The 72089-nt window shown below is 36.5% G+C and overlaps 2 protein-coding genes and 1 long non-coding RNA gene across 3 annotated transcripts; all 3 read right to left on the bottom strand.

Moving 5' to 3' along the window:
- Positions 1-21807: 21807 nt before the first annotated feature.
- On the bottom strand, positions 21808-24082 carry LOC145162370 (uncharacterized). Its single transcript, XR_013739061.1, has 3 exons — positions 23857-24082; positions 22982-23033; positions 21808-21863 (listed from the first exon to the last, which is right to left on the bottom strand). It is a non-coding gene; the product is annotated as an uncharacterized LOC145162370 (long non-coding RNA).
- Positions 24083-31814: 7732 nt separating this feature from the next.
- On the bottom strand, positions 31815-33580 carry LOC145162369 (11-beta-hydroxysteroid dehydrogenase-like 4A). The gene is made up of 6 exons (XM_079081537.1): positions 33386-33580; positions 33101-33299; positions 32934-33013; positions 32472-32603; positions 32133-32285; positions 31815-32043 (listed from the first exon to the last, which is right to left on the bottom strand). Exons 1-6 carry the CDS (start codon positions 33578-33580, stop codon positions 31831-31833), a joined length of 972 nt encoding a protein of 323 aa, XP_078937663.1. The 3' UTR covers positions 31815-31830.
- A 34210-nt stretch (positions 33581-67790) lies between these two features.
- LOC145162368 (11-beta-hydroxysteroid dehydrogenase-like 4A) lies at positions 67791-70338 on the bottom strand. The gene is made up of 6 exons (XM_079081536.1): positions 70101-70338; positions 69827-70025; positions 69652-69731; positions 68592-68723; positions 68328-68480; positions 67791-68244 (listed from the first exon to the last, which is right to left on the bottom strand). Exons 1-6 carry the CDS (start codon positions 70293-70295, stop codon positions 68152-68154), a joined length of 852 nt encoding a protein of 283 aa, XP_078937662.1. The 5' UTR covers positions 70296-70338; the 3' UTR covers positions 67791-68151.
- Positions 70339-72089: the final 1751 nt, after the last annotated feature.

The following is a 72089-nucleotide window of genomic DNA, read 5'->3' as shown; positions in this document are numbered from 1 at the left end:
GCGAGCTTTGAGATCTTCCCAAATTTCTTTAGCAGAATTAGTAAACATGATACTAGTAGAAATTTCTTTGGAAACGGAATTGAGAATCCATGAAATCACAAGTTGATTATTCCGCATCCATGAACTGTGATTAATTGTTTCAGTAGAAGGAGGTTTGATCAATGATCCATCAAAAAATCCGGCCTTGTTCTTGACTGATAGAGCAATTAACATAGATCTGCTCCATGAAGGATAATTCTCACCAGTAAGTGGTTGAGAAACTAGAATGAATCCAGGATTATCCGAATGATGAATGTAATAAGGAGATAATCGATCATCAATTGGTGAAAGATTGGATGAAGATTCAGACATGATGAAATCAAGAAGTAATGAATCGATAGAATACAAATTCACAAGAACAATTTGTGAATCGAGAAATCAAAAAAAAATCAAATTCACAAGAGCAATTTGTGAATTGAAATCAAAGAAACAGAATCAACGAAGACGATCTCATAAAAATAAGAACGAATGATTGATTCAGATCAAGATCATATGAATTGAAAAACGGAAATTTGTGCTCTGATACCATATTACGAAGAGAAAAGAGAGAATGAATCTTCTTACATTGAAAAACAGAATACAATTACATATGTACATCAATTAGAAATAAGTCGTCTAACTGAATAACAAACTAACAGGATAACTTCTACTATTTATAATCTAGCCCTTCTTTTATTTAAATTACAGAATAACCCTTCTAACTTCTAATACCTTCAAATTCATATATCGAGATAATGCATATGATAATTGACAACTATATGAAATGAAAAGATTGAGAACTATATGTATCATAGCGTGTTTAACTATAAGGTTAAAAGTCTAATTTGCAATTAATGTCGGTGCTTTGGCTAGCTTTTATCTTTTGCATCCAACCGAGCATTGTACCGGTCCAAATAACCATCAAAATTATTTTTCTTCGGATGGTATTGTTGTTGTAAAGTCTATTAATAAGAATGGGGGGTAGATAAGACACTTTTGGTGGCGAGATTGAGGCGTTGTATGAGTTTGGTAATACTATTTGGGAATAAAGTCCAAAATGAAAGAATAAATTGTATTGTTTGTAGGGGAACTTTTAGTAATTAACTCTATATCTTATCATTACTACATTGAACTGTTTTTGGAAATGATTATTATGCTATTAAATGATTTAAAAAGCTTTTTTTAATGATTTTTGGTATCTTTTTTTTTTTTTTTGTTTTGGAACTACAATTCTAACATACTCCTAAACTACACCTTAAGAATTAGGCATGGTTATTTCCAATTTCATTCGATAATTAGATTTCTATATTAATCACTAAGCTTCTCAAGTCTAACACATTATTTTGATATGTACTCGTAGTCATAGATTAGATATTGAAGACTTCTAGATTACTTTTGAGATATTTTGAAAGTCATGCATGTATATATGGTTCATTTGAACTTTGTTAAAGATATTATAATTGAAACTCCGGTACAATTATACTCTGGTTTTAAAACTATGTTATGCTTGAGTCCAATTTTCGGCATTTGAATTCTAAAAATATTTTAAAGAATTTTCTTAAATTACTAAATCCCACTTGCGGGTTTCATTGATAAAGACTTGTAGCAATCATAACGCCTTATGTGGTGGATTGAGGGAATTTGACTTATTAAGGTAATGAAGTATTTCGTATGTTCACATATGGGTAATATTGTTTTTTTGTACTCATTTACCCAACTAACTTTTTTCATCCGTTCACAAATAACCAACATTACCGGCTATTACCTGTTTTAGCCGGTAACATTGACTTAGCTCGGTTAAAAACATTACGTGGAATCTTACATGGCCATTACACCCCTTTCTCATTTAATTAGGGTTCGTCATCGTCAGCTTAGGACAAGCTCCAAAACACACCTCGATTACCTTCTTCTGTGAGAAATCAATCGATACAGCAAATCGACGATTAGGGCTTAGAATTGAAGGTACGAGTTGAAGTCGACTGCTACCATGGCATCCTCATCTACAGGTATGTATGTATCTGTAGATTTTCATTACAATGGATTCTTTTTGCCAAACCCATTGGTGTACTTAGACCCTGTAAAAACAAATGTACGTGATGTGGATTTTGGGGGATTTACGTATAAAGAGTTTCTTTTGTGGCTTACGAAATTAACCAATGGAGCCTGTGCTAATGTCTACTACTGTATGAAAAAGGAAAGCTTGTGTGAGGGTATTAGAAGAATCGACAGTGATGCTGATTATTGGGAGTTTGTGGAAACTGTTTATAGTCTTGAGAGTGATAGTCCTGAGAGTGAGTTAGATGTGTACATTGACCACCGAAATGAACCAATTATTGATTGGGTTGATAACGAGTTCTTAGCAGATGGTAAAGGGTATGAGTCGGATGAGTTGGATGAAGAGGATGACAAGGATTCTGAAGTTTCAGAGACAATGGAATATGAACATGAATGTGATGAAGAGGTCCATACTTTTGATAAAACTGTTGGAGACCCATTCTTGGACAAACTTTCAGGACATACAAGTGATGATGATGAAGAGGAAGCTAACAATGGAAAATATAAGGATATTGTGTTCCCTGTCCATAATGAGAATCAAGAATGGGAGCAAATGGTGCCAGTTTTGGGTACGAAGTTTTGTAACCCATTTGAATTGAAGTTGTGTATCACCAACTATGCAGTCAAAAAGGGATATGATTTATGGTATGAGAAAAGTGATCATCAAAGGTTATTGGTAAAATGTTGTAAAGGTAAGACAAATAAGCAGGGTAAAGGTTGTCCCCTTAGGTTATGGGCAACCTGTGACCAGTGAAAAATCATTCCAGATTAAATCTCTGAATGATATGCATAATTATGCAAGAGTCTTCAAATTTGGGTCCATTGTTACCTATAAATGGATAGTAAATCATTTCATGAATCAAATACTTCAGAAACCAAAGATGAGTATAAGGAAGTTGAAAGCTAAAGTCAGCAAGAAATTTAATTTGATTGCAAGTGTTGGACAATGCAGAAATGCAAGGAAATATGCATTTCAGGAGATAGAGGGTTCTTTAAAAGAACATTATGCAAAAACATGGAGCTATGGAGAAGAGATAAAAAGGACTAACCCTGGATCAACAGTGAAGATGGATGTAGATGTCATGCCTAATGGAACCACTTATTTCTCAAATTTTTATGTATGTTTCAAGGGATTGAAGGATGGATGGATTGAAGGTTGTAGGAGCCATCAAGGGACTTTCCCTTGGTACCCTTCGAAGGGCTCTTCCTCTGCTTTCCTTTGCCTTGCCCGATTGCCAAGACAGGGGTGTTGGTAGGAGTAGGAGTAGAAGTAACAACCGATTTACCTTTAAGACCACTTTCAGCGGTCTTCAAGAGTCCTTGAAGCTTGATGAATGTAACTTCCTCCTTGTTCATGTGGTATGTCATTCGGAATTGATCATAACACGAAGGTAAGGAGTGCAAAATGATATAAATTGCCAACTCCTCTAGGAAGTTCACATTCAGTTTCAGCAAACGGTCCACATACCTTTGCATTTTCTGCATCTGGCCTGTGATGGGTTCACCATCCTTCATCCGGGTTGTTATCATGGAGGAGATGATTTCATACCGCTCTTGACGAGCACTCTGATGGTAGCGGTCCATCAAGTCCTGGTGCATCTCAAAAGGGTAATAGTCCTCATAGGACTTTTGGAGCTCAGCTGTCATTGTGGCCAACATGATACATGCCACTTTGGTGGCATCTCTCTCATGTTCCTGGCATTCAACGATTTCCTCAGGAGTAGCAGACGACTCATCAAGTTCCTTAAGCTCCTTGTCGAGGACATATTCCTTGTCCTCATAACGAGTGACCATCCTGATGTTCCTGATCCAATCCATAAAGTTGGATCCATTGAAGATGACTCTCCCACAAAGGTTCATGAGAGAGAAGGAGTCGGTAGGGTTTGAGCCAGAAGCGGCATTGTTGGAAGACATCTGAAAAGAAGAAAGACAAGCTTAGATTAGATATAAAGATAGTCCTTAATAAGACACCAAAATCTAATATTAAGGTTAGGACCCAACACAATATTTTATAACTTAGAAGAGGGATGTCGTAATCCAAGCTATAAAATATTTGAAGGTAGGTGCATGACGATTCACCAATTTCCACCATGAAAATGAAAGATATTATTAGGTTTTAATTGGTTTTTGAAACTCCTGGATTCTTTGAGATTCATTGAACTTTTCAATGGCATGTTTCAATCTCGAGTGTGCCCTTCAGGTTTTGTGACTGGGATGCTGAGGATCACAAAACAAGGTGTGAAGTAACCATGCAAATTACTTGGTACTCTTAATGTTTATCACTCAATCGATGTGTCGGTTATCCACACGCGCTCCACCGACCTATGATAAACCTTAAGCCACCCTTTGCCTACCTTGTTAAGTCCAGGTTAGTGTGTCGGTTAACCACACATGCTCCACTAACGACTTAAACAAAGTGCAAAGTGTAATTTCATGGGTTAGCACCTTATTCACATTTTCCTAAAGTAACTAAGATTGGGAATTTATAAAAACATTTAGTTACTTTATAATCATCATACTTTTAATGAGGATTAAATTCATTGTCCTACCCGTTCGGCTAACGACCCTCCACCAGTCAAGGAAGCGGTGGGTGAGAGTGGACACCCATTAAGCTGTCATTTTATAGGCAACAACCTTATACCCCCCTTATAGACCGGCTTCGTGAATGAGGCCTACTAACGGTAAAACGACTTGTTCTTATACATATATAATTATTATTAAACTTATAATATTTTAAAGTATAAGGGTTGAATTTTAACTTTTAAAATTCTAGGGGTTGGAACTAAAGTTTACTAAAATGTGTGAGACTTTACATGTTCCAAAACTTGAGGGCAAGTTTTGTAACTTTCAAAACTTTTCATCTTTCATAACTTATGAGTTAATGGTTTATTAAAATGAGAGACTTTTTATTTTATGTAACCTATGTGTTTATTAATGGACTTTAAAAGAAAGACTTTTGGTAATCCATAACTTGAGGACAAATTATGGATTCCATTAAAACACATCAAGATCAAGAATTAAACTACCAAGCAAGTTGCAAATAATTCCTATGATCTTCTAAACTCATAAGTTCATGAACATTCATATCAATAATTTCAAGAATCATAAAAACACATATAAAACTTGAAATTATGATAATAACTATTGAAAATGGATTAGCATAACCATTACACCAACTAAAACAAGTTTTATAAGACCAAAACAGTTTAGGGTAATGTTTCTAGTCCACTCCTAAGGTGTACATGCAACCCTAGAAACCTTGGATCTATGTTTTACTAAGATACATGCAAATTTGTTTTTCCAAGGTTCTTAACCTAACTAGCATGGCATGGGGTACTTTGAAACATAATAAGCTAGTAGAGTTACATACCTTTTAGTAGTGGTTGATTGCTTGGAGTTTAAGAGCCTAGCACCAATAATGTGGATGCCTCAAATGGAAGTCACAAATCACCACATACCTTGGAAACTTGAAAGAGTAGTAGACCACTTCTAGAAATCGGCCACCCTTAGTTCTCACACAAAAACTAGTGCAATTTCAAGTGCCAATGACTCCTTTATATAGTGTGGTGGATTAGGGTTACATTCATGTAAACCTTAATACCGATGACCTTTCATTTCCATGAGATCCATGGGTTAAAGCTCCATGGACTTACCATGCAAGCCTAGCCCATTCTAAATAAGCATTAGCCCACACTATATAAATACAAGAGTCCATATTTAATTAGTCACACTTTTGATCACCAAATTAATTCTAAATTAATTTTAGATCAATACTAATTAAATAATATGATTTCATATTAATATATTAGAACTTATAATATTTTAATAAATCATAACTTATACTATTATCAAAAGATTATCCATATAAATTGTTCGGGTGAAGTGCAACCCAAATGGACCATGCCGGGTCGGGTCAAGTACATCTCAAATATAGTTATGGACTTAGACACCTTATCCAACAGTTGTATCAGTGGAAAGTAAAGAAACATGGAAGTGGTTTATTGACCTTCTAATTGAGGACTTTGGAATGGGAGTTGGGCATGGACTAACCTTGATATCAGACCAACACAAAGTAATCAATTTCTAGTTTTTCTATCTTTATTTGAGCTTATGTTTTGTTTCTGTTGTTTATGTGTTTTTTATGTGTTGTGTCTATTGCTAACAGGGATTACTTGAGGCTGTGAAGGAAAGGGTTCCAGCAGTAGAGCATAGGCAATGTGTTAGGCACATATGTGCTAACTTCATGAAAAGGTTTAAGGACCAACAGTTTAGAAAGCTTTTCTGGTATGCTGCTGCATCTACTACCCCTGCAAAATTTGAGCAACAAATGAATGAAATCATGAAATTAGAACCACTAACTTATGACCATTTGATGGAAAGGGACCCTAAAACTTGGAGTAAAGCATTTTTTTCAGACTGATAGGGCTTGTGATGCATATGAAAATGGTATATCCGAGAGTTTCAACTCAATGATTGAAGCTGCCAAGAAGAGACCACTAATCATCATGTTAGAAGAAATTCGAATTTATGTGATGGAGAGGCTTTATAGACAAAATATTAAGGGGCAATCTTGGGATTTAACCATATGTCCTTCCATTAGACTGAAGTTGTCCAAGCTTAAGGATATTCAAAGGTAAGTGCTTAAAAATGTTTGTCCTTATATATGTTTGTCTTTTAACATGTTTGTCCTTATATATGTGTATGTGGACAGATTTTGGAAAGTCATACCATCTGGTTATCAACAGTATGAAGTCAGACTTGGGTATGATGCATATGTTGTGGATATTGGTAGCAGGACATGTGCCTGCAGAACTTAGCAGTTAACAGGTTACCCTTGTGTGCATGGGTATGCTTGCATTGCAAGCCTCAACAGGGATGTAGAGGAGTATGTGTCACCATGGTTTACCACAGCAATGTTCTTAAACTGTTATAGGTATACCATTAACCCACTCAATGGTAGTGACATGTGGCCTCATGTAGACTACATCAAGCCATTGCCCCCCCCCCCCCCCAAAAAAAAGGAGAAGGCTACTAGGAAGACCATCAACAAAAAGAAAAAGGGACTAGATTGAGAGAGAAAACCAAGGAAAAAAGCATTCAATCACAAAAAGAGGTAGTGTGATGAAATACAGCATATGTAGGGAAAGTGGGCATAATAGAACAACCTGTCCTCAAAAACCAATTGAGGAATCATCAAATGCAAGTTCAAAGAAAAAGAAACCCAAGAAAGCTGGTATGTTTGATATATATAACTTAATATATTTGGCATAACTTAACTTTTTGGCATAACTTAACTTTTTGGCATAACTTAACTTTTCAAGTAATGCAAAACAGGTAAAGTGAAGGTTGCATTGGCGCCTGAAGTTGATATAGATAGTGACAGTGAAGTTGAAATAGAACTTGAAAGTGAAGTGGACTCTTTTCATGTTGAATTTGAAGATGAAGTGCAACCTGAAGTTCAAGATGAAGTGCAACTTGAAGTTCAAGATGAATTGCAACTTGAAGTTCAAGATGAAGTGCAAGCTGAAGTTCAACCTCAAGTTCACCCTGAAGTTCACCCTGAAGTTCAAGCTGAAGTTCAACCTGAAGTGCAAGTTCAAGTTGAAGATGCTAACAAAATTGTAGTTCAAGATCAAGTGGAAATACCAGGTTTTCAAGTTGTAGTGGGACAGAGGGCAAGGAAACCTTTAGAAAGAATTACAAAACTTAAGATAAGAAAGAAGTGGGAGGGAAAACATGGAAGCAGTGATGACAATCCGTATGATTTGGATTAGCTTTTGGCTTCTTGGACTGTTATTAATGTTTTGGCATCTTTGACTGACATCTTTTAACTTTTGAATCTTTTGGCACATCTTTTGAAAACTAGTTGGAATATGTCACACCCCCGGACCAGAACTGCGGAAACGTCCGGAGGCGGGTGACTTCATTGCGCAGTATCATAACAGTTGTATAATGAAACATAGAAAATCCAAACATCATACATCAATATAACAAGCTTACATTGTTTTACATCATGTTCATGTTCTCAAATTTTACACAAAAGAGACATCAGTAAGCAAATCCAAAATATAGCAAAATAATCTTGAGTCCGCGATCCACAACCTGCTTATTGGTTTCCTGATATTACAAGTCGTTTGAAAAGCGTCAACATAAAATATGTTGGTGAGTTCATAAGCATTTTTGTATAAAACTTTGATGATAGTTTAGAAATCCAGAAAATCCAATATTTTCTTATCAAATAGTTGTTTGTCTTGTTTCAACTCGGGTATAGTTGCATGTTTGTCTTAGTTAGTCGTTTTCGAAAATCGTATATAATTGTTTCCTCCAGAAAATCCTATATTTTCTGATGTATAGAATAGTAGCTTTGAAAACCACAACACTTGTATAGAAAAGTTTCATTTGAACAAACCAAAACATAGTTGTTTGTAACAAAAAGTGAAATCTGTATAAATACATTTCTGATATATTCTAGTGAGTCGTTATAACCATACTAATATGACGGAGTGCCCGTTATGACGTTCTTCAGGCGTCGGTTTCGTTTAAGACATTTGTCACCCTAAACTTTCCGGTCTAGCTGTAGCGAACAGCGAAGGTGCGGGGTGTCAACCCCGTATAGATATATACACAAATTCTCGCTCTCCCTCCAGGAGACTCTAGTTATAACTCTTACAGGACTTAAAGTGTACAATATTGTATTAATATATGTACTGTGAAGATTAGTCTGACTAGAATACTAACCGATCTTTGAGCAAATCGTGAAAACCATTATTTACTAAATAGATAATAATAGTTGTAGTCGTAACTAGATATTTCGTTTTCATTCGTTTCGTTTGTTGGAATCAATCCACTTTGATTATTTATCAAAAAGATCTGATATTATCGAGACCGGCAAACAGCCCTTTTTCCTTTATAAAATGCTAAGTGCGACTCAATTTGTCGGAAAATGCAAAGTTATGATTTGTATAAAACTATGACTTGGATGAAGTTATGACAGCAGCTTTATGACATGCGAATTTTTCTGTCATAAAGGCTCTAATTATACATTTTCCTTGACGAATTTACTTATATCAAGTAGTTATAAAATACTCCCTAATAGTTTGCAAAAAGTCATTAATAGGGCATAAAGTTCCAAACTTTAATGATTCTAGCAATAGTGTCCACTTATAAGTCTATTTCAACAACTTTTTATCTCTAGATGTGGAGATATGAAATAAGGGGGTATAAATAGACACATCCAAAAACCTTGGGAGGTTCTTCTTGTACACAAAGTATTCTTTATGTTGTGGTTTTTAAATATTTTTCAGATTTTCATAAGATCTGTGAAACCCACGTTCATGAAAATGTATAATAGAATAATAATATTTCAACACACAGACTAAACATACAAATACATGCAATTTTCCAAGGATTTAGACAAGATTTGACTTGTATTCTCCCCCCAAAAACAATCAAAACTTTAGAAAAAGGTGGGGTATGAAGCCCACCTTGGTTAGCTTGTTGGGTGGTTTGAAGGGATGTGAAGCAGTTTCCAAGCTCCAAAACTTGGAAGGTCTTTTGAACTCTTAGTAAATTGAGAGTACCTTTTGGGAGTTTACTGGAAGTGCGAAATGGGAAGTGGAACTTGAGGAGAAAGGGTTCACGTATTCTACATGGGGGGGGGGGGGAATAAAGGGAGTGACTTGACATTTGCATGGAGGGCTGGTGGGTAAAGCTTATTTTCTATGGGTAGTGTGTGTTTAACTGAAATTTGCATGGGGAAATGGGGGATTTACATCACATCATAAAGTCAAACCGCTTTATCTTCTAAAAATTTCCTTAAAAACCTTGGGTATTATTTTATATAAATATGTTTAAAATAATTAATTTTGGCATAAAACAGTGGTTTAAGGGGTCTAAGATATGAAAAATATGAGTTTGGAGGTATTCCCGTCGTCAAAATGCCTTAGAATGATAAAAAGGTTCGGAAATGATAAACATCCGAAGCTTAGAGGCGAATTCTGGAGCAAGGGTGGGTTTCCGAAGCAAATAGTGGAGTTCCGGAGTCATCCTCAAATTTCCGGAGTCATGCGTGGTCCGGAGTGCTTGCTTCTGATCCGGAGTCAAGTACGAAGTCCGGAGGTCCGGTCCGAGGTGCGAATCAGTCCAGAAATTCCGAAGCAAGGCGTATGCGAGATCCTCTGGAGCTTAAACCTTCTGGAGTGAAGGGATGAGATCCGAAGCTAGGAGGGTTCCGAAGAAGCGAGTCCTCTTGGTTCCTTAGGTTGCATTCCGGACAAGAGGTTTAGGAACAAGAGGGTTCCGGACAAGAGGTTTAGGACCAAGAGGGTTCCGGACAAGAGGTTCAGGACCAAGAGGGTTCCGGACAAGAGGTTTAGGACCAAGAGGGTTCTGGACAAGAGGTTCAGGACCAAGAGGGTTCCAGACCAAGAGGGTCCTTTTGGGTTTTCTCCTTCGGTTTTGGGCTGTTTTCGACTGAGGAAGGTACATAGAGAGATTTGGGAGAGATTTCACATACTTGGAGAGATTTGGGAGAGATTTCACATACTTTGAGAGATTTGGGAGAGATTTCACATACTTGGAGAGATTTAGGAGAGAGAGAGATACAGTGGGAGAGATTGAGAGAGACTTTATCGGGAGCCTTTATTAATGTTTTTCCTCGTAGAGAAAGGGCGTTAGACTTAGTTACATCCCATTTTGAGTGCTATACACCCCCGAAGGGCACTTAATAGTACTTTATAGAGCTGTTACTTCCCTAAATCAGATTAGGGTTTTAAATTTTGAACATTTGGAACTTTCAAGTGTTACTTTGCATTAGGATTTTTAGTTGCACATTAGTAAACATAAAGAAATCCCTAACATATACACACTAGTTGAGTTGACCAGGTTGACTTGTTGACCTTGACTTGACTTTGACTTGGCCAGTCGCTTGCCGGTTGTCACATCATCCCCCGCTTGAGGGAATTTCGTCCCGAAATTTTGCTTTGAAATAGCCTTCAAGGTTTAGCGAATAGGTGGGGATACTTCTGCAGCATTTGATCTTCACGTTCCCAAGTGAATTCAGGCCCGCGTTTGGCACTCCAATGAACTTTTACAATTGGGATGCGACTTTGCTTAGTACGTTTCACTTCTTTGTCCATGATTTCAATTGGTTCTTCCACGAACAAGAGATTCTCGTTTATCTCGATCTCTTCTAGCAGGATTACAAGGGTTTCATCCGATAAGCACTTTTTCAAATTCGATACATGAAACACGGGGTGCACGTTGCTGAGCTTGGAGGGTAGCTGCAGCTTATAGGCCACTGGACCAATTCGGGCAAGAATCTCGAATGATCCGATGTATCGCGAGTTTAACTTTCCTCGTTTCCCGAAGCGGATCGTCCCTTTCCAGGGAGAGACTTTTAGTAACACGCGGTCTCCTACTTGGAACTCCAGTGGCTTTCGTCTTTTGTCTGCGTAGCTTTTCTGTCTATCCCGGGATGCTTGGAGTCGTGATTTGATTTGGACGATTTTCTCGGTTGTTTCCCAGATGATCTCAGGTCCTGTGAGAGTGCTATCCGGTAATTGCGCTCTTGCCAGCTGGGTGTCACCCACCTCGGCCCAACAAAGGGGCGATCTGCACTTCCGACCATACAAGGCCTCGAAGGGAGCGACTCCTATGCTTGTGTGGTAGCTGTTGTTATATGAAAGTTCAACTAGGGGAAGGTGGGTATCCCAGGCTTTGCCAAAATCTATTACACACGCTCGGAGCATGTCCTCTAGAGTCTGAATTGTTCGCTCGCTTTGGCCATCTGTCTGGGGGTGGTAGGCAGTGCGCATATCTAGTCGGGTTCCCAATGCTTTCTTGAGCGACTGCCAAAAACGAGAGGTAAATCTACTATCTCGATATGAGATAATAGATATGGGGACTCCGTGAAGTCTCACCACCTCTTTCAAGTATATCCGTGTTAGCCTTTCCATTTTGTACGCCTATTTTATTGGTAGGAAATGGGCGGATTTTATTAGTCGGTCAACGATCACCCAGATAGCATCAAAACCGTCTGCCGTCTTGGGTAATTTGGTTATAAAATCCATTGTTATCCTCTCCCATTTCCACTCGGGTATTTTGGGTTGTTGCAGTAGACCCGAGGGCTTCTAATACTCCACTTTAACCTTGGCACAAGTGAGACATTTGCCTACATAAGTGGTAATCTCCGCTTTCATGTTCGACCACCAATAATGTTGTTTGATATCCAAGTACATCTTGTTGGCACCCGGATGGATAGAGTACCTTGTTTTGTGAGCCTCATTCATTACCACGTCCCGAAATCCACCGAACCTCGATATCCAGATTCGGTCCATAAGATAATAGGCTCCGTCTTCTTTGACATTCAAATTCTTTTCCATTCCGCACAATGCCTCATTGGTGACGTTTTCCGGCTTCAAGGCTTCCTGTTGAGCCTCTTTGATTTGTGAGGATAGATGGGAATGGACGGTCATTGTCAACGTCTTTACTGGACGACCCGAGTACTCCTTTCGGCTTAAGGCATCGGCTACCACATTTGCTTTGCCTGGATGGTACTTGATTTCGCACTCATAGTCGTTTAGCAGTTCGACCCATCTTCGTTGTCTCATGTTCAACTCCTTTTGATTCAGGATATGCTGGAGGCTCTTGTGGCCTGTGAAAATGGTGCACTTTGTACCGTATAGGTAGTGCCTCCAAATCTTCAATGCGAAGACCACAGCTCCCAGCTCGAGGTCGTGGGTGGTGTAGTTTACTTCGTGGGTCTTTAGTTTCCTTCACGCGTAAGCTATCACTTTTCCTCGTTGCATAAGCACACAACCCAACCCTTGATTTGAAGCGTCGCAGTATACTACGAAGTCCTCTGTTCCTTCTGGCAAGGACAACACTGGAGCAGTGCAGAGGGCTTGTTTCAGGGTTTGGAAAGCAGCTTCTTGTTTGTCATTCCAATAGAAGGGTACGCCTTTCTGGGTGAGAGGCTAGCCAATCTTGGAAAATTTTTGGATGAACCTGTGGTAATAACCAGCAAGGCCCAAAAATTGTCGGATTTCGGTTGGGGTTCTTGGGGTTGCGCAGCCCTCAATAGCTTTGATCTTGGCAGGGTCCATATGTATTCTCTCTTCACTGACTATGTGACCCAAAAATTCCACTCTACGAATCCAAAACTCGCATTTTGAGAATTTTGCATAAAGCTTTTCCGCTCTCAATGTTCCCAAAATCTGTCGTAAATGTTGGCTGTGCTCTTCCATGCTCTTAGAGTAAACGAGTATATCATGAATGAAAACAATCAAGAAGTTATCAAGGAATGGACGACAGACTCTGTTCATTAGATCCATGAAAGCTGCTGGCGCATTTGTGAGACCGAAAGGCATGACTACGAACTCGAAGTGTCCATAACGGGTTCTAAAAGAGGTCTTTGGGATATCCTCCTATCGGACTCTTAGTTGATGGTATCCGGATCTCAGATCTATCTTAGAAAAGTAACTGGCTCCTTGGAGTTGATCGAATAGATCGTCGATTCGGGGAAGTGGGTATCGATTCTTGATGGTGAGCTTGTTCAATTCTCGATAATCTATGCACATTCTGAAAGATCCGTCTTTCTTTTTGACAAATAGAACCGGAGCTCCCCAAGGTGAGAAGCTCGGCCTAATGAACCCTTTGTCAAGAAGTTCACTGAGTTGACTAGATAACTCTTGCATTTCAGCAGGAGCTAACCTGTAGGGTGATTTGGCGATCAGAGTGGCTCCAAGTACAAGATCGATTCGGAACTCGACCTGGCGCTCGGGAGGGATTCCTGGCAAATCCTTGGGAAATACGTCAGGAAAGTCACGTACTTCAGGAATATCATTAAGGTTTTTCTCCTCCTTTGTTTTATCAACGACATGAGCAAGAAAGGCGTGATTCTTTTTATGCAAGCACTTTCGTGCTTGGATGCAAGAAATAAGTCGGAGGTTTGAACCGGGTTTATCGCCATAAACTATTAGGGTTTCGTTGTTGGGTAGGTGAAGGCGAACGGCCTTCTTGTGACACATAATTTCAGCATGGTGGGGGCTTAACCAATCCATGCCAACAATCACATCAAAGCTCCTAATATTAACATGCATCAAACTGATTGGGAAGGAGTGATTATTTAACGTTAGCGTGCACCCTACGTAGATATCGTTGGTTGATTCTGTTTTACCGTTGGCCATTTCGACCGTATAATTTTCGTTCAATTGGTGGGGATTTTGATTGAGTAGGTGTTTGAATTTGTGACTTATGAAGCTTCGCTCAGCTCCACTATCAAATAAAATGCACGCATAAGAGTTATTGAGGAGAAACGTACCAGTCACCACTGTTGGATCTTGCACCGCTTCTCCTTGCCCAATGGTTAAGACCCTTCCTGTATTCTGATTGTTGTTCTTGGGGCAGTTGCGCTTAAAATGGTCGGTTTCCCCGCATCCGTAACATTCGCGGCTGGCTCCGGCGTTGTTGTCATTGGGCTGTTTGTTTTGTTGTGGGGGCATCTTGCAATACCGGGCAGTGTGTCCTTTTCGATTGCAGTTGGTGCATTGGAAATCCTTTCATGCCCCATAGTGGTGATAGTTACACTTTTCACACTTGGTATTGGATCTCGCGTATGGTTTTATGGGCGCGGTTGTGGTTGAGGTTGGGGCTGGTGCTGCTGGAGTGGTAGCAGAATGGACCGCTACTGTCTGTGGTTTCTTGGATGGCCCTGAATTCTGTCGTCCTTTTCGCTTGTTCCCCCAGTTCTTCTTGCTCCCACTTTCTTGTTTGCTTTCTCCCTCTGTTGTTTCGGTACTTTTCTTATCACTGTGATCATAAAGTTTCTTGGCCAGGCGTTTTGCACTGTCGTCGGTCTCAGGTTTTGAGGAAATTATGTTGCCCTGAATGGGAGGTGTCAATCCCCAGATGAGTCGTTCAACTTTCTTTCCCTCAGATGTAATCATGCCAGGACACAAAAGCGCGAGTTCATTAAACCTCGAGATGTACGCGTCAATGTCCGAGTTCTGCACCGTAAGGTTCCACAATTCTTGCTCGAGCTTTTGTATTTCCCCTTGGGGACAGTATTCGGCGATTAACATTTCTTTGAGTTCTTCCCAGGTCATAGAGTTTGCAACGGGAAGTGTCATGGCCTCGATGTAACCGTTCCACCATGACAGTGCCTGGTCGATGAAAGTGCAGGCCGCGAATTTGACTTTACTTCCTTCCGAACATTCACATATCTCGAACACCGACTCCACCTTCTCGATCCATCGTTTCAGAGCTATGACTCCTCCAGTCCCGTTGAATGTGCGGGGTCTTGCATTGGAAAAGTCCTTATAGGTACATGCCTTTACAGGCCCTTGATTCATCACTTGGTGGGAGCTTCCTGTCCCTTGGCCTTGTCCACCACCATTATTTCCGGCTTGGATGTGGGCTAGAGCTGTCGTCACTGCGGCTGAGGCTGCCGCTTGGAAGGCCGCAAAGTTCATTTCCGGCAGGGGAGGCGGTGATGGTGGTGTGTTGCACATTAGTAAACATAAAGAAATTGTAACACCCAAATTTTCAAAACAATTTTTCACATTTTATAAAACACGTTTTCATTCATAGTCGTTATAAAAACACCATTGTATCACATAACATCATCTCCCAAGATCATAATAAAATCTCCCCGCGTGTGTACTGATCAAGCCGGCGCCTTCCCGCGATCCTCGCTGGTACCTGAGACACATAACACAACACTGTAAGCATAAGTGCCTAGTGAGTTCCCCAAAATACCACACATAACACATATTAGCCACTCGAGGCTATAACTCTGTTTGACACTCTGGTCAAAGTGTCTCTGTGGGACCCCCCCCCCCAGTCCCATAACTCTGTGGGCCCTCTGGCCCTAACTCTATGGGTCCTCTGACCCTAACTCTGTGGACCTTCCGGTCCTAACTCTGAAAACTCTGTAACATACATAGCATATAACACATAGAAATCACATCATGCAAAAGCATACACAATACTCTGTCTCATAGCTCTAATTACCACTCTAGGTAAAGTATAGTGAGAAGACTCACCTCGGTTAACTCGGTAAAGCTCGAACTCTGTAAAGTCGGGTCTAGCCTCCGCCTAATCATATGAAATAAACACTCTGAATCAATACATCTCTCAAGGCTAGACTATTCCTCCTCTTAGTACTCTCAGAAGGGTAAAAGACCATTTTACCCCTCTCATGGCTCAAAGACCCTAAAGTTGACCAAACCCTAAAAGTCAATAAAGGTCAACGGTCAAACTTTGACCCGACTCGCCGAGTGCACTTGGGCGACTCGGCGAGTCTACACGTGCCCACTATCTTTCTGATCTCGCATGACACGTCGAGTCTTTCCCCTTACTCGACGGGTGACACCTGGCATGAATCGCGGGGCCACCCCGACTCAACTCGCCGAGTTTGTTCATGGACTCGGCGAGTTCCGCCTTGAACTCCAGTCCTCTAATTCCCTCCGACTCACTGAGTCAACCCTATGCTCCACGAGTCGTCACAGATTGCGAGTCGCGGGGCTACCCGACTCTACTCGTCGAGTCCGTTCATGGACTCGGCGAGTTCATTCATGCACATCCTCAAAAAACTTCCTGAGGTCAGATCCAGTCCTCTAACCAATAGATCTATCATTCCCAAACCCAATAACCACGTAAAGTTTCCATCTTGATGCACATACAACATCTATTTGATCATATATGATGATTTAGCCCTAAATACCATAACTCAAGGTCATAGCCTCCATTGTTATTCAAAAACTTAATGAATAAGGCTCTCTGGACCTCTATGGATCCAGATCCAAATCCTCCTCATCATAAGGGACTATTTGGGCTTCAAATCTAAGCAACAAAGGGTCTAAGAAACCCTAAATCCATATGATCATCATAAGAACAGAAGGGGAGTCGAATTACTACCTCAAATGTGAAGATCTTAGCTCCAAATCCACAGAATAGCAATCTCCTATGCTTCCTCTTGGCTAGTACCTCCTTCTTCTTGCTAAACAACACTCCCAAGGTCAAAAAAAATGGCTTCCTTCCTCTCCCAAAACGCTCAAGCACTCTAGGGTTTCTCTCTATGACTGGTGACCTCAAATGGCGGCCATAAGGGCCTTTAAATAGTCCCCAAACCCGAGAAATTAGGGTTTCATTAAACAGCATGGACTCGCCGAGTCTGAGCGCCTACTCGCCGAGTCTCTCTCCAAAACTCAATAAAATACATAATTTAAGATACCTGGGAATCCGGATGTTACAATTCTCCCCCACTAGAATCAGACTTTGCCCTCGAAGTCTCACTCCACAAATAACTCTGGATACTGCTCGCGCATCTCTAACTCCGGCTCCCATGTCATTTCAGAACCCTTCCGATGTTGCCACTGGACTTGAACCAATGGCACCTCCTTGTTTCTCAAAGTCTTGATCCTTCGATCCACAATCGCAACCGGTCTCTCAACATAATTCAGGCTCGCATCCACCTGAATGTCCTCTAACGGAACCACTGCCGACTCATCAGCGATACACTTCCTTATCTGAGACACGTGGAAGGTATCGTGAATCTGGCTCAACTCCGTAGGTAGCTCCAAACGATACGCTACCTTGCCCACCCTGGCAGTCACCCTGAAAGGACCAATATACCGAGGTCCCAACTTACCCCTCTTCCTGAATCGGATCACCCCCTTCCAAGGAGATACCTTCAGGAGTACTAAATCACCAACCTGGAACTCAAGCCCCGAGCGACGTCTGTCCGCATAACTCTTCTGGCGGCTCTGAGCGGTCAACAACCTCTGTCTGACCTGTTGGATCTGCTCAGTCGTCTGAAGTACTATCTCTGTACTACCCATCACACGCTGCCCGACCTCACCCCAGCAAATAGGAGTCCGACACCTCCTCCCATACAACAGCTCAAAGGGTGGCATACTAATGCTCTAATGATGGCTGTTGTTATAGGAAAACTCAGCCAAGGGCAAGTATGTGTCCCAACTCCCTCCGAAATCCAACACACATGCCCGAAGCATGTCCTCGAGCGTCTGAATCGTCCGCTCACTCTGCCCATCTGTCTGGGGGTGGTATGCGGTACTAAAATGTAGCCTCGTACCCAACTCCTCATGAAACTTCTTCCAGAATCTGGAAGTGAAACGCACATCTCGATCTGAGACGATCGAGATCGGCACTCCATGCCGTGATACCACCTCCCTCACGTACAACTCTGCCAACCTCTCGGCGGAGGAGCTCTCACTGATAGCAAGGAAGTGAGCGCTCTTCGTCAACCTGTCCACAATCACCCAAATTGCATCGACGCCCCTCGCAGTCCTTGGCAATTTGGTGATAAAATCCATGGTAATCTGTTCCCACTTCCACTCGGGAACCTCCAACGGCTGCAACTTACCATGCGGCCTCTGGTTCTCGGCCTTAACCCTGCGACAGGTCAAGCACCTCTCAACAACCCATGCTACATCCCTTTTCATACAGGGCCACCAATAATCTCTTCTCAGGTCCAAATACATCTTAGTGGCCCCGGGATGGATCGAAAACCTCGATCGGTGTGCCTCCTCCATCAATATGGTACGTGCCCCGCCCACAAATGGCACCCAGATCCGACCCTGGAAGGTCATAAGCCCTCTGCTATCGGTAACAAACTCCGATACATATCCGATAACCCGCTCTCTCTTGTGGTTCTCCGGTCTCACGACCTCAGCCTGGGCCCCTCGGATGGTGTCCAACACCGGAGTTATCACTGTCAATCTCATACAAACGTCCCGTATCGGGGCGCTCTCCGCCCTACGACTCAGGGCATCGGCTACAACGTTAGCCTTGCCCGGGTGGTACAGGATCTCACAATCGTAATCCTTTACCACGTCCAACCATCTCCTCTGGTGCATATTCAGGTTGGGCTGATCCATCAAGTACTTCAAGCTCTTGTGGTCCGTGTATATGGTACACCGAACCCCATACAGATAGTGACGCCAGATCTTGAGGGCGAACACTACAGCCCCCAACTCCAGATCGTGGGTGGGATACCTCGTCTCGTGAGGCTTCAGCTGCCTCGATGCATATGCTATCACATGCCCTCTCTGCATCAGCACCGCTCCCAGCCCCGATATCGATGCGTCACAATACACCACAAAGTCCTCCATCCCCTCCGGAAGGGCTAACACTGGGGCTTCACACAGTCTTTGGCGAAGTGTCTCGAAGGAAGCCTGCTGCTCTGGTCCCCATGAAAAAGCAACACCCTTCCGGGTCAACCTGGTGAGTGGCACGACGATCTTGGCGAAATCCCTGATAAATCTCCGATAATAGCCAGCCAACCCTAAGAAACTCCTGATCTCGGTGGGGGATCTCGGCACCTCCCAACTCATAACCGCCTCAATCTTGGCCGGGTCGACCAATATCCCATTCTGGTTAACGAGGTGCCCTAGGAACTGGACCTCTCGTAACCAGAAATCACACTTGGAGAATTTGGCATAAAGCCTCTCCGATCTCAAAACTCCAAGTAACTCTCTCAAATGCTCCTCATGCTGCTCTCTGGATCTCGAATACACCAGTATATCATCGATGAACACGATCACCGAATGGTCCAACATCGGTCTGCATACTCTGTTCATGAGATCCATGAACGCCGCCGGTGCATTGGTGAGCCTGAAAGGCATCACCACGAACTCGTAATGCCCGTAACGAGTCCTGAACGCTGTCTTCTGGATATCCTTATCTCGTACTCTCATCTGATGATATCCAGACCTCAAGTCGATCTTGGAAAACCAAGACGCTCCATGCAACTGATCGAATAAATCGTCGATCCTCGGTAAGGGGTAACGGTTCTTGACCGTCAGTTTGTTCAGCTCCCGGTAATCAATGCACATCCGGTGTGAACCATCCTTTTTCTTGACAAAAAGGATCGGCGCTCCCCACGGCGAGCTACTCGGCCGTATAAACCCCTTCCCCAGCAGCTCCTGAAGCTGCGAGGATAACTCCTGCATCTCTGGTGGCGCAAGGCGATAGGCGCTGCCCCCGGAACCAAATCAATACGGAACTCTACCTGCCTCTCGGGAGGCACACCCGGCAACTCCTCGGGGAAAACATATGGGAAATCGCGCACTATCGGGACCTCATCGATCGACCTCGGTCTCTCTGCATCTACTCTCGTATCCACCACATAAGCCACAAACCCACTACAGCCCTGCTGTAAACTCTGCCTCGCTCTAGCGGCCGAACAAAATGCTGACCCAGAACGGGAACCCTCGCCGTACACCGTAAGTACTCCCCCACTGGGGTCTCGTATCGTCATCAACTGTCGCTCACAGTCAATCACAGCTCCGAAACTGCTCAACCAATCCATGCCCACTATGACACATACGTCCCCCATAGCAATCAGGACCAGATCTATTGGAAACTCGACACCAAAGATCTCGAGTACACATCCTCGAATCACATCAGTAGCATACACCGCTCGCTCGTCAGCTATGGAAACTCGTAGAGGTCGACTCAACGCCTCACGCTGGGTACTGATGTGCTGACTAAACGCTAGTGACACAAAAGACCGACTCGCACCCGAGTCAAATAACACCAAGGCAGGTACAGAACACACAAGAAATGTACCAGCTACCACATCGGGTGCTGCACGGACCTCCTCCGTTGTCAACTGGAAGGCTCTCCCGCGAGCCTTCGGTGCCTCAGCCTTCGCCGGCCGACTCTCTGTAGCTCGAACAGTAGCAGGAGCAGATCCCTGAGAAGCTCCCTGAGCTGACCCTCGTAACTGTGGACACTCGGCCTTCCGGTGTCCGGTCTGGTTGCAGTGAAAACAGACTGCAAACCCCTTGGGGCAATCCTTGGCCATATGCCCCTCCTTGCCACATTTGTAGCAAGACCCTGCTCTGCACACTCCATCATGACTCTTGTCGCACTTGCCACAAGTGCGGCCCCTCTGGCTCCCTGATCTCGAATCGGCAGGCTTCGCCCGCTTGGCTGCCGGCTGAGACTGTGCCGGTCGCCGATCCCTCCCCTGAGACTCCGCCTCCTCCCTAGCCTGAGTCTCCAGCTCTATCTCCCTCTTCCGGGCATTTGCCTGAAGCTCGGAAAATGTCCGGTACGTCGAGTTCGCCACGAACTCTCGTATATCCCTCCTCAAAATGCTCAGATATCGGCTCATACGTGCCTGCTCGGAGGACACGTGCTCTGGGCAGAACATCGCCAGCTCATGGAACATCCTGGTGATCACTGTAACAGACTCTGTACCCTGCTTGAGGGTCAAAAACTCCTGGGCTAAACGCTCCCTCTCCACCTGGGGAACGTACTCTTCTCGGAACATAGCAGTGAACCTCTCCCAGGTCACTGCAACAAGCTCAGTAGGCGAATAGTGCGCCGTCACAAACTTCCACCAGTCCTTCGCTCCCAAGCGAAGCTGGTTCAACGCGAACCGGACTCTCAAATGCTCTGGAGATGAGCAAGTAAAGAAACACCCCTCAATGTCTGATATCCACCTCATCGCTGCAATCGAGTCCTGGGTCCCATCAAACTCCGGTGGTTTTGTGTTGCTGAACTCACGAAACAGCAACGCATCACCACCCTGCGGCCTAGTCGCAGCTATAGCTGCAGTGGCCGCAGCAACCGCAGCCTCAGAAAGAGCAGCGTATCTCTCGTCAAATGTCTCTATCAGTGTGGTCTTGATAGACCCGAACATCTCTGGTATCTCTGCCCTGATGGCCGCAACCACCTCCTCATGAATGATCATACGGATCTCCTCATCACTAGTACCGCTGCTCTCTGGTGTGTGGCGTGTCCCAACCATGATGTCTCTGAAATACAAAATAATAAATATCAGGGACTCGCTCGAGTATACTCACACTCGATAACTCCACCCTACTTGCTCCTTAGTACCCAATGGATTCTTACTTAGGGTGCGCACTGCTCCGGTGTCTTCAGTAGTACGGGCCCTATACTACCGTCCACACTGCATCAGCATCCACTCTAAGTCCTCCTCCTTGGATCCCAAGTCCCAAGTACTCTACTCTCTTTAACCATATGCTACTCACTAGCAGCTCTCTCATAAACTCCTCGCTGCTATCTAAACACTCTCAAGTATCCCTAGCAGCAAAACTCCTAGACTAAGGCATCACATATCAGGCCACTCTAGTCCTAATAAGAATACCTAGTCTACTCTAGCATGCATAGCATAACTCATCATATATCATAACATAATATATCTCATAACACTAATTACAAGGGTATTTTGGGAAATCACCGTTCGGGCGCTGGCTGATCGTACACACGACTCTGCTCTGTTTGTTTCAAAACTCTTTTTACTCTTTTTAAAAAGTTTTTAGTCATCAAAATTTCTCTCAAATTCTCAGTTTGAGTTCAGATACGCCCGAAGATGAATCCGAATCCCTCAAACCAAGGCTCTGATATTCAAAACAATTTTTCACATTTTATAAAACACGTTTTCATTCATAGTCGTTATAAAAACACCATTGTATCACATAACATCATCTCCCAAGATCATAATAAAATCTCCCCGCGTGTGTACTGATCAAGCCGACGCCTTCCCGCGATCCTCGCTGGTACCTGAGACACATAACACAACACTGTAAGCATAAGTGCCTAGTGAGTTCCCCAAAATACCACACATAACACATATTAGCCACTCGAGGCTATAACTCTGTTTGGCACTCTGGTCAAAGTGTCTCTGTGGGACCCCCCCCCCCCCCCCAGTCCCATAACTCTGTGGGCCCTCTGGCCCTAACTCTATGGGTCCTCTGACCCTAACTCTGTGGACCTTCCGGTCCTAACTCTGAAAACTCTGTAACATACATAGCATATAACACATAGAAATCACATCATGCAAAAGCATACACAATACTCTGTCTCATAGCTCTAATTACCACTCTAGGTAAAGTATAGTGAGAAGACTCACCTCGGTTAACTCGGTAAAGCTCGAACTCTGTAAAGTCGGGTCTAGCCTCCGCCTAATCATATGAAATAAACACTCTGAATCAATACATCTCTCAAGGCTAGACTATTCCTCCTCTTAGTACTCTCAGAAGGGTAAAAGACCATTTTACCCCTCTCATGGCTCAAAGACCCTAAAGTTGACCAAACCCTAAAAGTCAATAAAGGTCAACGGTCAAACTTTGACCCGACTCGCCGAGTGCACTTGGGCGACTCGGCGAGTCTACACGTGCCCACTATCTTTCTAATCTCGCATGACACGTCGAGTCTTTCCCCTTACTCGACGGGTGACACCTGGCATGAATCGCGGGGCCACCCCGACTCAACTCGCCGAGTCTGTTCATGGACTCGGCGAGTTCCGCCTTGAACTCCAGTCCTCTAATTCCCTCCGACTCACTGAGTCAACCCTATGCTCCACGAGTCGTCACAGATTGCGAGTCGCGGAGCTACCCGACTCTACTCGTCGAGTCCGTTCATGGACTCGGCGAGTTCATTCATGCACATCCTCAAACAACTTCCTGAGGTCAGATCCAGTCCTCTAACCAATAGATCTATCATTCCCAAACCCAATAACCACGTAAAGTTTCCATCTTGATGCACATACAACATCTATTTGATCATATATGATGATTTAGCCCCAAATACCATAACTCAAGGTCATAGCCTCCATTGTTATTCAAAAAGCTTAATGAATAAGGCTCTCTGGACCTCTATGGATCCAGATCCAAAGCCTCCTCATCATAAGGGACTATTTGGGCTTCAAATCTAAGCAACAAAGGGTCTAAGAAACCCTAAATCCATATGATCATCATAAGAACAGAAGGGGAGTCGAATTACTACCTCAAATGTGAAGATCTTAGCTCCAAATCCACAGAATAGCAATCTCCTATGCTTCCTCTTGGCTAGTACCTCCTTCTTCTTGCTAAACAACACTCCCAAGGTCAAAAAAAATGGCTTCCTTCCTCTCCCAAAACGCTCAAGCACTCTAGGGTTTCTCTCTATGACTGGTGACCTCAAATGGCGGCCATAAGGGCCTTTAAATAGTCCCCAAACCCGAGAAATTAGGGTTTCATTAAACAGCGTGGACTCGTCGAGTCCACGTATGGACTCGCCGAGTCTAGTCATTAACCCGGATGGAGATTCGCGACTCTACTCGGCGAGTCTGAGCGCCTACTCGCCGAGTCTCTCTCCAAAACTCAATAAAATACATAATTTAAGATACCTGGGAATCCGGATGTTACAGAAATCCCTAACATATACACACTAGTTGAGTTGACCAGGTTGACTTGTTGACCAGGTTGACTTGTTGACCTTGACTTGACTTTGACTTGGCTAGTAGCTTGCTGGTTGTCACAGAATAGCTTAAATGCATGTTTAAGTGTGTAGTGTTTTACTTTTTGCACATCTTTTGGGTATAATGAATGTTTAACTATGTTATGTAAAACTTTTGACACATCTTTTGAAATCAATGTTCCTTGGAATGTTTTTAATGTATTACCATTTGTATTGTTTATAATTTATTACCATCTTTTAGAATACCAAGTGTAATCACAATTCCATTATAGTGTAATCACAACTCCATTAAAATGTTCACAATTCTGTTAAAATGTTTCACAATTCCATTACATTGTTTGAACAATTCCATTCCAATGATTCACAATAACATTACAATGTTTGTACATTTCCATTCCAATGATTCTATTACAATGTTTCACAATTCTTTTATAATACTAAGTTTAATAACAATTCCATTACAATGTAAAATTCCATTCCAATGATCCATTGTAACCCTTTTCATTCAAAACATCACAAAAGCATACATAATTTAGTCATACTACATCATAATAAACTACATAATTTAAAACAACATTTTGACATACAAGAGAAACAAGAAAATCAATGCAAGTCTATGAGTAAACAATTTCCAATTGACTTTATCCAGTTCTTGTTTATTGTTGTTGTTCTCTTGTTCAATCTTCATCTTGCATATGCTGATTTCATTCTCCAAGGTACAAATTTTCAAGGTAAGATTGCAGCTTTCTTCTGGTTTCATCCTGTAATGCCTTCTTCCATCTTTCCTCCCTCCATCCTCATCCAACCATTGCCAAAAATTACAGCTTGGACTTTTTCCATTCTTCAAGAAATTTATAAAAACATGTTAAATTGAAGGATGAAGAAGAAGTAAAAAAAATGATTTACTAGTGAGTTTTGACAAACTCTGAATTTCCTTCCAGGATTGTCTAGGGTTCTTGATGTCTTCACACGAGATGGCAAGTCGTAATCACATGGATGATCCGGTTGCAATTCGTCTTGTCGTTTGGAAGAAAAGGATGAGGAAGAAGATGTCATCAATCGATCTAGGGTTTTAATTAATAACTAGTCGTATCTCACCCTTCTTATAATGTAAACACTTCTCAATGCCACGTAGGTGATGAGTATTACAACGTAGAAGCCACGTAGATGCGACATCACCCAAAACCTACGATCGCCGGTAAAGTTGGTTATTGTGAACGACTGAAACAAATTAGTTGGGTAAATGAGTACAAAAAAAACAATATTACCCATATGTGAACATTGGAAATACTTAGTTACCTTAATAAGTCAAATTCCCGGTGGATTGATCCCCTCTAAGTCGTACTAGTTAGTTTATTCCTTCCCCTCTACCCATATTCGAGTGGATTATCCATTGGTCTCGTACATAATTTTGCTTTTCTAAGTCCATTCGTAATTGCAAGAGTTTAAGATCTTTAATTATTTTGATCTAGTTAGAAAACAATATTATATTGAAGTTGATTTTGATATTGAGTTTAGGTTTGATTTGGATTTAGCAATTTCTTCGATTTAGGAAGTTATCTGTTGATCTTTATATTCTTGGATCCTTCTGTTTGTGGGTAAACTACAATTGTTATCGAAGAACCAGAACACAAAAAAATGGATAAAAGGGGATGTATTATGAGTAAGTCAGATAGTTGCATGGATAAACAATAACAAAATACCAACGTGAGAACATAAACGATGAGAGTGGTCTTCAACGTTACCGGTGGTGTTGGAAGGTGGTGGGTATGGAAGAGCTTTTTCTAATTTATTAATAATATGAAGATATGAAGATTAATAGAAATTGTGCTAAAAACTATTAAAGATAATGAAAAGGGCATACATGTCATGTATCAACCACACAACAAATTAAAACCACATGGACGAGTAAATTACAGAAATGGTCTAATAATAATAAGAGTAAATTACATAAATGGTCTATGTGGTATGTTCAAATTCACAGTTTTGATCTATGGCCGAAAAAATTGATATATTACATCCGGTTAGTGGCATTGATAAACACAGGGGCATTGATAAACATTTAAAAAAGTAAATCAAATGTAAAGATTTTGTGTCAGCACACTCTTACCTCAATTAACAAATTTAGTTTATGAAAACAAAAGTCTTCACTTGTGGTTTTTTCTAATTTTAATGAAGAAAAAAAAGAAACACAAAAAATACAAAAATGAAATAAAAAAACAATATGCAACATTATACCTCATTTAACAATTTTTTCTAAAAAAATACAAAAAATTACAAAACTTGTATTGTGGTAAAATAAGAAAAGGATGTTAAGACTAGATGGCTTTAGTGGAAAAAAATCACATTATCATTGTAATATTGTTATCATGTTAACCTACCGAACCATCAATAGGGAAATGCAGTTGTGGATTTAAGTCCACAACTGTGGGTTCAAGTCCCGTCGTGGACATATGTGGATTTAAGGTGTGTACCAAACCATCAAAAGGCTTATAGCCTAGCGGTATCCGGTGTTGCCCCCCTCCTTGAGATTGAGGGTTCAAGTCTCATCGTGGCCATAGGTGGATTTAAGGTGTGTAGTTTAGGAGTAGGTTAGATTTGCTGTTTCAAAAATAATCAATAGGGAAAAACAGTTGTTGTGGAAGTCTTTCTCAAAGTAGGGTAGCTTTATTGGAAAGTACTAATATCATAAAAGTCTCAAGTTTTTAATGCGTAATTAGAAAAAAATCCTAACATTTTTTTTATTATTGTTATGTGTAATGCCCAGTTCTTGGTACGTATCTTAAATAAAGAATTTTTGCATTCCATACTGGGACTCGACGAGTTGGGGGCTCAACTCGTCGAGTAAGGGACAGATTTTGGACGCGGATGAAAGAGCCTACTCAAGAAGTCGGAAGCCGCGACTCGACGAGTTGACCTGTCTGGATGAAACCCTAAGTTTTAGGGTTTGAACCCTATTTAAACATATTAACCAGCCTCCCATGCAGCCCTCATCGTCTCCCTTAGTCCAGAACGCCCTAACTTGTGTCCCTTGAGCTTTGTTGAGTGTGTGAGCCATTTGTGAGAGTGTTTGTGTGATTTCAAAGCTAGAGGAAGAAGAAGAAGGAACTAGAAGGTTCAAGGAAGCAGTAGATCCAAGGTTCAAGCTACATTTCCAGCCGCTTAAAGGTATAAAGTTGCTTCCTTGACTTTCCTATTGCTAGATCTCTCCATATTTGAGTTTAGGGTCATCTTTAAGAAAATTTGTGAACCTTTTTGAGTGTGAAGTGTGATCTAAAGTTGTAACTTCAGATCTAGATCCCTTTCAGCCCCTATAGCCATAAAGTTTACGAAATTATCATGCTTTAGTTATTCCCTTTAGCCTAGACTTCATTTTAGACTTGGAAATGGTGTTTTTGGCTCATGATACCTTGCATGTACGTAAAGTTTCTAACTTTACGTGTAATATGGACCGTAGGAGGTCAGATCTAAGTTTTAGATGTGTTAAACCCAACTGAAAGTGGCTGTATGGATTTGGGCATTGAGGGACTCGTCGAGTCACTCATACGACTCGTCGAGTTGGGTCGCAGTTTCCCCAATCTCTTCTGATATTGAGCAACTTGTTGAGTTTTGAAAAGAACTCAACAAGTTGGGCTCGTTTTTGGACTTAAGGATCATGGAACTCGGCGAGTTCAAGAACAAACTCGGCGAGTTCAAGGCAATGTCCCAATGAACATGAAGAAGAACTCGACGAGTCAAGGAAAGACTTGGCGAGTCAAGGACTTACGTTCCAACTTGCATGAAGAAGGACTCGACGAGTTCAAGGACGAACTCGGTTAGTCATTGACTAAAGGTCCCGATACTGTATGAAGGAGAACTCGACGAGTAGGAGCGAAGTTCTAGGATGTTAGTGGATTATGGAACTCGACAAGTTGGTGGACCAACTCGACGAGTTCAGTCAACCAGATGTTGACTTTGACCAAAGTTGACTTTGACCAGGGTGTTGACCTGGACTTTGACTTGACTTGAGTTGACCCTTGAAAGGGTTAAGAGTATGAAATGGTAATTAAGGAAGGTTGTTATTTGTAGGAGTTTGAGAGGAGTTGATCCCAGCATCGAGGACAGTTTGGACACTTCACGTCATTGAGGTGAGTTACCTTCCTGTAGGAGTGGGTATACGGCCACAATGCCGGCCCGCTAGTAGGAGTTGTTTGATTAGATGATTGTCTTTGTGATAATTGTCTGGGTTGCCACTATCTGATATGCTTTATGTGCTAGGATGTTTTGTTATATGTGTTAGTAGTAGGAGGGGTGAAATATCCCCGGATACTGGTTGAAAAATACCGAAGGGGTAGACAGTACCCACACATGCCTAGCAATATGTTCATGATATGTTATTATATGGTAGTGGTAGGGGTGAAATAGTCTCCGGTTACCGGTTGAAAGATACCGAAGGGGAGGTCAGTTCCCGATTACCGGTTGGAAGATACCGAATAGGAGGTCAGCTCCCGGTCAGCTCCCGGTTACCAGTTGAAAGATACCGAAGGGGAGGTCAGCTCCCGGTTACCGATTGAAAGATACCGAAGGGGAGGTAAGCTCCTGGCTACCGGTTGAAAGATATCGAAGGGAAGTCCAGCTTCCGATTATGCCAGTCGGATACCGGTTGAAAGATACCGAGGGATAGGCAGTATATGTTTGTGGTATGTGGTATGATGGGGAACTCACTAAGCTTCGTGCTTATGGTTTTCAGTTTTGTTTCAGGTACCTCTTCAGCGAAGGGGAAGGAATCGGCACGGTAGCAGCACATCGCACACATATGATTTCCGCATTTTGAGATCCATGGGATTGTACTCTGACATTTTTACTATTTTGATGATATGGTTGAGACATATGACTATGGTTGTATGAATTGATATGATCCGATGATGTTTTTCAGTAAACAATTTTATAAGTTACTTAATCAAAAACAAATTTTTTGGTCGTGAAAATTGGGATGTTACATTATGACCACAACTTTCTCGTATAATTATCATTCTAGCTCACTTAACAATTTTCATGGTTAACGTTGTTAACTTTTTTGCAAAATCAGTCCTAAAATAGGGTTTAAAGTTCAAATTTGGTCCCTGTAGTTTGCAAAAAATTACACCACATGGTTTTTAGCTTTATTTTTCGTTTTTTGTATACTTTATTTATTTATGTTTTTTGTATACTTTATTTATTTTCGTTTTTTTATATATATACATTTTTTATTTTTGTTTTATTTTTGTATAATTTATTTATTTTCATTTTTTAACTTTATTTTTCAACAATTTGATTTTTTACCTCTTTTATCTTTTGTTTTCTATTTTTTTTCTATTTTAGGTATTTATGGTTTTTCTAATATTTTTATTTATTTTGATTGAAGTAAATGAACTTGAATTCAATATAAAATACTATAACAAGTTTTTTTATGGAGACCGGCTATTATTATTTCTTTTGTTCTTTCTTTTAGTCAATTATCAAATTGAAAAATATTATCTTAAATTTAAACTATTGATATCACATATAGAAATTTGATTTAATTTGCAAGTTATATCACACATTGAAACATTAATTCTCAATAAACAAAGTGTTTTTTTTTTAATTTTTATTTTTTCGTAACATAATTATAATTGCACTAAAGAACAAAAAAATAAAAAGAAAATAAATTGGACCGAAGTTACAAATATATATATATATATATATATATATATATATATATATATACACACACATAAATTTATATATACCTATTTTATTTACTTGAACAAAAATAAAAAAAAATTAGAGAAACTATAAATTACCAAAATTTTAATATACTCTAATATATTAATACATTTTACATTTTTTGAAAAATGTCAAGTAAAAGTTAAAAATACAAAAAAAAATTAAAATAAGAAAAAAGACGAAAAAAATTAAAAATAAAAATAAAAAGACAAAAAAATTAAAGTATAATACAAAAAGAAATATGAAAAAAACTAAAAAAAATATATAAAAAGTGTAAAATGTATGAATATATTAGAGTAAATAAAAAAAATAAAGTATATAAAAACGAAAAATAAAGTTAAAAAAATCATGTTGTGTAATTTTTTGCAAACTACGGAGACCAAATTTGAACTTTAAACTCAATTTTAGGACTGATTTTGCAAAAAAGATAACAAAGTTAACCATGAAACTCGTTAAGTGGTCTAGAGTGATAATTCTGCGAGAAAGTTGTTGTCATAGTATTAATAATAATAATAATATTAGGGTTTTTTCTAATTACACGTTAAAAACTTAGGAATTTTATGATATTATTCCTATAGGAAGTAAAATATAGACGGTTATAAACCGAAAAAGATAGAAAAATATAATGACATTTATTTATATTACCCTAATTTGTGAAATTGGTGTGAAAATAAAGAAGATTTAAAGGGTGTATAGTGGTTTTATAAAAAAAAATGATAATATATATGGAAAACTAGCCATGCAATGTTCACAAGTGAAGGAGCCACGTGGAAGGAAAGCCGCTTTGGCTCGGTACCGCACCTCTAGGGCGGTGTTCCTGTTGGTACCGAGCTTCCCGCAAGGCTATTCTCATGAATACCGAGACCACAGTGTGTCCTCTAACAACCTATGTTTGTTCTTGACTTCTTTTGACTCCCGTCCCAAACACCACATTGAATTCAATATCCTTTAATTAATTTTCATTTGTTAGAATAAAAATTGAAATGACAATTAGAGCATCCATGTTGCACAATTTAATAGAATGATTTAATGCAGTGTAACGTCTAGTTGGAATTCAATGAATTAAACTCAACATGGACATCATGTTAGTGTTGAATTCATATGAAGTTGAGTGACTATTAAACTCTTGAATTTTCAAGAGAAAAAGCTAACCTTTTTTTAATATAAAAAGATTAACAAATAAATTATTCATTTATAAAAATATGTTTTATTGAACTTTTGTAAGTTTAATGCATTATAGAAAAAGATGGTAAATTATAAAAAAAAAGATGGTAAATTATAAGAAAGATAGAAATGGTCATGTGACAACTACTAAAATCAGTAGAGTTCCCCGCATTGTCTATGGGCGTGTTCGGGACACAACGTTTGGGAGCTTCCGGCTTCTAGCTTTTAAGAAAACGCTTGTAAAAAAGGAAAAACTTCGTTCGGCAACCAGAGCGTTTAGCTTTTAGCCTAAACAAATCGCTCCAAAATCAAAAGCTACACGAAAAAGCTTTCAATTAAACTCTCCAAAATCAAACGCTACCCGCTGCTTGTTACCAGCTACCCGTTACCCGCTAATCATTAGCAACTATCCGCTACCAACTAGTTTTGCCGAACACGCCCTATGTCTTAGTGCAATCGATAATTATATCTTATATACATAACTGAGGATCTTCATCGCACAAGATGTAATTATTTGAATAAGTCTAGTTGTCAAAAATACACTCATTATTTTTAAATTTCATAGGAAACAAAGAAACAACTGAAAATCATAAAGAGAAACATTAGAATCAGACTCCATACCCAACTATAATATCAGTTTTCATATGTTCCTTTTAGTTCTTTAGAGAATCCTAGGGAAAATATATTCATGTGAAAACGATGTAGTCCTGGGAACAAGAACTTGATCAAGAACAGAACCTTTATGAATCTTGGTTCTGTAATGGATGTTGCTCCTTTGCATACTCCATCGACAATGGCTATTGCACATGACTCTGCCCCCATTGTTGGGTGGATGGTTCCAAAACCCTGCACAAAGTTTTAAAAAAGCTTTTACAGACAATGGATATTATCGGTTACGATTTAGCGGGAAATGAACCAGTAAGTTATTTACTTACTTTTCTTAGACTAACACCAACACCACTGGTTGAATACTTGGGTGTTATCATGTTGGTTTCTATGAAACCGAGTGTCAAGATTGTTATTGTTACTCTCGGAGACACTTCGAATCTAAGGGACTCATAGAAGCTGATTAAGGCTGCTTTACTTGCCTGAAAATTAAGACACATTAAGAACCATAAATAAGGTTTTATATATATATATATATATATATATATATATATATATATATATATATATATATATATATATATATATATATATATATATATATATATATATATGGTTAAATAACAAAGAGGAAACACAAAAATGGGTCGAATGTAGTAGTTCGTTACATTGTAGAAGCCACCTTTAGGTGGGTGCAACACTCCACCACATGAAGCATTGACCACAATCTTTCCATTAGTTCTTATGAGATGTGGTATCGCAAAATGAGTTGGATAAACTGATCCCCAAAAGTTTATGTCCTGCGCGCATTGTTATATGAATCATTGCAATGGTAGCTATGATCGAGAGAAATAGTTGTAAACTATGGTTACGTTTGTTACATGAGACAGGCGATAGCGAATTGAATTGAACCGGAGTAGACTAGATAAGCTTTATATATATAAGATTATCTTTAATAATAAGGATGCAAATAACATTCATGTCTTTTGTGCACATCAGATATTGAGAACTATATAACCTTTTTTAGTAGAAGTAAAAATGCATTTTTTATTTCATAAGTCTCACTCTCAGTCCCAGTCCCAGTCCCAATACTAGTCCTAATTTCAATCTTCCACTTTAAAGGATCATACCATAACTGGTGCGAATTTGGTGACGCCAATGTTAATCGAATAAAGGGACCCGATTCCAGCATTACAGACAAGATGATCTACTGCAAAGGGATCAATTATCATGTTAATTCACAAAAAAAAAATGACTTCGAAAAAAAAAATGATTTGGAGATTATGGGGTTACCCACATCGACCAAAACGTCTAATGGTCTCATCCACGAACATTCTACACTCATTAACCTCCGACACATCCGCAAACACGAAAAGAACATCGGGAGAGCCAAATTCACGCGCTTTATCTGCCACTTGCTCAAGTCGACTCTCTGGTTCTTTTATCGCGACAATTGCTAAACATGCACCTCTTTTCGCGTATTCGTAAGCCATGAGCTGCCATTTATGATTAAAGCAAATAAAAAATAAGGTTGAAATAACCGTAAGGTTTATTATGCCTTTATGGTTTTTGGTTTACATACCTCTCCAAGTCCCGATGAAGCACCAGTGATCAAAACCACTTTTCCTGTCATGTTTTCCATAGGTTGGAAACATGATCGGAGGATGGTGACGAGTTCACAAAAGAAAAGAAAAGGTGAAATGAGAAGCAAAAGCAATAAAAAAACGTAGTACACAAGTGCATTGGTGAGCTTGTTATTAAAGTAGGATTCATACATAGCGATAAACACACCAGGACTGATTTCGTTTGGGTTTGTTAGCAAATAATTGCAACAGTGCATTTACTACGCTCATTATAACTATGCGTCTCGGTTTTTTTAGTTTTATTTTTGTCTATTATTGATTTCAAAATTATTAAGTTATATTAACTTGGATATGAATATGATTATAAAATAAAAAGGGATTATTAACACTCAAGTCGTATAGAATTGAGGTAGATAGAATTTTGGGATGTGGATTTTTGTTCATTTTTGACAAATGGGCCCCCTCATATCAAGAGTAGCAAAAAGGATGCTTTGGTGGATGTGGGTGGTAGTGGGGATGGTGAAAAGACTCGGAATAAGAAGTAAAGACAAATTTTCTAATAAAAAAAATGATCTACTACCTTTTCGTTTCTGATATGCATGTCTCAATATTTTTAATCATTATACAATTAGAAATTTTAATTTGAACTCCTCATTTCAAACAGTTTACAAAATATATGATATAGCAAGTATCAAATACAAGATGTGTAATATTTTTCTATATATATTTTTTGAATATTGAATTATAATAAATAACATGATTTACACAGGAGATTTAAAATCTAAAAAGTTTATAGCTATAGAAAATAGACGTTGACAACAATGCATTAATTCTATGATCTAGATTACATCAACTTTATACAACTTGATAAACTTTTAAGAATAGAAAATTATAGAATAACCAAAAAATAGAGTACTACGGATTTAACAAATTGATAATATATATATATATATATATATATATATATATATATATATATATAAAAGGTATATAATCGAGGGTCCCACCATTTTTAAGACAATGTCTTAAAATTCAAGGAAAGAACGTTGGATCTTTAATGAACGGTCAGGATGATACTAATGGTAGGATGATACTAATGGTAATCCATGTAAAATGCTTAGAACCAATCAAAATTAAGTGAACACTTACCCAATTTATTATATATACTTCCTACTTCCTTCCTCACCCTCACTTGAAGTTAATGAAAATTACTGTCTCCCTTACCTTCGTATCTCTCTCTACCTCTCTCTAAAAAACCCAAAATTTTCACCATGTTTGTTTCCTCCGCCTCAATACCTCCAGCCACAAATTTTTTCTTTACCATAAGCCACCTTCTGCGGTCGCCACTCTGTAATCTCCCACTACCTACAACACCACCATCATCAACCGGCTCCATCGCCACCTTTAACAACTAATGCTGTCGCAACCATCAAGCACCTTGCTAACGATATTGACATTTCCAACCACAGCAACATCGCCACTATAGATCTTAAAAACGGCAGTACATACACCCTTTCTTCGTCTTCTCTACCAACAACAAATTACTGCCTTCACCGCCTACCAGGAACTAATATTCTCTCACACATAAACACCAGCTGAAGTTTTCAGATCTAAAAACCTTCAAAAGATTAGAAAACTTGAAATCTGACCCTTTTGGTTTGACTTTTGTCATTTTTGTGTATTTTTATATTTTATTGATTAGTTATAATTCTTTGTTAAATAGTTATGTGATTTTTAGATATTGATGTAAATATAGATAAGTTGGTAAAAGATCTTAGTTATAACTGTTTGAAGTATCTTTATTTTATGTAAGAATATGCTAAAAATCTGAGTTCTAGATGTATGATTTCAGAATTTATGTTAAATGAAGATGAAGATATAATGATATAGTTGTCTGTACATCTTATATATATATATATATATATATATATATATATATATATATATATATATATATATATATATATATATACTAACTATTTACCCGCGCCAAGCGTCGGGTAAGAATGTTTGTTTTGGAAATTAATTTCTATTCGGCGGACCATGATTACCTTTACTTCAACGATTAGTTTGCTTTGGGAAACATGTCATATAAAAAATAAGACACAATGTATCGGCAAATATCACTAAGCATTCATTTCAATTCAACAATTCTCCTCAACCTTATTTGTGGAATTAACTTCATTTGGATTCCAACACTTGCAAGAACCCATACTTTATTATTTTTAAAATTTTTTTTGTTACCCTTTCACAAATGTCATCTAGCTTTGGGAGATCATCAAATATTCAAGTCGAGACCTTCAAGATGAGTTTTTTTTTTCTTCAGTCTTTTACTTATAAAGTCAAACAAGAAACAAATTTATTTTTAATCATATACTTAAAAGTGAAATAAATAAACAAAATAATTTATCAAACCCAAATGACCAGCTTGCCCCTTTTTCCTTACAATACACAAAGAGTATTTGAAGTCACAATTAAAACATTTGATACCTTGCAATCATTACACGTATATTCCTTAAAACCTAAAACCATTGGTTTATTGATTATTTGAATGATGATGATATTCTTTAAAAATAGCTTTTCAATTTCAATTATGTGTGATGGTAAAATTGGTTGTCAATCTATCAATAATCATAATCTTGAAACATTGTATTTTTAAAATAAATTTTAAAAAGTATGTTGAAATTTACATCTTTTAATTAAAGTGATGGGTAAAAGAGAAGAAAGAGACACCTCAATTTTGTGCTCTTAATTTTACACCATTGCATGATAAAGTCTTTTACCATTCATCCGATTTCATACAAATTATATATATTATCGTAAAGTCGGAAACATAGTTAATTGCTTTTTTGGTCCCAAATTTGAACAAAAAAAACATTGATAGTTGCACCTAATCAACACAATAGGCATTAAAAGAAGAAACTTAGAATGTAAGACACATAGTCGTGTCAAAATTCTATAATGTATATACAAAATAATGAAAGTATATAAAGTAGAGATATCAAAACTAAACCAAAACAACAAAATGAAAATAAAATAGTATTTATTTAAACAATAAAGTATAATACACGCATTAACACACATATGGGCACACGCAGAACCACATACAGCCACACATGTATAGACCTAAAACATGGCTTAATTCTAACTTCAATACCTTGAAAAGTTTCTTTTTATTTACAAAATTACCCCTCGGACCTAAAATCTCATAAACATGAAACACCAATTTTTTGTTTTCCTAAAAGCCCCAATGTTTTCAGTCTCATCTAAATACATGTATGTATGTTGCATATACAACAAATAAATAAAGAGATGGGCTAGTTTTCTTAAGAAAATAAACAATCTGCAAAATGGATAGTGCTTTATTGTAAAGTGCCCATGTAGTCATTTGTGTACCACCCAAGATAATCAAACTCGCTATAGGACCATTGAGGGAATCAAACATATAATAAAAATTAATAACAAAACCAAAACTTAGATTAATACCCTTAGAACCACCACCAGTTGTAGGACCATTAATGGAGCATTAGAAATTATTGCTTCACATAGCTGTACAGAACATGTAATGTGTTGTCCCCTTGCTTAAAATTAAAATCCTAATACCCGCTAGTTCTATCTGTTGCAAACAGCAAACACATTTTAACGGTCTCATTCCCCCTTTTTTAACCTCAAGGTATGAAAAATCCACCACCATTGTCCTAGCTTTGATTTTTCATGAACTTCCTTCAGATATAAGTTTTAATCCTTGGGAACTTGCCACTATCAGTAATGTAGAAACCATTATCAAACATATTAAATGTAAGAGATATAAGTTCAAGGAAGAATGGTCTACCTCGATTATTGGCAAGCACACATTTAAAGAAAACATGGTCAACTGATTCCACTTCTGAATTACAGAAAGGACATAACAATTTTTGGAGAACAATACCCTTGATGTGGTATAATTATTCACCTTAATTACAGAAAGGACATTCCAAACTGCAAGTCATTTTGAAAAATTAATGAGCTATAATTATCCACCTGCAAGATAAAAGGTGAAAAACATAAGAATCAAAAGAAAGCTTGTATTAGGCCCCTGCACAAATTCATTAGAGCTTACGATTATTGCAGTTCCTCCACCAAATAAGTTGAAGATTTGATGTCATGGGCCTAACTTGAATTATATTATTATTAAAAAAAAGTCATTAGATATCTATGATTCTACAAACAGATCAAAATATAACAAAAACAAACAGATCAAAACATACGAAATACAAAATCTTAACATAAGCCAAACAAAAAGACATCTTTTAATTTTTGTAAAACATACATTTGTAAGAAATTATGCTTGAAGAGCACATGTAGAACAAATGCATCTCACTTGTCAAGAGCTTTTTCATATACACACATTTATTTGTTTTGAGGGCAAGGGTGTGAGGGTGACTATGGTTGGTAACAACTAAAAATCAAGCATATTATAATTAGCTTCTACTTGAAGATGGTGGTCATCCAGAAATAAAATCTTCAAAATTCAAACAAAAGAACTCCAAACACAATGTAGGGGGAATCCAGAAAATGAAAACTTCAACCAAAAATTGTTCAAGAAAAAAAATCAAACCTGAGAAATCCACTGGTATTGCCCTGTTTTTAGAGATAAAAAGAGGAGGATAAAAAAGAGCAAATCAGAGGGTATATCGTGTAGCTTTCCTTAGATTTTTATTCAAGGGCCTAGCTTTGATAAGGCTCAATAGAGAGGAAGGATAAATCAAACACAAAATATCGTTACAGCACCAAAAAACATAAAAAGAATGTTGATATAAAACATAAACGCACCAAATGTGAAGAAATCTGAAGTTTCTGATGAACACTTGACCTCATGACATCTTTTACACCTTCGTTTTCATGTTTTTGTAACAAAGTATTGTCATCTTGTCCTTTAGAGATTTAATTGAGTAGAAACTTAGGGAGAGAAATTAGGGCAAAGTTTCAAATCAGAGAAAACAGAGGGTGTGATCGAAAGCTTACCTGGAGGACGTTGACTGGAGGGCTCCAACTCATGGCTGTCTCTGATCTGTAATGATAGGGTGCAAGCGAGAATGGAGAGGGAGAGTGGGTTGATGGAGCGGTGGTTCGTTGTTAATGGCAGTGAGGCTAAGGAAGGGAGAGTTAAAATGGGTTTTAAATAGATTGTTCAAGAGGGATCAATTCAAAATTTTAATTAAATCATAGGTGAACGAAGATTGAGGGATGATGAACAGCTGTCATTGACCGAGAACGTAGGTAATCTGGTATTATTTAATTTGACAAACAAACAAACAAACAGTTAAAGAGAGAGAAAGAGATGATCACACTTATTAGAATATTTACCTCCTTCTTTGAGAAGGATTACTTTGAATTCTTATGAATCTGTTTTTCGTGAAATAGATTCCTCTTGCTTCTTGATCAATTTCTCAGTACACATCCAAGTACACATCCATCAGGTGTTTCTGTTTAGAGAAAAACGCAGAGAAGGGCGAAGGCAGCCACAACCCAAACCCTAAATGGACGATTAAGAGATAAAATAAGAAAAATTGGAGGGTTAAACTTTATGGTTCAGAAGGGATAGTACTGGAGAGAAGGGAGCAGGTGGTGGTTGTTCAATGGCGGTGAATGTTGTGGTGTCTTCTATGAATGATGGTGTGATTTCAAAATCTGCTAAATAGGTGATGTTGAAAATCAAACATTTCTTCGGGTGGTGCTGAAAATCGAAGATGGCGGTCATTGGTGTCTAAATTTCAATCCTGGTCCATGAAATAAACACACACAAACACACAAACACATACAGAGTTATAGAGAGATAGTTGTGAATGAAGCCCTAAATAATGTCGCACAACCTTAAATCGCTAAAGAAAACTCGATAATCAACTTGAAATTGTGAAGAAAAACAATGAAATCATGAATTTGTGAAGAAAAACTTACCTAGCTTGCAGGAGATACGGCGGAGGAGGAAAATGTTGATATGAGAACCATAAATGGAATAGGAGGGATATAGATTAGGGCTCTTATCAGAGAGTTCGAGAGAAGATATGGCGAAGGGTTCTTCCACAAGCAATGCCTATTAATCGACTGAGATAAGAGATGATATATAGAGAGACGGAAGAGAGCAATTAGAGAGACAGAAGAAATTAAAGTGAGTAATTAGAGAGACATAATAGATTTGGGAGAAATGATGACCGATGGTTTTAGATGAAATTAGGGTTTTCCACGTTTAGATATAGGGAGAAGGTAGTACCGTCAGTTACAATAAAATGAGCATGTGCAAAAGTTTTCATTATGCTTAACAGGTTTGTACATGATGTTATAATAGTTATACCTCTTAATTTTCAAGAAATGGGCAATATCCTTAATAATATAGTAAAGATATATATATTCTTGGGAAAATTTCATATATGATTCTTATTTGTAATCGATGGAGAAGCTTAAATCTGATGATAGTAATTTATGAATGAGTATTGTTTTTGTATCATACTCGATATTGTTAAAAAAATATTGTTTTAATTAAATTCTAAATATCTTACACATTAAAAATAGTTGGTGTTTAAATATGTAAATAAAATAAATAGTACAACCAAAAGCATGTCCGCCGTTGATTTATCTTAAAAGATAATAAATTTAGTATTAAAAGATTTTTTTATATTAAATTTTATAATGAAAAGGACTTCAAAAATTTAGAAGAAAAAGTTCTTGAAGAAAACTTTTGGAGAACGTAGAAGATAACAAAGTTTTAAATAATTTATTTCATAGGTTGCGTTGTTATTTCTTTTATTTTTTCCTTTAAATTATTATTATCATTATGTTTGTAAGAATTATAATAATATGTCATAATTTATGAATTAAGCTAAATCAAATATGTAGGTATATATCTTTCTTTTTAAAACCTAACCAAATATTTCGTTTGATTCTTTGGGTCACACATGTTCAATTGTTGTTTTTTTAATCATAACACAAAGATGTATAATAATAAAATATCACATATTTATATTTCTTTAAATTATTATTATCATTTTGTCTATTTATGATGCATAATAATAAGATATCACACATATTTATATTTCTTTAAATTATTATTATCATTTTGTCTATCATATAGTTATGAAAATTGGTTTATTTATCAAAAACAAATATTTAATAAATTTGAATTTAATTGTATATTTCTTGAAAGTTGAACTGTACTTTTCTTGAAAGTGAAGTTTTTCTGTCATAAAAAGTATTATGGGAAAGAAGTCCTATTTTTTTTTTAAAGTTGAAACTATAAAGTATGAAATTTAATAAACAACGAAATGAATAAAAACCCCACAACTTGTTAAATTTGTTAAGAGTGAATATTTATTTTTCCAAACAAAATAGAAAGACAATTTTGCAAATATATTTTAAACAAAAATACTATATGTTTCTTTTTATGAAAACAAAACTCGAGAACATTATATATAGATTAGGAATTTAATATTGATTTTTTTTTATTTTATCTTTTTGTCTTTTATGAAAACGTTACAACTAAAATACATAAAATATGTCTTTCTATTTTTTTTTATCATTGACAAATCATAATATAACTAAAAACATCTAAAAAATCCCTTAGCATATTAATTAATAAAAAGAATAACTAAATGAAAAAAAATTAATGTAAATGACGAGAGTTGGCTAAATATGTGAATCTTAAACTAATCTATAAAATATGTGAATCTCAACACTAAATTAATTTATATTTTTGGATGTGGAAAATTTTTATTCAACTATATATTTATATAAATAAATTGACTGAACTTGGTCTAAGGTCAAATAAAAAATCAAATATAAATTTAACATTTTTTCAAATTTAAAAACGGCAAACCATAACAAATATTTCCATCAAATTATTAGAAAAAATTATTATATATTTTTAATGCTTTAAAAAACCTCTATATTTACTCTTTTTTAAATTGTCAACTTAAAGCTTTAACACCATTAAAATAAAAACATATTATTATATCTAACTCAAAATAACATTTGTTTTTATTTTTATCTTAAAAAAACATATTTTAAATTTTAACCTAAAGCAACATGTTTATAGAAACTAATGTCTTTGAAACAATATGCCAAATAAACTAATTTGTGCCGCCACATTAATTAGTTGATGTTTTACGAATTAAATGTTATTAGAGAGTTGAAAGACAGTCTTAATGAAAGTGACAAAAAAAAAGATAACAATACCTCTTAAACTGCAAACACCAACCATCCAAAGACCTATCATTAATGATAGTTTGGGCATGTATGGTTTAAAATGTGAAATCCTTATATGAAATTAGAGTAAATTACACGAATGGTGCCTATGCTTTAAGGTAATTTGCACGTTTGGTCCCTAACTTACTTTTTTAATTCGAAAGGTCTCTACTGTTTGTTTTTGTTACTCACTTGGTCCCTCTCTTACCTAAAAAGACTATGTTGCCATTGATTTTTTAATTTATTTAAATAAACACACCCCCAACCCCACCCCTCTCTCATTACCTTACCTACCCCACTATTTTTTGCTATTTAAATAATAGTCTTTTTAGGTAAGAGAGGGACCAAACGCGTAACAAAAACAAACATTAGAGACTTTCCGAGTTAAAAAATAAGTTAGGAACCAAGTACGCAAATTACGCTAAACCATAGGGACCATTCATGTAATTTACTCATGAAATTATCTATCCCAACAATTTGGATCCAAAGGCAAACCATACATCTACTAAAACAAGAGCAATAAATATTGATCTTTTTAACAATTTTATATTTAATTTGTTAAAGTGAATCATTGTACATTGTCTCTATTTTCAACTGAAGCAGACCTTGTTCGTCATTGTCTCTATTGTCATCGGTTGAAGACCCAATAGGCAAGACACATGCAAACACACGCACACAAACATAAATATCATATCTACCATCATCTGAAAATGAAACCAATCGACTGAAATAAATTAATCATCGAAAATGAAACTATTAGTCGTTCGTTGCTTTGCGCGATTACGTACATAGCTAGAAACTATTTGTCGAAAGGAATTATCATACACAAAGTTGTCTGCGAAAAGACCGGAATGAAATATTTGGTCCAAAAGGAAACAAGTTGCTGCATGAAAAGTATTCGTCAAAAGAAACTATCTATCACCGCCATATCGCGCCCGTACAAGAAACCTTATACTGTAAATCCTAAACATCTAACAATAATATTAAAATTAAACTCTTAAAGAAACTGTTCACCAAAACAAAACAATTCGTTGATGCAATGGATGTTGTTTATAATATGACATTTTTTGAAATAAGCTATTAACCAAAAGAAACTACATTCCGAAAAGAAAACTATTCGTTGAAAGTAACTATCCAACGCCGAAAAGTAACTATTCATTTCTTGCCAACCAAGAAAATAGTCCGACAAAAGGCCGAAACGAACCATTTTCTGCCAAAAAAAAAACTAATACTCGTGTGGAAACTATCTGCCGAAAGAAACTAGCTTGCGCCGCTGCATCGCGCGGGTATCCTACTAGTATATATATATATATATATATATATATATATATATATATATATATATATATATATATATATATATATATATATATATATAGGAAGGATCATTTGAGAACTTATATATTTCTGAGAACCCGAGAACTAAATAAGGACCATCATATCAAAATAATAAAAGACTATGATGTTTTATGGCAGTTTTGTAAATAATTAAAAAAATGACGCGGGGGTATACGATTGAAATAAATCACTGGGCATTTTAGGGATAAGATAATTCATATCCCCCTGATACCTTTCTCTCAAACCCACGATCTTCCTCCTCCCCCAACGACGTTCTTCTTTGATGCTCTCCCCAAATCAGCATTTCTCTGGCTCTATTCATCATCCCAAACCCTCTGTTGTTTTCACTTCTCACCGACCCTCTTTTCCCACGCCATACATGTTGATTTTTCACTCAAAATCCAGATTCTAGCACCGTTGTATGAAATCCATGGCAGCCTTCGCCTATCAGCACTCTGTAATCTCTTGATTGCAAGCAGCTAAATCCATGGATCAACGTTCCGACCTAGAAATCCAATGTTGCCTCTTCCATTATCAATTATGAAGTTATTTATCCTGATTCTCAACGTTTTCTTATATCCTGCAATCAACAACGATTTTTTGATATCCTGTAATTGTTCAGACACGATTTACATCTTGTCCTCACACCTCATGGCGGCCTTGCAAGTTTACTACATAGTAAACTGCCAAAAGAAAATGAAGATGAAAGTGAATGTGCCCTACATGATGCTTACATAGATCTTCCTTCAATCGTTTCGGTCTTTCATGAATCAGGTAATCCATTGAACAATGCATCTTATCCTCTTCTGTTTTCCATAGTATAACCGCATGATGTGTGTAACCTTTCCTCATACGAAAAACTATATAATGATCTGTCACAGAATCGAATGAGGAACATTGGAAAACAAGATTACTAAATCAAACTCCACCTCCACCTCCATCGGAGAAAAGGAATCAGATGCTATACTTTCATTTTCTTCCATCATATGAACATCACGTGAAATTTGAATCATTAAAATCCTTATTGCTTCTCTGTTTTTGTAGAAAGTGCGATGTTACCGTTATTGTAATCATAAATTATTCAAAAATGAAGTATCAGATGAGTACCAATGAAAATCTTTGAATTTTGTTAGATTTTGATTCTAATCAAGTCTGTTATTCATCCTTCTCGTTGTTTCATTGATTTGTGCACACAACCTGTTTGATAAAGTGTCACAGTTTTACTTCATTTAAGTTGTTGTCCCTAGAAGAGATGTATGATGTAATACATTGTTTTGGCAGGTGTAACCCCTAAGATATTATGTTACAACCTAGAAGAGATCCTCCAACAGTGGGTGATGATGCCCTCTCCCTCTTTTCTTGCAAACGAGCTTTCTCCACTCCTTTCTTTCTTCACTCTCAATACAGTTGTTGGTGGCATTACATATAGACCATATGTCAGGTGGATATTTTACATATCTCACATGGTTTACTTTCATTTAGTATTTGGAAGAATTACTTTCTGAAAAGAGATTTTGTTTGCTTATCATATGTGACATGTTAGCCAAAAATTTGAGGAGATAGCTTTTTGTACAATCATTTCAGATGAACAAGTAAAGGGTTATGGTACAAGACTGATGAATCATCTAAAGCAACATGCTCGAGATATGGATGGGCTTACTCATTTTCTCACATATGCAGACAACAATGTTGTTGGTTATTTTAATAACCAGGTTAAGCATCTTTTACCTGTTTTCTCATCATTTAGTGTTACTAGTTAAAAGTTAAAACACCTTCTTATCCGTTTGTAATCCACTATTTTTTTCAAATATACTTTGTTTTTTTTGTTAGGTTGTATCGAAATCGGGACCCACAGTGAAGAGGATCTCGGGGATCAGTATACTTGACAACAATGGTCTGAATCTTGTATTGGTATTTTTAACTTCCGTTCTTACCTCTTTCATCTGCTTATACATATTCTGAATGTACAATTTTACCCTTTTAATATGCCAAATATTGCCATAATGCCATTATTCATGTTGCACCCTTCATCATTCACATATCATGTTAATTTTTGCAACTCGGTTATGGTTTTTATGAGTTTATGTTTGTTATGTACAAATGGAAAATGAAAATAACATGATACTCAAGTCTGATAATCGGAAAAAAGCCTATTTCAACCCCGAATAAATATTTTCACTAGATTTATTTTGGAAAATTTAGAAACCGCGATTTTTAATAGATTCTTTGATTTATTAAGTTAAAATAATGAATCGGTTGTTTGATTCATTGACCCGTGCACACAACCTGTTTGAGTTAATGAACCTTATTATCTTCAATGGCACTAGCCTCATACTTTTATTTATTTAGTTTACAAGGTACGAGAAAGATTATATATTTACATGTAAATCACATGTGATTCACATGTAAATCACATGTGATTCACATGTGAATCACATTTGATTCACATGTAATTCACATGTGATTCACATATAAATCACATGTGATTTACATATGATGTCATATGTAAATGTGATTCATATGTGAATTGCATGTGATTCATATGTTAATCACATGAAAATCACATATGTATTTTTGTGAGTGTTTTCGCATCAATAATTTTTTTTTTTAATTTTCTTGTAGATTTGGAAGAAATTGTGGTGAATATTGAAGATGTGAAAAATGATAAATTGAATAAAATAAAGAAATATTGACACGAAGACATTAAAACGCTTTGAAATTTGTAGCATTTTTTATTTTTTATATTTTATTTTGTATCGAATAAAATACTTGTACTATTATGTTTATAGATTAATTAATAAATATGAGATTTGTCGTGATTTACTTAAGAATATTATAGTATAAGAAATATATACATATGTGCATTTGAAAAAATATGCACATATGCACCTAAAAATTTATTTTTTTAAAAAAAAATGTAGTTTTTTTAAAAAAAATTGCAGTTTTTTTTTTAAATACAGTTTTTTCTGAAAAAAATGTAACTTTCTTTAAATAAACTTACAGTTTTTTTAAAAAAAAATTGCAGTTTTTTTATTTAAAAATGCAGTTTTTTAAAAAAAATACAGTTTTTTTTAAAAAAATTGCAGTTTTTTTAAAAAAATATTTTTTCAATTTTTTTTAAATTTTTTTTTGTTTTCTATAAAAAAAAATTAAAAAATCTGCATTTAAAAAAAACGAAAAATACTATTTTTAAAAAAATATGAAAATTTGATTTATGATGTAAATTTTTAGACATTTATATTAATATGTTAAATAACACAAAAAAAAAATTAAACATTAAATGAGATTGGTAAGATGACGATCATGTCCTTAATGAATTACTTTTGAGCCAACGCTCCACTTTTAGTTCTCGGGAAACTATGAGTTCTCAACCGATCTCAACTATATATATATATATATATATATATATATATATATATATATATATATATATATATATATATATATATATATATATATATATATATATATATATATATATATATATATATATATATATATACAGAGAGAGAGAGAGAGAGAGAGAGAGAGAGAGAGAGAGAGAGAGAGAGAGAGAGAGAGAGAGAGAGAGAGAGGTTCCGTTGAGATTAAAAATAAAATAGAGATCTTAAGATTCAACCAAAACCATGTATTTCACATCTTCCGCTCTAACCCTCCGACGTACCGGCACGACAGGCCTGGTATAATCATAAATGATTATACATCGTCGCTCGTTCCTTTTTCCTCCGTCACCATCCGCACCACCACAACTGCCACCGCCACCACCACTACCACCACCTCTGACAACAGTCGACCTCACCACTGTCACCTCCGTTACTTATACCACTGCCAGCTCTGTCACCACCACATTTTCTGCCACCAACTGTCATAATCATTTATGATTACTCAATCTGTAAACAAACATATATGTGTAATCATTTATGATTAGGCATTTACGTATAAACATGTATAATCCTATATGATTATACCTCTTTGTCATATAATCATTTATGATTAGGCATACCTCGTTGCTACCGGTACGCTGGAGCATTAGAGCGGCAAAAATGAGTAATATGTGGCTAAGGTTGAATCTCAATATCTCTACTTTTTTTATAATCTCAAATTAACCGTCTCCTATATATATATATATATATATATATATATATATATATATATATATATATATATATATATATATATATATATATATAGGTAGGTTCCATTGAGATTAAAAATAAAATAGAGATCTTTAGATTCAACCTCAGCCACATATTTCAGGTCTGCTGCTCTAACCCTCCGGCGTACCGGCGCGGTAGGCCTGTTATAATCATAAATGATTATATAGCGTCGCCCGTTCCTTTCTCCTCTACCACCATCCCCACCACCACAACCGTCATCGCCACTATCACCACCTCTGACACCAGTCGATCCTACCAATGTCACCTCCGTGGCTCCGTCACTTATACCACCGTCACCTCTGTTATCATCACCTTTTCTGCCACCAACCGTCATAATCATATATGATTACTCAGTCTGTTAATAGACATATATGTATAATCATTTATGATTAAGCATAAACTGCTGCTGTCGATACACTGGAGCGTTAGAACGGCAAATGAGAAATATATGACTTAGGTTGAATTTCAAGATCTCTACTTTTTTTAATCTCAAGTGAACTGTCCCCCCCCTATATATATATATATATATATATATATATATATATATATATATATATATATATATATATATATATAGTTAGGTTAATATAAGACCATCATATTTTGTGAGACAGGGGACACAATCCTAGCCATTTGTTTTGGAGATAAAAAAAAGTATTTTTAAATAGCAAAATAAATGAAAATTTTCGAAATTCTTATTTTTTAAATATTATTTTTGTCATTTATTTTATCCAAAAAAAACAAAAAACAAAAAATTTACCTTTTTTTCAAAATATACATTTAATATTCTAATAGAATATTATACTGTAAATATTCAAATCGAACTTTTAAAATTTTAGAATATTCAACTAGAATATTAAACTATGACTATTCAAAAAATTCTAATAGAATATTAGAATATTCTAAAAAACCAAACAATTTAAGTAGAATGTTTGAATATTTTAATATATCTACAAATTTTAGTAGAATAGTAGAATATTCTAACATTTTAAAAATTCGATTTGATTATTTACAGTGTAATATTCTATTAACATATTTCACTCATATTTCGAAAACAACAATGATTTTATTTATTTATTTTATTTATTTATTATTTTTTTGGATAAATTAACACTACTAGAAAAACAGTCTTTTACGATGCGCAATGCGTGTCGTAAAACGCTCAGACGACGCGCAAATGCGTGTCAAGGAAGACCCTGTCATAACGAGAGACGACACGCTTTTGCGCGTCGTCTTTTTACGACGCGCAATTACGACAAGCATTTACGACACGCGTTTACGACACACATTGCGTGTCAAGGAAGGCCCTGTCATAAAGAAAGATGACATACATTTGCGTGTCGTAACCTTACGACGCGCGTTTAGGACACGCATAGTGTATCATTAAAGCCCCTGTCATAAAAGAAGATGACATGCATTTGCGTGTCATAAACTTCAACAACCATTTACGATATACATTTACGCATAATACAAAAATATGGAAACAAATATATACCAAAACAATCAATTTCATCTAATAACATCATGTCAAAAAATTGTAATACATTGGTATTAAGGGGATCTAATTGTACATTGCTGTTAAGAGGTTTTCCCTAACTATATAACCTAATACTACATTGCTATTAAGGAACACCTTCTTGTTTCTACTTCTTATTGTTATGCTTCTTCTGTTTCCACATGATACATGTTTTCATCATCAACACATTAGTATTCGAAAAGGCTTCAAGCATCATCAATCTATGTTATAATATGAGATTGCTTTTCAAGCTCACTAATTTCAGCTCCCAACTCCTGGAAATTGCAATGACATTTTCAGTCTTCTTGAAGTGGTTCATAATATGAGAATTTGAAAGGTCATACCTTCTTAATTTGGGTGACTTCACTAGTTTTGGCTACACGAAAATAAAGGGCTTCTTCTTTTTGTTTCCTAATAACAAAACAGTGGTGGATATATTATAGGGTTTAAAGGAATTTATCATTGTTATAAAATAAAAGAAAAGATTTTCTGTATCATATTCAGACAACAATAAGAGATAAAGAGAGAGAGAGAGAGAGATCAAAAAACTACTGTAATTAAACTTAAGTTCGCTGCACAATGCAACCAAATCAAGGATATTTTATATATGAGAAAAACATGAAAACAAAAAAAATTATAAGTTAATGAACTTTCACAAGTTAACATCAGTAGTGTGTTGACTATACAAATAAATAAATAAATACAAAGAGAAAAGAAGTGAGATAACTAATTACCGATGATCCGATACACGCTTTTTAGAATTGGATGCTGAGCTTAGAAGAGATTCAGAAAGAACTTTTAGTTTATCAATCTGCATAATCATTAAACAAAAAAAAAACTTAACTATTTAATGTTCTAGAGATTAGTATAAACATTCAGGTTACACTAAATACCATCCCTTGAAGCAATTTCTACACATTTTTCTAAATTGGAAAACAAAAACATACTATCTATATCAATCTTTGACATTTTTCCTTCTCAACTTAAGGTGTAATTCATCTTCAAATCTTTTCCCCTCTGTAAAAGTAGCAATTTACTTTTGGCTTAATCTATAACCTTCAGACTCGATAATGTTTCTCTAGACTTCCAATAAGAAGTCTAGTCTCACAATTAACACTGTACCATGGCCGAAAAACATACACCATAATATTATCTTGTATGCCTTTCTTTAGCTTATTCATAACTAAAGCATAAAGCATAAAGATAGGGACTTCAAGTTTGTTCCTAACCCTACAGTAACTGATAACAAAAGCTTACAAAATGGAAATTAGGGAAAATCTTACTTTACAAGCATGATCATTTGGTGTATCCCCACCGTTCAACAACTTCTTTTTAAGTAGAAGCGACTCCAGCCTACAAAATAGTCGAATGAGGGAAACAAATTCTTTTATAACCTGCAACAAGAAATGTCATATGACTTCAACAAAATTAAATGTAAGAGAACCTTGATATTTTTAAAAGTTCTATTGAATTTTGACCAATCTTGCAATGTTATTAGATTCTGTGAAAAGTTGACCCGTTGGGCCCCTATAGAAATTGTTTAAGACTAAAATCTAAGATTGTTAACAAATTGTGATGAAAGATTTTATTAGCAAATTGATTTTTTTAAAATTATAAATAATGTTATAAAAAAAAAATAATACCCATTGTTAATTTGTCGCCTTGGAGCTGTTGTAGCAGTCATGAAATAAAGTCCATCAGGAGACCATTCGCTTGTTACTGACCATTCAGCTTTAGTGGCTCCAAGTTGGTTTTTCTCAACATAGTCCCAGAAAGCCTGAACAATATTATATTATTACTCAAATGTCTAAAATACCCTTCAATTGTAATTCAAAACAAAACACTAAAAAAATTGTGATAATGAGGAAAGATGATAAGCATACCATGTCACATGGCAGTTTACCATAGCATGCAACACATATAACTAGAGAAGAAATGATTAAGGGTAAAACAGACTTTTTTTTCTTAGGAAAAAATACAAAAAGTAAATTTTTTAAAGGATACACTTTCCCTTTGGGTTCCAGCAAATGGTATTGTAAGGGCATGTTCCAAATACCTCGAATGTTACATCGTTTTTTGCATCCGAAGAAGTTGGATCGCTCTCAATTGAAAATTCATGATGTTCAAACTTTTTCAAGTTCCTATGTATTTCTGAGACTTCAGAATCTATTCTGGGGTTGAATCATGAAACAGGTAAATCAAATTGTGCAGTTAGTAGTAGTCAGAAGTAGTTATAATAAATGCATAGGGATTTGTACATCAATACTTCATTTAAAATGGATAAAATTCATCTAGCAATACATTTTCGGGAAAATACCGGCAATAGTCAAAAAATGGGGGGTAATTTCAAAATTTAGACATGAAAATGGACATTTCCAGGTATAGACATGCATTCCGCGGAGGTAGCTCCGCGGAATGTACTGTAGCTCCGCGGAATGGATATTTAGATTTTTTTTTCACATCGTTTCTTCGGGGTTTATATTAATTCCACAACTAATTATTTTCAAGAAAAAGATTATGATAGTATGATAATCATTGCTTAAAAATAATTAGTTGGGGAATGAATATAAACCTCGAAGAATTGATGTGAAAAAAAAAACTGAAGATCCATTCCTCGGAGCTACCTCCGCGGAATGAGTTCATTCCTCGGAGGTAGCTCCGCAGAATGGATCTTGAGGGATTTTTTTTGTAATACACTCATTTATTTACGATTTTGCCATTCCGCGGAGCTACAGTAGATTCCGCGGAATCCATGTCTATATCCGGAAATCCAATTTTTTTGTGTCTATTTTTTGAAAATACCCCCCATTTTTTGACATATGATGCAAAAGAGTAACTTTTCAAACCCAAAACTGCAGCACAAACACTTCAATGATGATGGTACTATTTACATAGTTTAACTCCAAGATTTGTTTTTGATATCTGTTTGTCACTTTGTATGCTTCCAGGATTTGATGGAAGATGCGGAAAGTATTGTTTCAGGTGCCTTTGTAGAGTGGGAAACAATACTTTGTACTACAACTACCCTGGATCTAGTGTGGGCCCATCTGAACCTTTGTTGCGAAGGATTATTCTCAGGTAATTTGTCTTCTACATCACAATAACAAAACTATTATCATTTAATAATTTTTTCAAAAAATGTTAACGTACATAAAACACCATTTTATCGATTTAGCTATGCTTTTTATAATTATTATAATAATAGTTCAGAGGCTAAATCAATAAAAGTAACTGTTCATTGTGCATATCGATAAAATGGTAAAAGCAGGTTATTTTACACTTTTATAAAATACACAAGCAAATGAGAGCATGTTGCATTTAGACTCTGAATCTTGTTACTGATTCTATTTATTTCACAGATTTATATTCTGTCGATCTGTTCTTACCTTATCTGTTCTTATCTGTTCTTACCTGTTTCCGGCGTCGAGAAAAAAATGACCATTACGTCCCTGTGTGCTTACCAGAACTTCCCGATTCCGTCTCTCCCAACTATGGAATCGTCCAATCCGCCGTCATGAAGCTTGCAGAGCATCTAAAGGTTTCACATTGTTTTCGGTTTGACAGTTTATAGCCATGATAGTGGTTCCCTTTTCTTGATTATAGTTAATTGACAAAACTTCAAAAATGGTCCCTGTGGTTTTCAAAAATATCAAGTATAATCCCTAAGTTCAAAAAACCTCACAGATGGTCTCTGTGGTTTCAAAACTTTTAACATTTGGTCCTTCCGGCTCACTCCGTTAGCATTTCACCGTTAAGTAAGGGGCATTTTTGTCATTTCACTACCCAGGGACCATTTATAAGGTTTTCTATTACTTTTTTAAAAAATAATAATAATAAATGATTACAATTTAATATGCAAATGGTCTCTCTCGTATTTTAAATGGTGATCTATTTCAGGAGAGGGGCTTAATTCGCAACATTAGCAAACTCAAAGGTTTAATTAATTAAATGGAAACAAACTTTGAACAGTATCATCCCTTCATTTTCATCATGTGTTGCAGGTCCTAAATATGGAACGAGACCCAATTGCAGGGTCTCGTGGTTACGATCGGAGGTAGCCTGGACATCAGAATTAAATTAACAAGGGTAGCGATGGCTTACCAACAACAACAGATACAACGATGGTGGTAGAAAACGGTGATGGTGGTAGCGGTTGAAGATGGTGGTGGGTTGCGATGGCAATGGTGACCTAGCTGCTTCGTTTCTGTTGGCTGGTGTTCGACAAGGGTCCATGGGGAAGCAGGAGTGACGACGACATTTAATGATGGTGGGCTATGACAGGAGGAGGCGGAGGGACTGCCGTCATCGATTTTGGTGGTCATCGTCACCAGTGAAGTGAGAAATGGGGGAGAGTGACGAGGGGAGGTGGTCTTGGGTGGTGAATGGAAGCCTTCTCCGGTCAATGGCAAAAGATGGAGAACCACGGTGGTTCTCGGTAGTTACAAAACACCAACACCACCCTTGATGGTGGTATTTCTCGGTAGTGCAAGAAGAGGGTTGTAGATGGTGGAAGAAAGAGCTCCGGCAGCAGCAGTAGGGTAGGGATGTCGGTTTCCAGTGGGGAAGAAGGTGGTGGCAGTGGTGGTGCTATGGTGGAGTAATGGTTGTTAAAGGTGGATAAAATGGGAGGAGGGTAAGGGAGGTCTTATAGACCGTGTGTGTGTGTGTGTGTGTGTGTGTGTGTGTGTGTGTGTGTGTGTGTGTGACCCTTTGCATATTAAATTTTATTCATTTATTATTATTATTTTTTAAAAAAGTAATTGAAAACCTCATAAATGATCCCTGGGTAGTGAAATGACAAAAATTCCCCTTATTTAACGGTGAAATGCTAACGGAGTGAGCCGGAAAGACCAAATGTTAAAAGTTTTGAAACCACAGGGACCATCTGTGAGGTTTTTTGAACTTAGGGATTAAACTTGATATTTTCAAAAACCACAGGGACCATTTTTAAAGTTTTGTCTAGTTAATTTAACCATCATAAGTGACAAGACATCTTCACAAGTGAGTGTACGCTAATGTACCTATATATATATATATATATATATATATATATATATATATATATATATATATATATATATGCACTCTGTTTGGACATGTTTCATATAATCAAACACAAGATTCCACTCTCTATGATTCCCAGAGTATAATGTATGCACTAAAGCTTGTTCCTAAAGGTATGTGAGGGAGTTTGAAACTAAATACATGCAAGCAACATGAAACTAATTCCTTACCGATCTCAATATGTCCACATTTAATTTCAGCCCAACAATTGCATCTTGAGCAAATTGAAGCAATTCTTTCCTTTTTGCCCGAGACAGGAAAGTCTTGGTGTATAAACATTATTGGTCATATCCTGTAGAAAGCAAAATTTGAAGTGACTAAATAACAACCTTACCAGCACTTCATCATCATAAACTGAGAAAGCTTTTGACAAATCTAGGATCCTGTTCACAATTACATCATGAACTTCCTCCCCTCCTGTAAGACACAGCCTACATCCAGAAGAGGGGTAAAGATAACAGCTAAATTTGATTGATATTCAAACCACATCATGTTTCGGAAGAACTTGTATGTTAGAAAATCCTTCTAGGTAAGCATTTATTCAACAGTCAGCACACATAAAGGGTCAAAACAAATGAATCATAGAAGTAAGAAATATCACCCAAATAGCTCATGTAGTAGCAAGATTTCTTCCTTGTTTGGTGCTCCAACAATCTGAGTCAGACAAAAGAGTGAATCTGCGGTTAAACTCCATGAATCAGCAAAAATAATCAACTGATATAGTATTCAAAGAATGCATCATGAACTAAAGACAAACAAAAAGATTAAAATTCACATGAAATGATGAAATGACTTTAGGTGCCTTACTATTTATAAACGAATATTAAGTACAAATACTAGAGAAGACTTTTCTGAGGATTACTTCCCATAGACATTGTTAGGCCTTCAAGAGCCTGACTATGCAACAAAACATCACGAAAATTCACTGGTGATACACCAAGATCTGGGTCATAGTATAGCTCCTGTCAATCGAGAAAATAAGTGATGGATAAATAAGCAATCAGATTCCATGATGCATTGGTAAAAAACTCACATAAAGCAACTGAGAAAATCCAACTAAATGCAGTCTTCTATGTTCTAGTAAGATTCTAAAGCCTATATATAATTTGCATAAATTAACTGGTGCACACTTAGCAATTGGAGCAACATGAAAAATGGTAGAACGACAAAAATAGGGCAATATTTTCTCACTTAATACATCTGGATTTCCAGGAGAATGATTCTTATCATTTGGTGTACAAATTTCCTAAAAGAACCCAGAAACAGTGGCTTTTTCTGGGTTTAAGGAGAGAAAGCCCTAAAAGAAATTGTAGAAGATTTCAATTCAATATTGATATGGCGATGTTAGGATGAGAGAGGAGAAAAGAGAGAACAATCGAGATTTATATAGGTGGTGATGGACTTAGGAACGGTGGTGAGTGGTTGTCGTGTGGCTGCAGACCTAATGGTGGTAAAGGGGGATTTATAGAGAACAAATGAGAAACCTGGTGGAGAATTGGATGGAACTGAATTCGAAGCCATAATCGACAAAATCAATGAGTCTTTCAGTAGATGGTGATGAAGAAGAAGACCAATCGGAGGGACCGATGGAAGAAACAACAGTACCTAGGTAGAAGGATGACCGGAAAAAGGCGTGCGAGCATGTGCAAAATCTAGCAATTGAAATTAGGGCTATAAATCATACAAATCGAGATATGGAGTGAGGTTTAGAGAATGAAAAATACACCTGTTGCAAGAAACACATGCGGATAAACAAAAGATTATGCGATGTTTTGGTATGCAAAGCTGGCGGGGTGCTTATCAAAAGCTTTGAGAAGCATCTGAGTCGGTGTTCTTATCAAAAGCTTTGAGAAGCATCATAAGTCGTAAAAACAATAGGTGCATTCTTCATGTTTCTTCTCTTTTTGTCTCTGTCTCAGAGGGAGACTAAGGGAGACTAGGGCTTGAAATTTCTTGATCTTCAGAGTGACACTAGAGCAGAGATTCCATGAGACGATTAACAAGTAAGGTCAAGAGTAGCAGAGAAGCGGATTGGAGAAGAGGGAGAGGGGAGAATCGATTGCGAAGATGAAAGATAGAAAGAAGGTAGAAAAGAACAAGGCGGGTTTTCAAAATTTTGGGGATTTCATTTCCCCCGTATCTACTAAACGCGCGTTCACTAAAATTATAAAGCGACACTTATAGAGGACGCGCATTTAAGATACAGCACCCTCTGTGTTTTTTTTCTTATGACACTAATTTAAGGGCACACAATAATGCGTGACCTAAATACTTGAATTTTTTGATGAGATGACACTTTTTTAATGTCACTCTCTTTTGCGTAACATAAATCAATGAGTGTCGTGGTTTGCGCGTCGTAAAAGAGTCTTTTTCTTGTAGTGTAAATAACGAAAGTAATATTAATTTTTTTTTTTTTGGATTTTTCCGTTTATTTTGCAATTTATAATTTTTATTTATATTTTTTTGATCTTCAAGATGAGTGGCTAGAATCACGTCCCCATGTCTCATAAAATTAACATGGTCTCAAATGAACCTATATATATATATATATATATATATATATATATATATATATATATATATATATATATATATAAAGCTAGGTTTAAATGTGGATTGACATCTATTGTGCGGACGTGTGGATAGTGTTATTCTGTGAGAATTACAAAGAAAAGATGTTGTTTGATAGTATGAATACGTTCAATTTTAAATAATTACTGTCATTATCACACATTCTTACTAATTAAATCGTCTACAAGGTTATTATAGACTTATTATTATTATTTTCATTCTGTCGGAATGTTGTCAGAATGTTTATTGAGTTGTATTCTGTAAGAATGAAAATGAGTGAAAAACGATGTGTGAGAACAAAAATGAATAAGAATTAGTGAGAATGCATGAAAATGACGATAGTTGTGTAAGGTTGAACGTATTCACATTACTAAACAACTTATTCTCTTAATAATTCTCATAGAATAACATTGTCCACACGTCCACACAATAGTTGTTCATCCACATTATAACCTAGCCCTATATATATATATATATATATATATATATATATATATATATAGAGAGAGAGAGAGAGAGAGAGAGAGAGAGAGAGAGAGAGAACATTATAACCTAGCCCTATATATATATATATATATATATATATATATATATATATATATATATATATATATATATATATATATATATATATATATATATATATATATATATATATATATATAGAGAGAGAGAGAGAGAGAGAGAGAGAGTTCAATTGAGAAAAAAAAGATTGAAAATAAGGGAATGAATATGAGCTACTTATTTCGAATCTGCCACTTAAGCGCTCCAGCCTACCGGCCCGACGGAAAAGATCATATTCATATATGGATACGTGTATTTATATATGAATTAGTATATTCATATATGAATAAGTATAACGGAACTAGTTATTCATATACAAATATGACGACGGTAGGTGGTGACGGAGGTGTCGGTGGTTTGTTGTGGTGGTGGAGGAGGTGGCGGTGGTGGTCGATGGTGGTTGGTGGCGGTGGTGGTGGTTGGTGGCGGATGGAGGTGATGTATTCATATATGAATACGCATATATTTATATTCATATATGAATATTATGTATCCTCAGTTGGAATTATAATAAGGTTAGAAATGCTGTGGTTGTAAAATGCATATTATTTGGGGTAAGAGTTTGATTATTTATACAAAATTAAGCAAGAATATACATCAAGTTCAAGAAGAGTAATCCATGCATTTCATTTGTCACTGTTTACAGTCCAGTTCTAGAGTTATATTTACAAACCAAATAGAAAATTACAAAGAAACAAACATTGCTTCTGCTCTGGAGATTGACATTAATTCCGTAGTTATGAGATAAATGGAGTTGGAATTAGATAACTTTTTGTCATCTTGCATGTTAAATAGCATATATTTGTTTCAGGGAAAGTGAAGGACCATTTCAACATGGCAACTATTGTAGAGTGTTCTCGAATGGAAAAGTGAAGGACCATTTCAACTTGGCAACTATTGTAGAGTGGTCTCCAATGGAAAACCCTGCTTTGCTAGCTTCAGGTCTTTTGTCTAAAGAATTACTCATTCACAGTTGCATCTATAGGTAGACTTATATATACAGTACACATTATTTAAAGACATTTAATTTGTTATTTCTTTAATTAAATATTTTTCCAACATTGAATACTTTGGGATGCGTAATAAACAATTTCTTTTACAAACATATTTTTTATAATTTATTATAAAAATATTATTTAGCTCTAAAAATTAAAACGTCATATTTTTTGCTCACCCAATTATGTCTATTTTCATAGAAACTTATATCTTGTGTAATCATTATGGTTTAATTTTGCATATTATTTTTGTTGTTTCATAACTTTTGAGAGGTTATGACGGTAATTCATGGTTTCCTTTTGCATGGTCTTAATACCATAAGCATTAGTTATTGTGGTTTCATAGTTAATTTGGGTATCTAAAATAACTAAAGTGGAAGAGTTTATAAACTTTTTTTTTCAACTTAGGGAGAACTTTTATTAGCATTTTAGAAAAAAAGAAAATCTATTAATTTGTTATAAAAATGATATTTGCGATTTTTAATCTTTAGGCATCAAGTTAAAGCTCTAAAATTGTTTTAACTGCGATCATTTTCTTTACTTTTCATTTCCAATTTTGGATTACGCAATTAGTTGTGATGGATATCTGAAATCAACACGAATGAAGATTTTCTACTGATCTCACAGAAATTAGTTTCCAGTCCTTTTTTCCCTTCTTCTGTAAGGGAGGAGGGAGTCATTCCCTCCCAACCTACTGAACTGACCGCCACATCACTTTTTCTCTTTCATTTTTTTTTTCATCTTTCCCAACCCACAATACACGGAAACCATATCTTTTTGAACCCATTCAATTAAAAAAAATACAAAGTAATTAAGGTAAAATCTTAATTAGCAATAGAGTTACCGCCGGTACCACTTCCGCTTCAGCGGGTTGTTTAATTGGTTTCGCTAACCCACTTCATCCTCTCTCGCTACTTTTACTCTCTCATTTTCTCTTATACCATGTGTTTTAAAACTTGTACCTTAGTTGTTTTGTATTTTTTTTAATTGAGAGGGTTGAGTGAGTTGAGAAAGATAAGATTCCTGTGTGTTGTGGGTTGGGAAAGATGAGGAAAAAGAAGAGACAAAAGTTGATGTGACAGTGGGTTCAGTGGGTTGGGAGGGAATGACTCCCTCCTCCCTAAGGTATGCTTTTAATTCTATTTGATTTTGACATTTAATGATGATCGTTTCTTATAGATATACCGTTAATTCGGGGGTTCTACCAGCAAGTCACTAATGATTGGAGTTTTCTTCATATTGTTACCCGTGCTAATAAACTTTGATCGACAGATATTGGTACCACGGGTGTTGAACATACGCTAATGGGCATGGTAGAAAAAATCAAAAGGAGGCCATACCTAAATCTATCTGATGGCATATGTTTAACACGTGGTTATTGCTTTAGAACAACCAACACTTCAGATGAGTACTTTGTGAAAGGATATGGTTATCTGTTATGATTGGACAGAGTAATATACTCATATGTATTTGTTGCATCTTTAGTACCATTATGGAATAAATCTTCTTTATTGTTACAAACTTTGATTATAGCTAAATTTGATGGTCATACGGATGTTGTTTAAGACTATTTTCTTAATACATAATCTTAATATATCTAATGCATCTGTGCACAGATTAGTCGTTGTCCTGTCTCCAGTAATCCATGATTTCATTATGTGAGTAGATGTTCTTCATGGGATCATTGTCCTGCATCTGATAAGCTACGCTCTCAAAAGTTATAGGGTAAAAGCTTAATAATTTATGAAAATAACAGTTCTATTAAATTGTTTGCCAACACATTACCTGGAGATAAAAACATCAAAATAGCCATCATCTAAAACACTGATATTAAACAAATACATTATACGTAACACTTTGTATCTTATTTTAAGGAAATTTTTTTTTGAAAAAAAATCAAACAACCCATTTTCTTCCTCTGTTTCTTTGGATATCAGTAAATCCACAGTGGTCGGATTGTTCCTTTTACCTGATTCCATCTTTGGCCTGATTACACTTGAGCTGATGAGGACAATATGGTAGTTTAATGTGTTATCATTCAACTCGAGATGATGAGGACAATATGGTAATTTACTGCTTCTGTTTTTGCGTTTCTAGGCCTTGGCTGCTGGTTTGCAAGCTGATATTCCTGTGATGATTGATATTCTTTCAAAGTTGAGCATGAAACGAATGTAAAATGGATGATTTGACCAAAATAGCGTTTTGAGAGTTAGAAATTTGATTTTTTTAACGTGATATAGCTGTTTTTGCTGTATGGCTTTTAGATATGCAAAAATCTGATTCATCTAAATGTCTGAAAAACTCAATTGGGCATGATTGTAGAATTTCTGCACAAAAGCTACAAGTATTAACTTTTGTGGATAGAATCTAATTCCGTGTTAACACCTCATCTTATTTTGCATGAAACCATACATTAACCTAATGTTTCTTTTCCAAGATGCAACTTATCGGGGAATTGCTGCTGTAAGCTTTGATGTTGTGCAAACGGATAATGTATTATAATGTTGATTGCCTTCTGTTGGAATTGGAAGGATCTTATTTGGTTATGATACAGGTAAATATGTCCATGTTTTCCTTCATTTTATTTTTATTTTTATTTTATATTTTTTTATATTTACATTGATAATTTTACTACCAAACATGGGACAAGAAGTAGAGAGGGAGTAGAGAAGCATACGCGGTTACAGGTAAACTAGGGGTGTAAGTGAGCCGAGCTACTCATGATCTACTCGGGATCGACTCGTTAAATGCTCGACTCGAGATCGAATTAAACGAGCCTGAGCCGAGCTTGAGCCTAAATATGAGGCTCGTTTATTAAACGAGCTCGAGCCGAGCTTCAATTAGTGGGCTCGCGAGCTTAAACGAGCCTATATATATATATATATACATACATACATACATACATACATAAATACATACATATATATATACACACACACACACACACACATACATAAAGGCTCGTTTAGGCTCGATTAGGCTCGCGAGCCCACCAAATTGTTCACGAGCCGAACTCGAGCTTCATTTTAAGGCTCGAATCGAGCTCGAGCTTCCTCAAAATTAAACGAGTCGAGCTCGAGCTTGGTCGGGCTCGGGCTCGGGCTCGGCTCGGCTCGTTTACACCCTTAAGGTAAACTACAAATGAGATCCTTTCTTTTTAATTTATAAAATTCAGTGCTATAGGGTGTGTTTGTTTATTATTCCATTATGAAATTTCATATTTCCCTGTTTCATTTATTAGTTTTCATTTCTAAGCCATAAAGAGTGTCATATTTGTCTGTTTGTTTTTCTTTGATGGAATGGAATATGTGATTCCCTATTGGATGCTTTATTAATATCAATAAGCTAATAATAATTTCCGAGCTTTGTTTTTGTAAAGATTTAGTAAATCAATATAAGTAAATTGACGTTTTTGAAAAAAAAAAAAATTAGACAACTGTGTACTTCTTTCTTTAAATTGATGTTGTGTTGTTTAAGTTTGTTTATAGAAATCAAGGGCATGGACAATTAATTAAATTAAGAAATAGCAATGTGCATTCATTATTTTATAGCATACTACAACATATTTGGTTATTATCCGTTTGTAAATGGGTGAATTGTAGAGAGAATAGAAACATACTTTACTGCGGCTATCAATTGAGACAATGTACTATACTTCACACAAAAGCGACACCCTCCAACCCCCACAACGCGGGGAACACCTTTCTAGTTTGTATTAAATAAATAAATAATGAGGTGGAAATTATTTTGGATTGTGGAGTGATATATATTTCTTAGATATTGTGAATAAGTGGTAATAATATGTGGATAAGATGACCAAACTTTTAGAGTAGTAGAGTGATGAGTACACCCAAAACCCGATGGAAAAAGAACCTCAATTCATTTCCCCTTATGTTTAATTTCAATTCCGTTGTTGTAGGTTCTATGAGGCACCATGGAACTGTAATTTTAACTAAGTTGTTGGTGGTTCACTTCAGGGAAACAAGGTTTTACAATACGTGTTGGAACTTTGTTATATAATTTACACAGGAAAAAGGGAAATTTTTTCTTTATCTTATAAGGCTTTCCCATTAAAGTCATCAAATGGATAAAGTAATAATTGCTTGACAGTTTTTGGAAGTTAATTTCGGTTGGTGGTTATAACCTCCATCAGAACGCTATATATAAGCAATATGAGAGAATTTCAAGGCCTAGAAACACACTTATATTTTCATCAAAAATTCGTTTTTAACATTCAAGGGAGCATGATGATTTTCGATATATTCAAGATCCAATCTTTAATTGATTGTTTTATCCTATAGACCTGTGTCTGGAAATTTCTGTGTTAGGACATTGTAATTCACATGGCTCATTCTCATTGATTTCGTGTATGTAATATGTTATATACTATATAATCAACTATGTTTTCTGATTTGTGACTTTATAATTATGTATATAAATTCCGATTTAGTGAGTTTTTGTTTATTAAATTCGTGATTGTTTACTATTATCATAATAAAATGTTCTATTGAAATTTCAACAATTCAACTAAGTTATTGGGGGTAATTCAATATATATAACTGAGGATTTTTTAGGTAAATACTAATAAGAGTAACATTCAACATTATTTCAAATCTCATAGGAAATAAGGAAACAAACTCAAAGTCAGTGAAGAATGTCAAACTCATTCCTACAGTAATATCAACCATCTTGCAAAAGGTTTATCTATGAACTCTATTTCTTCCGAGACTTGGAGGGAAAATACATGCTCATATAGAAACGATGTAGTTCTGGGAACAAGAACTTTATCAGAAAGAGAACCTTCATGAACCTTGGTTCTGTAATGATTGTGGAAAAGTTACCTCCAAAATTAGCAAGTGGCAAATAGTTCAGGGGTTATTTCCGTAACTTATCATTTACTATTCATAGTTTGACTGTGAATAGTAATATAAGTGTGAAATGTTTGAAAATGAGAATGGACGGTAATATGGATTGGCAACTTGTTTGGTAAATATTAGGCGCACGCTTTTTGGGTCAACAATGGAGGCGCAGTATAAACAAGTCAAATTAGAAGGCGCAACAATTTTTTGACGAAAAACTTTTTTTTTTTATTTTTTTTATATTACATTCCCTTTGGCTATAAATAGCCTAAGCCATTTTCATCATAAACACACGAACCAAAATCAAAGTATATATAGAAAAGCATTAAATATATATACTTATACACCACCGTATATTTTAGCTCTCCCACTCTATTTGTAATCTCTTTCATAATCTCTGTAAACACTGCAAATTATAGTGAATTGTTTCTCGGCTTCCTCCGCCCGTGGTTTTTCCCGATTTGGGTTTCCACGTAAATTCCTGTGTCTCTATTCTATTTATTTTATTCGTATTACGTTGTGATTATTACGCTTTGATAATTTTTGATCCCATTCCGCATTGAGCTAATATTATTTAAGTCAATTTGGATCCGTCGTATTTTACAACAATTGGTATCAGAGCATCCGGGTTGTGATATTAGCTCGTTGGGATCATTTTATCAAGTAATTAATCATGTCTTCGGTAAAATACGATATTCCACTACTGGATCGTAACACCCGATTTCCGTTGTGGCAAGTAAAGATGAGAGACATTCTCATTCAGATGGATTTACACAAGGCGCTATTGGGTTTCAATAAGATGCCCGATACATGGACCGAAGAAGAAAAGAAGATGAAAGATCTGAAGGCTTTATCCCAAATTCGTTTGCACTTGTCAAACGATGTTTTGCAAGATGTTCTAAAAGAAACGTCAGCGGCTTCTTTATGGCTAAAGTTGGAACAACTGTTGATGACCAAGAGCTTACCAAACAAGTTGCATTTGAAGCAACGGTTGTTCAATCTCAAGATGATTGAAGGAGGCTCTTTAACTGAACATATATCCACATTTAAAGAGTTAGTAAATAACTTAGAGAATATGGATGTTCAGTATGAAGATGAAGACTTGGCTCTATTCTTACTATCGTCGTTGCCAGAATCCTATAGCCATTTTCATGATACTATTATCTATAGCCGTGACACTCTAGTTTTAGATGAAGTCTATACAGCTTTGGATTCAAAAGAGAAGATGAAGCATATTACTAGTGGTGGTTCAAGTGATGCTAAAGCCGAAGGTTTGAATGCCAGAGGAAGAACAACAGAGAGAAATAGAACTTCTCAATCTTCCAACAGAACCAGATCCAAGTCAAAAGGCAAACGAAAGTTTTGCAACTATTGTCACAAGAAGGGACATGTGCTTGAAGAATGCTTCAAGTTGAAGAACAAAGAAAAAGAGAAGACGGCAGCAAATGGTAAACAAGCTAGCACTTCGGGTGAAGCCGATCTAGCTGAGGTCGAAGGTATTGGAGAACTTTTGACAGTTTATTCAGATAAACTGGATTCCACTGGTGATTGGATACTCGACTCTGGTTGTACTTTTCATATGTGTCACAACAAAAGTTGGTTTTACACATTTGAAAAGGTTAACCAGGGCTATGTGTTGATGGGTAACAATACTACATGTCCAGTTCTTGGACATGGTTCAGTCAGGATCCGTATGTTTGACGGAGTTATTCGAACCATGGGGGATGTTAGATATGTTCCTGACCTCAGAAGAAACTTGTTATCTCTCAGTTCCTTTGACAAAAAGGGATACGAGTTTGCTGGTAAAGGTGGAGTTCTCAGGGTATTCAAAGACGGTTCCGACAAACTGAGAGCCGAACGAAAAACCTCAGATCTTTACTTTCTTGACGGGCAAACAATTTCGAGTGATGCTGCTGTTGTGTCAAAGTCTTTTTCTGATCCAGATCAGTCCCGTCTTTGGCACCTTCGACTCGGCCATATGAGTTTTCAAGGCATGTCAGAATTGAGTCGAAGAGGTTTACTTGGTCAACAAAAGATTGTTGATTTGGATTTCTGTGAAGACTGTGTATATGGCAAGGCAAAACGAGTGAGGTTTGCAAGTGGTATCTATACAACGAAAGGACCACTTGATTATGTTCACTCGGATTTGTGGGGACCGGCTCGAGTTCCTTCAAAAGGTGGAGCTATTTAAATGCTCACTATTATTGATGATTTCTCCAGGAAGGTGTGGTCTTTCTTCTTAAAAAATAAAGGAGACGTTTTCTCTACCTTCAGAAATTGGAAAGTTCAGGTTGAAAAGCAATCAGGTCTGGTGTTAAAGTATCTTCGTACGGATAATGGACTTGAGTTTTGCTTAGAAGAGTTTAATGTCTATTGTCAAAAGGAAGGCATTACTCGACATCGCACAGTAGTCTATTCACCTCAACAAAATGGTGTAGCTGAAAGGATGAATCGCACCATTATGGAGAAGGTCCGGTGTATGCTTTCTAATTCCAAATTGCCAAAGTCTTTTTGGGCGGAGGCTGCTTCGACTGCTTGCTATGTTATCAACCGATCACCGTCACGAGCAATCGAGAAGAAAACTCCGTTTGAATTATGGTCCGGTAAACCTGCAAATTATTCAGATTTAAAACCATTCGGATGTCCAGCGTATGCACGAGTTGGCAATGGGAAGCTAGAACCAAGAGCAATCAAATGCGTTTTTCTTGGGTGCAATCAAGGTGTAAAGGGTTACAAGTTATGGAGCTTTGATTTGAAGAAAATTATCATCTCAAGAGATGTTACTTTTGATGAGTCTGCTATAATTCAACCAGTTGCTGACTCTTCTAAAAGAACAAATGCATCAGATGTATCATCCGAAGCAAATAAAGAGAATGCTCAAATGGAGGTGGAGCTTCCTACTTCACCTACCACTAATCAGAGTACAAATCAGCATCAAGATTCTTCTTCGTCGGATGAGCATGTTGTTGGTGAAGATTCAACACCTTCACAACCACAAGCTACTACTCCAAGCATTGCAAGAGATAGACCGAGAAGACAGATTATTCCTCCGAAGAGGTATGCTGAATCTGATTTGGTTGCCTATGCTTTTATTGTTGCTGATAATATTGAGTCCGCAACGGAGCCTGCAAATTATGACGAGGCTATCAAATCTGAAGACTCAAATGATTGGATGCTCGCTATGCAAAATGAGATGGAATCCTTGCAGCGAAACAGTACTTGGAATTTAGTTCCTATTCCGAAAGGGAAGAGACCAGTTAAATGCAAGTGGGTCTACAAGCTCAAGGAACCTGTCAACCTAAATGATAAACCAAGATACAAAGCTCGGTTAGTAGCTAAAGGCTACAGTCAGATTCCTGGTATTGATTACACTGACATTTATTCCCCAGTTGTCAAACATACTTCCATTCGTGTGTTGTTGGGGTTGGTTGCTTCTAACGATTTTGAGTTAGAACAACTTGATGTCACTACAGCTTTCCTAAATGGTGAGCTTGAGGAAGAGATTTTTATGCAACAACCTGAAGGTTTTGTAGTTCCTGGAAAGGAGAACTACGTATGCAAGTTGAACAAATCTCTTTATGGCCTCAAGTAGTCTCCTAGACAATGGTACAAGAGGTTCGATTCTTTCATGACCAGTCACAAATTCAGCAGGTGCACCTATGATAGATGCGTTTATTTCAAGAAAGGTGACAATGGTTCAAAGATCTACTTACTCTTGTACGTGGATGACATGTTGATTGCAGCAAAAGATATGAAGGAGATTCAGAAGTTAAAAGACCAGTTGAAAGCTGAATTTGAAATGAAGGACTTAGGAGCTGCCAAAAAGATTTTAGGTATGGAAATTATTCGTGACAGGAAGTCTAGGATCTTGCATCTTTCTCAGAAAAGTTATATTGAGAAAGTCCTAAGATGCTTCAGTATGCACGAAGCAAAGTCTGTCAACACACCTTTTGCAGCTCATTTCAAGCTATCATCCGCTTTGAGTCCTACTAATGAGACTGATATGGCTTATATGGCACGTGTTCCATACTCTAGTGCTGTTGGATCTTTGATGTATGCTATGATCTGCACGCGCCCTGATTTGGCTTATGCTGTTAGCATGGTTAGTAGATACATGGCGAACCCGGGGAAAGAACATTGGAAAGCAGTACAGTGGATTTTTCGTTATTTACGTGGTACGTCTTCTATGTGTTTACGTTTAGGTAAATCTAACACTGGGGTGTTCGGATATGTTGATTCAGATTATGGCAAAGATTTGGATAAACGAAGATCAATTACAGGGTATGTGTTTACTCTAAATGGTTGTGCTGTTAGTTGGAAAGCCCAGTTACAGTCTACAGTTGCCCTGTCTTCTACCGAGGCAGAGTACATGGCGATTACAGAAGCAGTTAAGGAAGATATCTGGTTGAAGGGGTTATTTGGAGAACTCGATGATAGAATAAAGGTGACCACAATTTTCTGTGACAACCAGAGTGCTATCTTCTTGAGTAAAGATCAAATGTTTCATGACCGAACAAAGCATATTGATATTCGTTATCATTTTGTGCGGGATATCATTGAAAAAGGTGATTGTGTTGTGGACAAGATTCATACAGATTATAATCCCGCTGATATGTTCACTAAAAGTGTTCATATAGCCAAGTTCAAATTATGTTTGGACATGGTGGGTGTTTCTGATCGCAGTTGAGCCTGAAGGCTCGTAGGTGGAGGAAGTATTATTTATTTTTCGGAAACAATTTTTTTCTCTATATAAAATTTGCAGGTTCTTATGGAAGTTTTAGAGTTTGGTGAGCTATAGGTTTTGACTAATCGTAAAGCATGACTTGCTTAATTTTGATGTCAAGGTGGAGATTGTGGAAAAGTTACCTCCAAAATTAGCAAGTGTCAAATAGTTCAGGGGTTATTTCCGTAACTTATCATTTACTATTTATAGTTTGACTATGAATAGTAATATAAGTGTGAAATGTTTGAAAATGAGAATGGACGGTAATATGGATTGGCAACTTGTTTGGTAAATATTAGGCGCATGCTTTTTGGGTCAACAATGGAGATGCAGTATAAACAAGTCAAATTAGAAGGCGCAGCAATTTTTGGACGAAAAACTTTTTTTTCTTTTCCTTTCATATTACATTCCCTTTGGCTATAAATAGCCTAAGCCATTTTCATCATAAACACACGAACCAAAATCAAAGTATATATAGAAAAGCATTAAATATATATACTTATACACCACCGTATATTTTAGCTCTCCCACTCTATTTGTAATCTCTTTCATAATCCCTGTAAACACTGCAAATTATAGTGAATCGTTTCTCGGCTTCCTCCGCCCGTGGTTTTTTCCCGATTTGGGTTTCCACGTAAATTCCTGTGTCTCTATTCTATTTATTTTATTCGTATTACGTTGTGATTATTACGCTTTGATAATTTTTGATCCCATTCCGCATTGAGCTAATATTATTTAAGTCAATTTGGATCCGTCATATTTTACAACATGTATGTTGCACCTTTGCATACTCCATTGACAATGGCTATTGCACATGGCTCCGCCCCCATTGTTGGGAGCATGGTTCTGAAATCCTGCAGAAAGTAATTCGATTTAGATTAGATATAGGTTATAGTGACAACTGAAAATGAAGGCAAATGAACCGGTAATTACTTACCTTTTGTAGACGAATACCAACACCATTAGTTAAATTCTTTGCTGTTATGAGATTTGTTTCTGTGTAACCAAGTGTCATAATTGTTATTGTTATTGTTGGAGACACTTGGAATCTAAGGGACTCATAGAAGCTGATCAGCGCCGATTTACTAACCTGAATATTAATTGAGACATATGGTGTACCAGTATCATATAAGGTTTTATGGTTATATAACTTATAAGAAAGATGACAAACAAAAATTGGTAGATTGAATTTGGTTCTTACATTGTAGAAGCCGCCTTTTGGTGGGTGCAACACTCCCGCAGATGAGGCGTTCACCACAATCTTTCCACGGGTTTTCATGAGGTGTGGTATTGCAAAATGAGTTGGATAAACCGATCCCCAGAAGTTAATGTCCTGTAAATATTCATTTATGAATCTGTTGTCATCGTGTTTAGAGTTTGAGTATTAGCCAATTTATTTAATTAGTCATTGAATTATCTTGTATTTGAGATATACTCTTGATTCACTTTCCACAATATGTTATTGTATGTATATAAATTAGGATATGATTAATGAGAATGCACAATTGATATATGTATTCTTTCATCTTTTATTGAGCATGGACCGGGCCGATCTTGATCGTGGACAAAATATTTGGCTCGACTTTGGCCTGGTCATTGGGATTCGAAAAAAGCGTATTGTCTATATCCGTATGAGGGTTCGTCCAATACGGGTGCGACGTAGTCTAATTTCTCAGATAAATGTTATTCATTAAGTATAATTTACTAAAAGTTGTAAATTAAATTACAAATCATTCCTCAACGGATTAATTTAAATATAACTTGTATAAAGTTACAAGAAAAATGTGTGGTTTATATTGATTGTTAGAGAAATCACATAAATGTCACATTTTCCCGATTGACCACTAGGAATCAAAACTTCCGATTAAACCACCAAGCATTGACTTTTATTTCTACTGCAACCATTGTGTACAACCGGTTTATTTGATGCGTTGGTTTGTACAAATTACCTAAAACTATCGTATTTTGAGGAATTTTTCAGTTTAAACGCTACGTTTTGAGTATTTTCCTAGATTAACCATTATTTTTTTGAACGGTCCCAGATTAACCATTTTACTTTGGGCACTTATCCATATTATAGTATCAAAGAAAACAGTTATACCTGACGGATGTAGAAGGTAATACGTAATAATGGTTGAATAATTATTAAATTAGATTTTGGGATTTAAGATTAGGTAGATACATAATTTTAAAGTTTTAATTGTAGAAGATGAAGAAAACGAGGAAGATGAAGAAATAGTATGCTATATAAAGGATCATACCATGACAGGTGCGAATTTGGTGATCTTGGTGTTAATCGAATAAATAGACCCGATTCCAGCATTACAAATAAGATGATCTACTGCGAAAGGGATCAATTTAACATGTTAATTCACAAAAAAAAAATGAAATTGAGAAAACAAAAAACAAATGATTTAGAGATTACGGGTTACCCACATCTACCAAAACGTCCAATGGTCTCATCCACGAACATCCTACACTCATCAACCTTCGACACATCGGCAAACACGTAAAGAACATCTGGAGAGCCGAGTTCACGGGCTTTATTTGCTACTTGCTCGAGTTGACTCTCTGGTTCTTTTATCGCGACAATAACTAAACATGCACCTCTTTTTGCATATTCGTAACCCATGAGCTGCTATTTATAAAGCAAATTATTAAAGAAAAGTTGAACTTACATGATAGTATTTAGGGTTTATTGTTTACGAACCTCTCCGAGTCCCGAAGAAGCACCGGTGATCAAAACCACTTTTCCAGACATGTTTTCGATAGGTCGGAAACATGATCGGAGGGTGGTGATGAGTTCCCAAATGAAAAGAAAAGGTGCAATGAGAAGCAAAAGTAACAAGAACACGTAGTACACAAGTGCATTGGTGAACTTGTTATTAAAGTAGGCTGCGTACATGGCTGGTGTCTGGTGATCGATACACACAACAGAAATGATTCCTTTGGATTTTGTAGTTGAATAAATGAAATAGTGCATTTACTTCGCTCATAAGTACCCACCTATGTTGGCCTATTATGGATTTGAAAAGTTATATGTTATTTTAATTTTATAAATAGTTATTCTGATAGGTATGGCTAATTATTATATATATATATATATATATATATATATATATATATATATATATATATATATATATATATATATATATTAAAGTTGTGGAAGAAAAGAATAGTGAAGTTGTCATATTTTGTCTAGGTTTGGTCCCTTGATTTACATATCCGGTCCTTGTACTTCTTTAATTAATTTATTCATGTCCTTTTGTTTGTGTTCCATTCAACTTTCCATTTTTTTGGCAGAATTGGTCCCTGTATTATTGTTGGAAGTTAGGAATACTAAATTTGGATTTTTTTTGGCAACTTTGCTCATTATTCTTTACCCATTTTGACACTTTTGGTCCTTGCAATCAATATTTTTACACTTTTTTGGAACCTTTTAATATTTAAAGTTTGGCCACAAAACTTTAACGGTTTGACAACTTTGATCCCTTTTCTAAAAAGTTGCTAATTCCTACCCCTTTAATTCTTTAGCCATTTTCACACTTCTGGTCCTTGCAGTCAAAACTTTTACATTTTTTGTCCGGGACAAAGCCCGGACTTTTCATCCTTGCACTTTCTATGTCTGTCATATTTATCAATTTAGAAACAACATTGAAAGCTTCTGGCCCCCGCGCAGCGGGGGTAACCTTTCTAGTTTGTTATTATAGCTATAATATAATTATTATAGTAATTAGTAAATCAATTTTGGATGGTGATTCATACGACTTCCGTTTGTTTTAGTTAATTTTGTAAATTTTACTTATTTGAGATGTTGAAATAAAAAATAACAAAATCAATTCCTTTATTTATATTTCTTTTGAATGGCTTGTATAGATCAACTCATGATTTCTAGCACAACGGTATAAGCGGTATCAGGTGTAATCCTTCTTCTTTGAGGTCGAGGGTTCAAGTCCCGTCAGAAACATATGTGGATATAGGACTAATTTATGAGTATAGTGTATTTGCTGACTCCCATATTCATTAAAAGTTAATCTTATGGGTTGTAAAATAAACCAACATTACTAATAAATAGATTACTAATAAATGTTGTAGCATGCAAGTTGTTTAGAATGAGGTTGATGAATTATTTGAATGTGTATGTTCATTTTTTTTTATCATTTGGATTAAAGGCTGAAACCGAAAAGCTATTTGTCAAATATCCTCTTGAAAATTGATAAAAGAGCGGAGTGAATCGTTATAAAAGGGTGGTGGGTGGAGGGTGGTAATGATGATGTTGAATGAAACACCATTCCCTCCATTGTGGTACCACATGATTTCAAAGTTTCAACAGGTTCCCAAGCTCACTCTTTCTGCTCTCTTGTCTTTTCTCTCATTTGTATCATATGCAATATAAATTGTACTAAAGTATGTAGATTAAGATAAATTTATTTTCGTATGTTGTGGGATGAGAGGGGTGAAAGGGAGAGAATAAAGTTTTTTTTAGAATGACTTGCATACACACCCACTACTCTACTCATAAATCTACATCTTTCGTCAGCAGCGGGACTTGAACCCTCAACCGTTGGCTGAGTGGTACCTTTCCGTCAACTCTTGATACCGCTATACCAAAGACCATTTGGTGAAAGAGAATAGAGTTTTAGTTTTAGGTTATGTTTATTCCTTTTAATTAGTGGGTGTTGGCATCAAACTACAA

Source organism: Lactuca virosa, chromosome 3 (assembly GCF_052849685.1).
Source record: "Lactuca virosa cultivar CGN04683 chromosome 3, Lactuca_virosa_CGN04683_v6, whole genome shotgun sequence".
Classification (NCBI taxonomy): domain Eukaryota; kingdom Viridiplantae; phylum Streptophyta; class Magnoliopsida; order Asterales; family Asteraceae; genus Lactuca; species Lactuca virosa.
Note: the sequence above shows the minus strand (reverse complement) of the source record. Positions and strands in the feature narration are given on the sequence as shown.

Excerpts from the sequence above, each read along its gene's own strand:
- LOC145162369 (XM_079081537.1), bottom strand. The coding sequence starts at position 33,580 with ATGTATGAATCCTACTTTAATAACAAGCTCACCAATGCACTTGTGTAC. Across the intron at positions 33,300-33,385 it reads CTTCATCGGGACTTGGAGAG|CTCATGGCTTACGAATACGC; the intron begins GTATGTAAACCA and ends CATAAATGGCAG. Across the intron at positions 32,604-32,933 it reads CCAAATTCGCACCAGTTATG|GACATAAACTTTTGGGGATC; the intron begins GTATGATCCTTT and ends CAATGCGCGCAG.
- LOC145162368 (XM_079081536.1), bottom strand. The coding sequence starts at position 70,295 with ATGTACGCAGCCTACTTTAATAACAAGTTCACCAATGCACTTGTGTAC. Across the intron at positions 70,026-70,100 it reads CTTCTTCGGGACTCGGAGAG|CTCATGGGTTACGAATATGC; the intron begins GTTCGTAAACAA and ends TATAAATAGCAG. Across the intron at positions 68,724-69,651 it reads CCAAATTCGCACCTGTCATG|GACATTAACTTCTGGGGATC; the intron begins GTATGATCCTTT and ends GAATATTTACAG.